The following is a 72,089-nucleotide window of genomic DNA, read 5'->3' as shown; positions in this document are numbered from 1 at the left end:
AAAGATATATAGGATTCAGTTTTCTATCTCTAATGGTTATGAATCTTCTGGAGGGACCTGCATTTCTGTGAGCCTCAGTGTCTGTCTCTGACAAACAAAAAATGGGCTAAATCTAAAACGTTTTCATATATGATGCTTGTATTCTCTTATTGTATCTATTCAAGAGACATGATTCCAACCCAAACCATTGTATTCAACTTGCCACTGTGCTAACGAGCTTTTTAAAAACTCTCACCAATCTTCATCTCTCCTTGTGATCTACTAACGTCAGAAGACACCTGATATAAAAATGTGAAACAAGAGATTTCAAATCGCAGAGATTAATTTCCAACCCATAGCCCAATATTTATTATTTTTTTAAGAAAACATTTCTCTGGATTATGTGCAATTATTTTCTGTTTTTTTTTCCCCTTGGAAAATAAGATTAAGTAACGGGGATAGTCAGGTCTGGCTTTTTCAAGTGAACCAAATGTACTCAAGTGTTTCATTTTTGCCAAACACAAAGCAGATTTTTTCAGAGAAGGGTTCAAGTTCTCTTAAAATTTCATACTCAGAGTACTTTGTCCATATATGTTTACAAGATTGATAGTTTATGCATCATAATACTGTTCCCAATGTAGATCAGTCATTATAGTGTACGTCTTGAACTTGTGCACTTGTACAGTGCTGTATGTCAACTATATCTCAATAAAACTGAAAGAAAAAATGCTTTGGGGGCATCAAAACTTCTGTTTTTATAAAAAGAAACTATCCCATTTTCCAGAATTAACAAACTTGAATACTCTTGGCTTTCTCCTCCTCCTCCTCCTTCTTCTTCTTCCTTTCTCCTTCTTCTTCTCCTTCTCCTTGTTCTTCTTGTTCTTCTTCTTCTCCTTCTCCTCCACCTCCTCCTCCTTCTTCTTCCTCTTCTCCTCCTCCTCCTTCTTCTTTCTTCTTCTTTCTTCTTCTTCTTCTTCTTCTTCTTCTCCTCCTCCTCCTTCTTCTTTTCTTCTTCTTCTTCTTCTCCTCCTCCTCCTCTTCCTTCTTCTTCCTCTTCTCCTTCTCTTCCTCCTCCTCCTCTTCCTCCTCCTCCTTCTTCTTCTTCTTTCTTCTTCTTCTCCTTCTCCTCCTCCTCCTCCTCCTTCTTCTTCTTCTCCTCCTCCTCTTCCTTCTTCTTCCTCTTCTCCTTCTTCTCCTCTTCCTCCTCCTCCTTCTTCTTCTTCCTCTTCTTCTTCTTTCTTCTTTTAGAGAAACAAGACATGGAAGGCATTTCATTAAATTGGTTCTTGTTTTGATGACTTCTTGATTGTCCTTTGTATGCCTCCCCTGTTAACAAAACTCTATGAACTTTCCATTAAAATTAGAATGTCTGTTTGATATTTTGTTTGCTATTTCCAAAATTCTTACATGTGCATGACTGCATGACACTGATCCTTTTTTTGTTTCCAAGTGTAGAACATCATAGGCAGATGCCAGGCGTCAAATGTCGAAGTCACACATGTGTGTCTCCAAAGTCATCGCCTGCCCTCCACTTTCTTGTTCTATAAAACTATTTGGTTCAATCATCATGGATCAATCTTCCTAAATATTGGTTTTATCAATTCTTGTCTCCAAATCCCCTGCAATGTCTCCCCATTGCCTACAGTCTGGAGGGTTGCATGGACCGTCAAGAGTGGAAGGCACCCTGGGGCCATGATTGCCACCATCCACACACACAAGGAGGAAGAAATCAAGGGCAAACTCCCCTCCATTGGCTGATACCGCGATTACATCTTGAGATTTCTTCAAGGTGATGGTAGAGTCATGCATGCTTAGCATGTATATGGGTCCTCTGCTTCCTCCGTGTCTTTCCACATGCCAGCAACATCACCTGGGCATAAGATGCAGACAATGTTCAAAGTGATCTTTCTTAAAAGGAGCTACTGGAGTGTGCCTGGGTGGCTCTGTTGGTGAAGCATCTACCTTCAGCTCAGGTCATAATCCCAGAGTCCTTGGGATCAAGACCTGCATCGGGCTCCCTGCTCAGTGGGGAGTCTGCTTCTCCCTCTGCCCCATCCTCCCAGCTCATGCTCTCTCTCTCTCTCAAATAAATAAATAAAATATTTTTTTTAAAAAGCAAGTACTGGATGCCATAGCATTGATTTCTTTCCTTCTAACCACACTCATTTTTTTCTCACTTTAAATTTTCTTTTCAGGAAACGTAATCATGAGGTTGAGAAGGATTAACCCACGTGTGCAAAAGTGAACAGAACCCTATCGAGTCCCGGAAAAACGTAGCAACAAAAGTCAAGAATAAGTCAAGATGTGTGTTGTGGTCTGCATATTTGTGTCCCCTGCCCCCAAATTCATATGTCGAAATCCTGCCTTGCAAGGCGATGATATCAGACAGTGGGGCTTTCGGGAGGGGATTAGTGCATGATGGACCAAGGGCCATTCCAGTGAAAAGATTGTTGCCCATGAACCATGAAGCACACGCTCATCACACACAGCATCTGTTGGTGCCTTGATCTTGCACTGAGTTAGTGGTAATTAGTGATGCAGGAATGGAATATTAATTAGACCGTGACTTCACCTTATGTTACCAAAAATAGGGCAAACCTCTCTGATTATACATCTGGGATGAACAAAACCATTTCCAGTTCTCAAAAATAAAGTGTTAATTGTCGTGAGCGGTGAGTGGTACGGAGATCCCCGTCGTCCATAAAAGAAAATGGAATTTGCCGAGAAGCATTCTTAAAGGTTATTTTTATTGTGCCAGGCACCAGAGTCAGGAAATGTTTGAAGGGCAACGTTTAAATACATCACAGCAATTTTCAAAAGCATGGTACATGTACTTGGGGACTTCTGCTCTTTTATTAGCTGTGTGTCTTCATGGAACTAATTTTTACTGCAGTTGTTACTGTCGTGTTTGCTGCAACAAGAAGGCATGTGTTAAATAACTTTAAGGTGCATTGCAACTATAAAATCATTTATTAATTTTTGTGACGTGGAAGGCTCACCTGGAATTCCGTTTCTTGAATGGGCTGGCATAGATCTTGAGAGCTGGAGCAGGTAGGGGATGAGCTTGCCTTCCAGTGGAGGACAGTTAATAAAGGTGTGCAATGTTTTTTTTTGGTATGTCAAAATATGGGTCAGCCTTAGGACTTTTTTTTAAAGATTTTATTTATTCATTTGAGAGAGAGAGAAAGAACGAGAATGAGTGGGGTGAGGGGCAGAGGGAGAAGGAGAAGCAGACTTCCCGCCAAGCAGGGAGCCCAATGCGGGACTTGATCCCAGGACCCTGAGATCATGACCCGAGCTGAAGGCAGATGCTCAACTGACTGAGTCACCCAGGCACCCCAGCCTTAGGACATTTTAAAGCCTTCCAGCTTTGCAGGAAAAAGAAAAAGAAAAAGAAAAACCCTCCAGAACCCCAAATATGGAAATAGAATGAAAGGCTTTCAGGTTTGTGTCTTGAGGAGGCTTAACAGATTGTGCTGGGTATTCCTTGAGGCTCCTGGAAAATTGTGCCTTTCTGTGTCACACCTGCTTTGTGGCATTTCTTGGGTCTTTCTTTTAATGACAATGTGCATGTGTGATTTCATTAGAAGCCAACCAACAGGCCTTTGATCACATGTGGAAGTGGGTGGGGTATAAATTAGGTCTCAATGAGCATGCATCTGGCTGCCCTAGGCACTTTTGTGGTTTGTGGTGGAGAACCGCGGTGCACGTGGGCATGCCACAGGGAACACCCAGGCTCTGATGTGCACAGACAGGTGGGTCCAATAACCGGTGTGGATAAATGGGAGGGAAGAGTTAATCATGGTTTTTTTTAAAATAACCTTTTTGAGTTAAAATTCATGCACATTGCCATTCATCTACTCAAGGTGTGCAACTCAATGGTGTTTAGTATATGCACACAGAATTGCAACCCCATTGCTTACAGTAAAGTTCAGAACATTTTCATCATCCTCCCCTTCCCAAAAAACCATATTCTTCAGCTACCTCCACTGCATCCCTCCATCGTCCCCCATGCCAACCCCCTGGCGGACACTCTCTGCATCTCTGGATCTACCTATTCTGGACATTTGTTATTGATGGGATCATACTCTGTGTGATGGCTTTCTTCCACTTAGCACATCTTTGAGTTTTATCCATGTTGTAGCAGGAATCAGTACTTTGCTTCTTTCTGTGGCTGAAGAATCATCCATTGTTTGTATATATGCACCATATTTGAATGATTTTTTTTTAAGACTCCAAGGGTCACTAAAAAAAAAAAAAAAAGACACCAAGGGTCACAGACAAGTCTGCTGACTGTAGGTCAGATTCTGGATGTGATTTCTTTTAGCAGAGTTTCGTCCTTGGACAGGTAACGCAGGTGGCTGTCCTTGGCCTTCATCGATGTCAGGAACAAGGACTCCTGTTTGCTTACCTCTCTGTCTCAAACCCCACATTGTCTGTGTGATAGCATCCAGAATAACCCAGAAGAGAGGCTTTGGCTGGGCCAGTGGAGACATCCACAGGGATCAGATCATGCCCCAAACAGCTATTTTGTTAAGGTCAGAGCTAGCTTGGGAACAAAGGGATTGGGTGCAACCTGTGAGGGGCTTTTTCCTCCATCTCCGTGTAGAACCAAACTCACCCACTCAGTTCCCCACAAGACAGAGCGATGCCTGAAGCCAGGAAAACATGGAGGCAGGTGCACCCTCAGGGGAGGGGGGCGTTCCACACCACTGCCCTCACTTCTGACACCAGTTGTAAATTTGGGGTCCCTGAGAGCACCCTCACTGCTAACATCAGTTTCAAGTTTGGGAGAATGCCCCAAAACACCCCAGCCATGAGGTGAGCTGCTGTAAGCCGCCAGGTCACAGGTCCACATGGCCAGAGCTTTGTGCAGCTTCTGTCTGGCCACATGAAAAACCCTGATACTTCAACACAGCATGGAGTTTGGAGCCCCCCAGAATCTCTGGGGGTGTCTGCTAGACCCCAACCTGTGGCCTTTGAGAAGCCGATGAATGCACAGCCCTCCCTGCTGGGTTGTGAGCCCACTGCAAAGTCAATAGGGGTGTCAGAGAGAAATAAAGACTTCTATCCGTTGCCTCTCCAGCTGGACTGGAAAGGGGGCTTGGCAGGTGGCCCAAGCACGCTCCCCACACCTCCGCCAGTGAGCTTATTCCGCTGGGTGGAGATTAGAACAGCTGTTAAACCTTCTCTTAACAGCCAACTCTGAGCTAGTGATTTCCACCTGGAGGTGGAAGGGGATGGTAGACACACACCTGTTGCAGGTAGACCCAGAGAGGCACAGAGAGAGAGAGAGAGAGAGAGAGAGAGAGAACCAGGAGAGGAAAGTCATAAAAAATCATAAGTCTGCCTATGATTTCCTCCAGAGATCTAGAAAGAGCTCCCCTCCACTCCCACGGAATATATTTGAAAGGGATGGTGGGAGACAAAATAAAATTGCTCTGTGATTACACCCAATGAGTCATCCTTTTTCAACACAGCAGTTACATATGCTTCTTCCCCCAAGAGCCTTCAAGAAATACCAGGCGTATGGTGTCATATGTTGGATCTCAATGGGAGTGGTTGAAGGGTAAGACCTGGGGGTTGCTGGAGAATTCCTCCTGACTCCCTTCTGACCAAGCACTGTAATGAAAGGGCAGTGGTGACATCTGGAAAGAAACAGAAAGAATCAAGCCTGGTGGTCTTCAGAGCCTCATACGTTTCCAGAGTCCTATCCCTCCAACAATGACTATCTTTCTGCTTCTCCTAGCACACAATCCCAGACTCCAACTGGGTGCCAGTGGTCATGCATCCAAACTATATGCACCATGGAACATCTTGACCTTACAAGAAGGAAGGAGGGTGCATGCCTGGTCTTGACCCTAAGTGTTCTATGCATCTGGACAACTGTAAGGGTACACGCTGCTGGGAAGACCATGGTCAACTTCACAGGGAATAGGGGGGCTTCTTCTGAATATTTAGAATAGTGACGTCTGGACAGGCAGAGGAAGATGATGTGAAAATGTCAGAGCCTGAATGACTCAAACTCACTTAGGGCAGAGACTAGGCTTCATGGCCTGGCACTCATGTCCAGTCGTGAGTGAGGACAGGGGCCAGCCAAGCGCTGGTGGTGTTGGCCAGCACGTCCATCACTGGCTGGCTTCAATCCCAACACAAGATATCCACCTCGAAGCCCAAATGTCCCTCCTACCCTGGGCTTGGGGGTTGGCAGGATATCTCTAGGTGGAATGGATTGTTGGTCTCATAGTTGGTTCATGTGTCTCTGAGATTGTCTCCTTGGACCCCTTGGCTTGAGTTTTCCAGTGAGGACACTGGAATGATGACTGACGTTCATTAACATGTGGTTGGCTGACACCATGACACTGGCCTTGCTTTTGCCTTCGGGAGTCTTAGCAAATGGAGGTCAGATTCCTGCACCAATGAGGCCCTCACTTGCGTTCTGTGGTTCATCCTACTGAACTGTCCTGACGGTCCCTGATTTTTCCATGGGACTTGCCCACTGCAAGCCCCTTCCCGGCCATGGGACCTCTGAGTACAGGCAACTGCATGATTCTACATTGCGAGCTTTGCCTTGCAGCTCAAATAAACTTCAAGGAAACCCTTCAGACATTGTGATAAACAAACCCTCTTGACCAGAAGCCAATAAAAATACCCCTGATATTAAATTCTGCTGTGCTGTGGCAAGATAATCATAGGAAGGTCACTTCCATTCACTGAAACTTTAGCAAAAAAGAACAGTATTCTGCCTACAGACAGCCCACCAACACACAACCCCAGGGACGGAGGGACGTTTGGGCTTGCTTCAAAGTGGACACTTCATGTCAGGGTTGAAAACACACACTGCCCCCAAGATGTGGTTGGCCCCTGTCCTCATCTGTGGCCCCTCCACGTCTAGAGTTTGCTGAGCCTGGCTTTTTGGTGGTTCCGAGGCTGGTCTAGAGGAGGTCACTGGCCCACTGGTAGGCAAGCTTTCCTGGGGGCACCTTTGTTTGGGAAGACACACGGTCTAATTCCAAGAAGATGAATGAGATGGTACTGTGCTGAGTTGTGAATGAGTGGTTATGTACTTTTTTCCCCATCCTGTTGGTGGTGGGTGGTGATTAAGGGCTTCTCTTGAGTCAAGGGGATCCAAGTGGTGTTTTCCTGAGATTAGTCTGGCGACAGCATGCACCATGGTTCCTGGCCTCTCCCCAGTGCTGAGCATATATTAGACACTTGAGGGACTTATTAAGGAGGAGAATATACAGGCGAAATGACACTTTAATCATACATCGCTGTCTAAATATAACCCAGAGGGAGCCGATCTTGTGAAATGCGCCGAGAACTGAAAACAGTTGCATGAATTTGGTCTTTTACCTTCTTCCTGAGATCCTGAGAGCGATTTCATTGACGTTTGGCTAAATCAGATACATTTTATGTCGATAGTACTGGAAGCAATGCATCCTCAAAGATGAGTGTGTCATGTCAGGGCCATCTAGAGACATTTCCCCTAATACAAGAGTTTCCATTTTTGACCACCCATGGTATTGTTCAGAGCTGTAGTTTATACTTGGGTGGTTGTCTGAGACACAGCTGAGCTTGTCGACTTTCTGAGATGTCCCATAGATAAAAGCAGATTCAGTCTACTTATTTCCCACTCTTTATGCTAGCAAATGTCACTACTCAATGGCATATAATGCTTTTTTTTTAATCAAATAATCCACATTGAAATCTAATGTTGGGTCTCAAGGCAGAGGATACTATTAGGAGCGATGTACTTACTTTTGCTTTGAGGCTACAAAAGGGTATGTGTCCACGTGGTCCGGTCTACTGGTCTGGTTTTCAGTGGGCTGTCATTGATCCATCTATTGATCGTAGACCACCCTGTGTCCAGCCGAGTGTAAAGAAAGCCACCCACCCCAGCAGAAGGCAGGTAGAAAGAGAGCAAGTGTTTCAATGGGCTGCTTTTCACTAATAGGATGGAGCACATAGGATACAGCCTGAGTGCACCTTATAAGTGATGCTATGCTAAAATCTCTTGTTTTAAATTTTAGTTTTTTGTAGGGATTGCTTTTTGTTCATATAATGATGTATAAATTATATATATATAAGTTATATAATATATAGTATATAATTCTATTGATATAATAATAATAAATATAATATATAATAATATATGTAAAAACAATAAATATATATATATATAATGTGTGTATATTTTTTCTTACACTAAAAACGTACAGCAAAATACTTTGGCCATGTGATTTTTGATGGAATACTATTTTACTTTATGGAATCATGATCTGGTGAGAATATGGACTTTCAAAAATATGATATGCCAGTTTTCTGAGGATCAATAACTTTTATCAGCCTAGCAGAGTAACACAAGGGGAAAGTAGGATTTCTTCCCCAATTTGGAGGTCCCTCGATGGATTTTTCTTCCTTTACGCTGCATTTGTGCAAGAATAAACTGTGTGGGGCTGTCAATTTCTCGTAGCCCCTAGATTTTCAAGGCATCCGTATTGGAGGTCTTTTGTGAACATTGTTTTCACAACTATTAAACCTTGGGTTCAGATCTGTAAAATGGGCATCACACAAGCATTTGAGAAGTATAAACCCAAGTGGGTAAATTGTAGCAGGAATCCATCTCGGGCTCCAAATTATTCAGTTTGGTGATCCGCAGTAGGTGGAATGGTAACTGCCCATCCCCCCGTCCCTACTGGGTGGTCCGTAACTGCACCCGAGCATCCGGTGCAGATCCTGCCACTTGAGTTTAACTGTAGGATCGAGGTGGACTCGGTGGGCCTCTTTGATCCTGGCAGAAATTAGTTCAATGTCAGCACTGAGAGTCACATCTGGACCCGGGTTGGTTAGCTCTCCTGGAAGCCTGTTCTCTGGCGTGGAAAGAGAGGACGTATATAATTAGTTTGAAAAATCTTAGAGAACTTTGATCAGTCAGCACAGCTGTGTGATGCTAGTGGGTTTCTGAAATGTGCAGAGCAAAAAAAAAAAAAAATTTGTTGTCATTTCCTCAGCAACACTCATCGAGAGGCACGCCAGGTTTGGATGTGTCCATTGGACATGAAGTCAGACTAAGGGATGCAGAAAACTTTGAGGAAAGGTGAGAGCTCATCCTGGATGTCTTTTAAATGGCAAAGGCAACAAAAACGTGTGAGGACATTTACGACCCCAAGTCAACGCACAAGGTTGAAACAATTTGGGGTGCCGTTTGGAGACACAGAATAAAAAGGGTGGGACAGATGCTGTGTGTGATGGGCACAAGAGTTCTGGGAGGTTTTAGAAGAGCACCCCCCCCCCAGGAGTGACTCTGCCCCCCAACTAGGGGACACTTGGCTATGTCTGGGGACATTTTTTGTTGTCATACCGGGAAAAGAGGAGGCTACTGGCATCTGGTGGGTGGAGACCAGAGATGCTGCTCAATGCCCCACATTACACTGGACGCCCCACCCCAGACAATGGTCCAGGGCCGAATGTTGCCAGTACGAACGTTGAGAAACTGCATGTGAGCATGGCAGACCATTTGCTGTTGGTTTATTGTGGTTCACCACTGAGGGGCGACTCACCTCCCCCCCGGGGTGGGGGACATTTGGCAATGTCTGGGGACAGTTGCGGGCCATTACTGGTGGTGTAATTGGCTCACGGGTGTTTCATGAGTGGAGAGTAAGGATGCCTCAAGAAAGCCCCCCACCACCACCACCAAGAATTATCCAGCCCAAAATAGAAGTTGTGCTGAGGTCAAGAAAGTCTTTCTGATAAATGATGTGGATATGGAAACATAAAACAGAAACTGTCCCAATAGGGTGGAGAGTAGCTGGAGCTATGCTTTGAATTTGTGTTGCTTTTGCTTTGTTTGGTTCCTGCACAGGAGGAGGGCACGGGACAAAAACAGAGAGCAACCAGAAATAGGATGCCCAGGGGATATCTCTGGTGGTGGCACCAAGAACAACCTACCAACACTAGGGAGGCTGCACGGAACATAAGAGAAGAAACTATTTCATATCTGTTCTTAAACTGTGCACGTCTTGCTGTCTCCCTCATTCCCTACACTTGTGGCAAAGCCTGATGCGCACAGTGAGGTCATGTGTGACTTAGTTCCCTTGCTCATCCGTTCATCCGTTTCTAGAGGAAATGAAAGGGTTGTGCGTGATTGATTTGACAAGGGGCAGAAGAGGGACAGTACGTGTTGGCTGGACATGTGATTAATGGAATGAGCTAGTGGGGTTGAACCACCCCAACCCCTATACCTTTCATTTGCTGGAATCCTAAGAAAGGCATCTGCTTTCCGTCACTCACAAGATGGGGCAGGAAGTGCAGCTTATCTATACCTCAAAGACCAATGTGACCATAAAGGGCAACCCTCATCAGAGCGCCTCTTCCCCAGGTACGAGGTCATGGGGTTGCACATGACAAGGTGACATCATTGGCCATGTGGTGGGCAGGTCACCTTCCTTCATACCTGGAGAGAAGCTCAGCCTAAGCCGTTGGGGATGCCGTGGGATAGCATCTCAAGATTATAGGTTATGGGCTTGCCTTCCAGCTGAAATAACCTTATAGGAAATTGTTTTGATGTTTTAATAAATAAACTCTCACGAATAAGAGCCAATAAAAATACCCCTTATATTAAATCCTGCTGTGCTCTAGTAGGGTAATCACAGAGGTCATTCCATGCATCAGAATGTTAGGAAAGGTACAGTCCGCTAAGATTATAATGAAACCCATTTGGCTCATTCCTTATCTAGAAAAGGAGGCTGAATTCATATAGGCTGGCTGTCTTCCAGACCCTAGGCAAGTGTCCAAATCCAACCTACATTTTCTTTACCTCCAAGTAACTTGACCCCATCTTGATGATTAATAGCACAAATCTTTCCCGACCAGAATTCCAGAGTTTTATTCAGGAAGACAAATTCACATGTAAATTGGAGTTAATGTAAATAGTAACTTACGTATATGCACAGATATATATGTATGTTTTATATACATGTATGAATACATGAAAAAATACAGAAATATAAATATGTAATTATACATTACATATAAATGTACATAAGCAATATATAAATATGTATACTAATATTTATATATATATATATACTAATGCATCATCCATGTAGACAAACTATCAACACCACATCACAGTGTAACCCAGTAGACTGCAGTTTGTCTTTGGTTTTGGGGATACCTTTGTGATATGCAGTGAATTATCTACAGTTTCTTCATATCTATACATGAACTGAAATAGTTGTTATAATCTGGAGAGTGACATGATGTTTAGCTTGTCACAAACCCACACATTTTCATGCCTTAGGTTTTACCCAAGGCTGGAATTTGCATCTGTTTGGTTGTATTTGAAACTAGCTTTGCAATGTGCGTTCTGACCTTCATGTGCTTTCGACAGATGGAAGGATGTAAAAGGAAGCGTGTCTGTGCAGTGCTGTGACCGTGTGATACTCTGTGGCCAGCGTCCGGCTGGGGGCAGAACGGCCACTGGAAACGTGGGCAGCGAGTGTCTCATTAAATGGGAATGACAGCATTTCCCCCCTCTCTGCTTCGTGCTAAATTTAGCTATGGGGTTGCTTCATTTTGCTGTTCGTGGAAGTGAACTGAAGTCATGCTTATTTTTGGTTAATGTCTCAGCAGAATGAGCTTTCCAACTCAGTTGCTAATGTTTCTGATTGAATTGTTGTGTTCCACCCCATGAAGAAGACTGTGCATGCCAGGATATGAGTATGTAAAATTACACAGAAGCAAACCCAACATATCGTGGTGAGAGTAGAGGCCACAAAGAGAAGAAATGGTCCCTACTCTTCGGCATCTCAGAAACTAGTTTGGGGAAGAGACATTTCAAGAACCAACAGGTAATCAAGGCATGCAAGGGCAATGAGAGAGGTCGTAAACACACAGCAAGGGAATGGACAGGGAGGGGAGATCCATGCTGGTTTGGGAAGATTATGAGACTTTTCAAGACAGAGCTTACACTAACTGGGGCTCTGAGTTTGCATAAAAATTCAAACAATAACAGAAGACCAAAGATTCTCCCAACCAAGGGTAGCAGACTCAAAGAGCAGCATGGAGAGATGAGGTCCCACATCCAAGATGCAGAGTGAGGCATGGTGGCCATGGTGGAGTGGGGAATGGCAGGGGAAGATGGAAGTCATGTGCAGAGCCAGAGTGGCTTTGTAGGACATAAAAACTCTGCTCAGAACTGGGATGTCTTTCCATAGGGAAAGTGTTTACTGCATGTGGTGAGATGGGGCTTTAGGTCATCTCTGTGCTGGGAGGGATGCAGCTAACATAGAGAAGGAAAGAAAGAGAGATAGAAAGAGAGAGATGGAGTGGGCAGAAAGAGTGATGGGAAGAAAGAAGGAAGAAAGGAGGAAAGGAAGGAAGGGAGGGAGGGAGAGAGGAAAGAAGGAAGGAGGATGGATACATATATGATAGATAATAGATGGTGGGTGGATGGATGGATGGATAGATGGATAGATAGATACAATGGCTAGATAAATTGATAGATGATAGATGGTGAATGGATGGATAGATAGGTGGGTGGGTGGATGGATGGATGGATAGATACAATGGATAGATAGATGGATAGATGATAGATGATAGATAGATGATAGATGGTGGATGGATAGATGATAGATGATAGATACAATGGATAGATGATGGATGGATAGATGATAGATAGATAGATAGATAGATAGATAGATAGATAGATAGATAGATAGATGTGCAGATGGATGGGTGGATGGATGGGTGGATGGATAGGTACAATGGACAGATAGATGATAGATAGATAGATGATAGATAGATAGGTAGATGATAGATAGATAGATAGATAGATAGATAGATAGATAGGTAGATAGACACAGACCAACACAGAGAGATGTTCAAAAACAATTACAAGAATCAGCATTGGGATGGTAAATGCTGACACCAGGATTACTGTTCTTTTTCCTTTCCTTTTTCTTATTTTTACTACATAACCAGGGTGTTACTAAGGAGACTGACATCATGTAAGTGAAACACCTTATCTGCTCATTCTCATGTGTCTATCTCCTTCTAAAATGCTTTTCCCCACCTTTTAATGCACATAACATAAAATTGACCATTGTAATAACTTTAAAGTGTATAACCCAGTGCCATTAAGTTCATTTCTGAATATTGTGCAACCATCACCACTTCCCAGTTCCACAATATTTTAATCAACTGAAACCTATAGCAGCAGGATTCATAACAGCCAAAAGGTGGAAACAACCCAACTGTCCATCGATGGAAGGAAGAATGGATAAACACAAAGTGGTTCATCCATGGATGGAATATGACTCAGCCATGAAAGAGAACGAAGCTCTGACAGTTCCTACCCCATGGATGGACCTTGAAAACATGATGCTCAGTGAGAGAAGCCAGACACACAAGGCCATATAGTATATGATTCCATTTATATGTCATGTCCCCAGCCTTTTTTTAAAGTCCATATAACAAATTGATAGGAGCCTTTGCAGAGCTAACTGGAAGAAGAGGCAGACAGAGACCAAACAGAACTCTGAGAAGTAAAATCTCCTCCAAAGTGAAATCCACAGTCTTACCTTTAATAGCAAATGGGTCCTCCTGCACCTCATGGTGAAGTCTTCAGAGTTGTTGTTTGGGCTAGATCATGTCCAGATCCTTATGCCAACTGACTTAAGGATTTGTTCTCCAGGAGGGTAGATTATGCAAGTGCATTAAAGAAACACCATCGTGCCCTCTGCAAAGTGCCGTGCTCTACATTTTCTGTGATTTCCTTAGATGCCTATCTCTTCCGCTGATCTGGATAGGTCATGCTGTCAGGGACCCATGTGTGTTCTTTCCCAGTGCCCCGGGCGATGGTGGCCACACGGCGAGCCTTGGGAAAGTCGCTGTTGAGTAAATGAGTGAATAAATAAATGAACCGATTCATTCCTGATAAGACCCAAGCACACTGGATGAATCATCCATAATGCTGGCATATCAGAGCTTTGATTTATCTCCAGTCAACCAAAAGCTGTCAAGGAGAAAAACACCATATTTTAATTCATCTGTACCAATTATTTAGATAGCCTCTCAAAACCGTTTTGTTCAGGATGTAGCCAAATAAACAGATGCCTGTAAACTCAACTGCATAAAAGGTTTTCCTCCAAGCAGACAGAGACATAATTTAACAGAGTTTCAAAGTGCTTTTTGGGGGAATCACTGAATCATAGAGCCACCAAGGGCTATGGCCTCAGCTCTTACTGGTTTGGGGTGACCTAACTCCACCATGACGTCTTGTCCACTAGATGTTCCCTCTGTTGTGTTTGGTCTCTGGGTTCGGATTGCAAATTGCACTCGAACTACCTAAACACATTTCTGTGGATGGTCATGCCTCTTTGGAGTTGTCTCTCCCTCCCATAACCATCTTTCCCTCTGTGGCATTCTACCATTCACTCTGTGACCCCGAGCTGGGGAATTTTATCATTTTGCTCAAGATATCCGAGCGCTGGGCATGACACAACGGTTTCTCCTTCCCCAGAACCTGAGAGGGAACTGGGACTGCTCGTTCTCCACTGGGCACTGGGTCACATCGTAAAATTCTGGCTCCAGACACAAACCCATGTGAATGGTCTTTGCCAGGTCTCCACCCTGTGTCCCACATAAAGATTGGTGATGCCCCCCAAGATCTTTATGGTTCCTGTTCCTTCTTCTCCTGTAAAACGTAGGAGAGCCAAAACTTCCTAAATTAGCACAATATGCCTGCCTCTCTGCTCTGCAGGGTTTCATGAGCCTGATTCCCTGAGGGGGCAGGGTTAAGGAATTCCCTTTCCAGGATAAGAGCAACCAACATGTTTGATGGGGTCCCACCCTCAAGGCCATAGCAAGCATGCTGCAAAAGCTGAAAAAAAAATGCCTTTAGACATATGACTGTACTTATACTTTTTAATATTTTAGGATTTTAGCTTTTTACTTTTTTTTTTTTTTTTTGGCTCCAGGCATTCCTTGGCTTGTGGCCACATTTGAAATCTGCCTCTGTGTTCACATGTCTTTTCTGTGTCTCTCCTCTTCTGTCTGTTATAAGGACATGAGTCATTGGATTGAGGGCCACCCTGACCCAGGATGACCTTATCCTGATCCTTATTTTAATTACCTCTGCAAATGCTGTTACCAATCAGTTCCCATTCACAGGTAGCCGGTGTTAGGATGTGGACATATGTCTCCAGGGCTACCATTCAACCCACTATGACACGGATGCTTCCTAACTGATGTGGGCAGAAATGTGCTTCCCAGTGAACACATGCTGCCTTGGGCTTTGGTGAGTTGCTGACTTTTGGGGATGAGAAGGCATCTTCCTGTTTCAAGCTCCATCCTTTGCAGAGCATTTAGCTCTTACTGAGCTGTCCGCTTTTATGTTCTTCCAAGATGTCTTTAAATGGCATGGAGGCTCGTTATTCATGCTTCTTTCCCTCGTTCTCACACTGGGAAGCCTAAAATACTGTTAATTCACCGAGGAGCATTTCAAACGATGTCAGAGTCAATTATATCACCCCTACCACTGTTTCTTTTTTCCACAAATTCCTTTGTATTAAAACCAAACACAACAATAACAGTAGCAAAAGCAACCATGGTACACCAGCTTTACTTAAATCATCGGAATCTAGAAAACATCCCCCACCCTTTGCCAACATCCTCCTCCTGTGGCCACTGCAAAGTTAGGGTAACAGATAGGCGACCAAATGACTTTGCTAAAGGTTTCCCTGTTGGTAGACACTTGCGCGGAGTATAACATGGTTCAACCTAATGACCATAGGTCAACATTTCAGAGCGGTGAGGAAGCAAACAGTTGCCCAATTCCTAGAAGGAGCTCTCACTCTTCCCAGGGTGGGGGATGAGAGGAGATTTTGTGAATCTGCACACTGTTCAGCAGAGGATTTCCCCCCAGAAAAGGCAGAAGTGTTCTTGCAAGCTCATCCGGCACTGCGGCCGCCCTCCCCGGCCAACTGTGAAGCTGTGCCACATTCTGTGAGCAGTGTGCTGACCAGTGCATGGTCTCGGGGAGGTTGTCCGTGCTCTGTCCTTAGTAACGATCCCACCCTCAAGCATTTCCTGGAGGTCAGAAGAGAAATGTACACGGGTCCTTTGGGTGCAAACACAGCATCAAGACTCAGTTGGTCTGAGCAGGGAGCTTGCTCATCTTATTTATCTATGCTTCTGAGCAATGCCCAGTAGGACTCAAGCATATCCCAGATGCTCCATGAATGAACCCATGGATAAACAAATGCAGTTGGCATCACATAAGCCAAATTCCTCAGGGCATCAGAGACGCTACCTACAGAGCTCCAAATTTGGCATTCACTTTTAATTCATGTGAACCAAACGTGTACACTTGTTCTTTGCCAACAAGGCAAAACTGCTAAGCATACATTCTTTCTAAACATACTTCCCACATCGGAGGACAAGTCCGGATTTCACCTTTTTCCTTCTAGAGCCTCCGAACTTGTCTTCACTTTGCATTAGCTGGGTTCGTCCATTTATAGTCTTTGAAAAAATGATGTGATTTATGGGCCCTGAATCTGAAGCACAGATGATAAGCATGTGTTTTTCATAGACTTTCCACTTAATGCAAATTTTTACATTCCCCCGTTCCTTTTCCCTGTAACCGACTGTCATTAAAGACAGTCCTTTTGTAGGATGAATGCCATCTTAACTCAATTCTGGAAACACGCTAAGATAGGAATTTGGCATGTTACTGCAATCCCATATTCCCAAGTTACCTCCTGGAAAACCTTGGATTTATTTTGTTTCACTTCTCTGGGCATTTGTGTGGCTATTCTCTTTGCTCTGGTGTTGAATCAGAAAAGTCATCTTCAGGAGTGCCTGGCTGACTCAGTCAGCAGAGCATGTGACTCTTGATCTCAGGGTGGTGAGTTTGAGCTCCATGTTGGGTGTAGAGATTACTTAAAAATAAAATCTTTAAAAAAATTAAAAAATAAAGTCATCTGCACAGACAAATATAATGAAATGAATACAAAATATGTCAATTATGTCTTAATTAAAAAAAAAAAGAAGTATCATCTGCTACTTTCTGTGGTTCTCTGCATATGGGGTGTAGTGAGTAGGTTAAATGATGGCCCTGAAAGTTATTTTTATATCTTAATCTTTGCAGTCTGTAAATGTGACTGTCTATGGTCCAATGGTCTCTGTAGATGTAATTAAGTTAAGGGTCTTGAGATAAAGAGGTCATCCTGGATTATCCACATGTCTCTAAATCCAAGGATGGGTAATCTTTTTTTTTTCTTAAGATTTATTTATTTGAGAGAGTGAGAGTGAACAGGTGAGAGGGGCAGAGGGAGAGAGAGTCTTTTAAGCAGATTCCACACTGAGCAGGAGCCTGATGCAGGGCTTGACCTCAAGACCCTGAGATCAGGACCTCCACTGAAACCAAGAGTCAGTCACTTAATCTACTATGCCACCCAGCGCCCCAAGGCTGAGGATCTTTGTATGACATGCATAGAGGAATATATGGACAGAGGAGGAGGATGCAGTGTTGCCATAAAGTCAGATATTTCAAGGGATGTGTTCACAAGGCAAGGAATGCCTACAGGTACCAGAAGCTGGGATAGGCAAAGAATGAATTCTCCCTCTGCATTTGCCAAGGGAGTGCAGGAATCCAACACCTTGATTCTGGATGTGTGGTCTCCAGAAGTGTGAGAGGATACATTTCTGCTGTCATAAGCCACCCAGATTGTGATCATTTGTTAACAGGAACCACGGGAAACTCATGCCCCAAGTGTTTGCACACTTGAGATTGTGTGCTTGTCATTTCTTCTCCTGTTTGAAACAGACATTTGGTCAAAGTCAACATTCAGGAAATGATTGCTTTCCTAAAGCACCATTCTTTATGATGCCAGGCTATAAATGACCATTCTTTTTCCATAAAGGCTATTTTACATGATATTCAGACACGATTCAGTACAGCAGTTTCATGCATTTGATTTCTCTGATATCTCACCTCCTTAACAAATGGGATGCCTTTGCTTTGTGACTGGATGGTATTAAGTAATGGAACCTGGTTGCTCCTTGTAACACTGTGTAGATAATTTTATTGCCCTGATGCTTATCAAATGCCTGTTATGAGTCAAGTATCAGGCTAAGCACCAGTAATGTAGAAATGAGCAAATCCAACAGGTTTCGATTTGATGGAGGTCACCATCCAGGAGAAATAAAAATTAGGATTACAGTCAGTTCTTGTTATCCACAGTTGTAATGTCCTACAAAGTCATCACAAACACTGAATTCATCAATACTGAACCATAAGTACAAGCTTAGGGTCCTGGGAGACTCTGGTGGCACCATCATATGCAACCTGTGTGTTTTTATTTAAAGACACCTTATCAACTAGATATTTGTTGATTCATTTGCATTGGACTCATGGCCAACAACACTAGAACTCATGCCTGAACAAAGCTTACCTGAGACACGTATTTTCTCTATAAGGCACACCCCAACCTTCTTATCCTTGGGAGCACTAGATAGCTCTTTAGTAGTATACATGGGGCCATTTTAAACAGAAAATCATGAACAGGAAGCACAGAAACAAGAAAAACATGGCACCCAATAGACCACATGAAGGACACTTGATTTGCTGTTTGAGAATGGAAATGAGAAGGCAGAGTGTCACCCTGGTCCCTCTTAGCTGAGATTGTATGTAGCAGGAGACAGATTTTTCGCCACTCTGTGCTTGTCTCAAAATGACAGCAAAAGTGCCAAGAGTATTGATTGGGGGATTACCAGTCAGCTTTAGTGGTAGATGTACTGGTTGGTATGGAATCTGTGAATAAGGAGGACCAAGTGTGCTTGTAAACCTGAGCAGGGGCACCTGGGTGGCTCAGTCAGTGAAAAGTCTGCCTTCAGCTCAGGTCATGATCCCAGGGCCCTGGGATCGAGCCCCGCATCAGGCTCCCCGCTCAGTGGGGAGTCTGCTTCTCCCTCTCCTTCTGCTCTTCCCCCACCTCATGCTCTCTCTCTCTCAAATCAATAAATAAAATCTTTTTTTTTTTTTTTTTAAAAAGCTCAGGTTTGCAAACTTTTATAATGGCACACCACTAACTCTTAAGGTCTTTAGTCCATTCTTCTGGCTTTGGATTTCTGTTGTGTTTGGTTATTTTATGAAGAACATGTGTGAAAACCACCATGCAAAGGCATTTGCATGCTTTATTTTTCTCCTTACTCCACACAAACTGGTCTATGCAATAGTCACTACTATTGTTTTTTTTGTTTTGCTTTTTTTTTAAAGATTGCACTTGAAGGAATTTGGATATGTGCCCAAACTTGGAAGTGGTTGCTCTGGGAATCCTTGCTGGGTCAGAAGAACATCAAACGTTATTATTGGGCATAAAAAGGTGAACGGCCTCTGTCTGCGTTTCTGGGTTATTTGACCTCTTCTTCAGCACTTCCTCTTGGTCTATGTGTAGTTCCCATGAGCTCCCCTTCTCCTTGACCACACCCCTGTCACTTCTCTGTCCCCATCACTCTATGCCAGACTCCTAACATTGCAAATCCCAACGCAAAAGTCATTTTGTTCTGGAAACCGACCACGTTCATCTGCCTGCAGTGAAACTTCCTCCTTCTTTCTCTTTATTCCGGCATGATATTTGCACTTGCTGGTCTGCCTTATGTCCGTGATCTCTCTGCAGGTGTCCGCATCTCCCCCAACTGAGTCTCATCTATGCAGGCAACGACTCTGTCAGCTGCACTGGTAAAGGGGTTCTGCATGCACCACGGTGTGTTTTGAGTCTGTGCATGTTCATGGATTGGTGGAAACCTATCACCAACACAGAGATAGGCAAGATGGGTTCAAAGCACTTCACGCCGGCTCACACAGGTGTGAAATGATCTGAGGTGTGCGGGAGAAGGGTTTGATTGTGGATCTGGTGGAAACAGCAAGGAAGGGCTGTTTTCCCACCTATGGGTATGAACACTGGGGTGTGGCAAGAGTTTTGACAGACCCTGGAGACCAGCTACTTGGGTTTCAATTCTGAGTAGCAGCAATCCTTACGTCTACGGTGACAGTAAGAATTAGACAGGGACAGGTAGGCACCCCACCCCCACACTGCTTGGCTGTATCAGGAGCACTGTGTCCACATTGGCCCACGCCACCATTGGCAAAGTATTAAACACAGTTGCTTGCCTGGGGGCACATATTTTAAAGCCACCTCATTGGACGTTTCTTTGATTTCAACCACTAGGCTAAAAGAAATAAATATGACTTTAAAAAACGAATTTCCATTGGAACCTCTTAAATACAACATCGAGGTGGACAGGTAAATGAGATCCAGGTGCCTCCTTCTGCTTGGTCTGACCCGTGATATGAATCTGTTGTGATTAGCATTTCCTCAGCTCTGATGCATACACGTGGTTGTTCTCTGCTTTGCACTGAACCAGGAAAAGGAGGCTTTAAGGCATCTGGTGAGCTATCTGGCAAGTGATTTTAAAGAGCAAAAAGCATGCAAGAACATACGTGTCTACTATTATCTTCAGGTGGGGCAAGAGGGAGGTCTTTTTTTTCTTTCATAATGTGCATGTTTTCTGGTGCTATATTTTTAAAAATTGGGGCAAAAACCACACAATATAAAAGGCATCATGTTAGCCATTTTTAAGTGTATAGTTTGGTAGTGCTAAGTATATTCATATCATTGTGCCAGACATATCCAAAACACGTTTCATCTTGTGAAACTGAAACTTTATACTTATATAGGCCATTTGCTTTTATAAAAATCATTTTATTTTATTTATTTTATTCATCATGATAAGTGCACTCCTTAATTCCTATCCCCTGTTGCCCCATCTGCCCACACCCCTCCCCTCTGGTGACCATCAGTGTGTTCTCTAGAGTTAAGAGTCTGTTTCTTAATTTGTCGATCTCTGTCTCTCCTTTTTTTCCTTTGCTTGTTTGTTTTGTTTCTTCAATTCCACATATGAGTGAAATCATATGGTGTTTGTCTTTCTCTGACTGATGTATCTCACTTAACATAATACTCTTTAGCTCTATCCACTTCATTGTAAATGGCAAGCTTTCATTCCTTTTTATGGCTGAGTAATAGTCCATTGTCTATATATACCACATCTTCTTTATCAGGCCATTTGCTTTCAAGTCAGTGCTTGATACTCAACAAGTGAAAACATTTTTTAAAAGTGTGAGTTTAAAATGAGATTAGTATATAGAATTGTTTACCATCATATGAGATATACAGTAGACAATAAAAAAGAGCTGTTAAAAAATATATAATTATATGAAGTAGGACTGAAGAAACATACCAATCATTAAAGCATGTTTCTAGTGTTCTGGAGAAGTGTTCTCAGATTCCTCCAATATTTGATTATTAGGTCTCAAATATAAAAATACTGTTTAAAAAAACTGTGTAAGATTATAGAAATGGTTAAGCTGTGGGCGCCTGGGTGGCTCAGTTGGTTAGGCGACTGCCTTCGGCTCAGGTCATGATCCTGGAGTCCCGGGATCGAGTCCCGCATCGGGCTCCCTGCTCAGCAGGGGGTCTGCTTCTCCCTCTGACCCTCCCCCTTCTCATGTGCTCTCTCTCAAATAAATAAATAAAATCTTTAAAAAAAAAAAAAAAAAGGAATCCCTTCCAAAAATCATACTGCTTTTGTAACTTGGCAAATTGGCCTTGAATTTCATCTAAAAAAATGAGCAAAGCACAAACTATTTCTCTGGAAAATTACAACACAAGTTGACCTGACCCTCAAACGTGTTATAAAACTGCAGCAAAGGAATGAATTCACTGTATAACAAAGAAAGAGAAACCAGTATGTAAGGTGTATATGTTACTTCACATCAGCTGTGCAATTATAGAAACACACCCAGGATGGGCGCCTGGGTGGCTCAGTTGGTTAAGCGACTGCCTTCGGCTCAGGTCATGATCCTGGAGTCCCGGGATCGAGTCCCGCATCGGGCTCCCTGCTCAGCAGGGAGTCTGCTTCTCCCTCTGACCCTCCCCCTTCTCATGTGCTCTCTCTCATTCTCTCTCTCAAATAAATAAATAAAATCTTTAAAAAAAAAAAAAAGAAAAAAAAAGAAATGGTTAAGCTGTTTTAGAGGCAAGAAAACACACGAATAGACACATGCACACAGGTAGATAACAGTCTCTGCCCTTTGGTGGTTTAGAGGAAGAAAAATAAAATCTTCCTCTACCCTCTTATGTTCAGTCCCTGGGATCCTGTAAATTAAACCAACAAAAGACAAATTAACAGGAGAAAAGGCATGCGCATTTTATTCAATATTAATATTTTTAAGTTAATCTGTTTACCAAGACATTAAAAAACAATCTACTGAGAGAGAAGCAGCATTAATAAAAAACTCAGTGGCCTGTATTCAATCTACAAGACATTTTTGTAGATTGACATAGTATCCTGAAACCTTGTTAACTTATTAGTTCTAGTAGCTTTTTTTTGTAGCTGTCTTAGGATTTTCTACATAGATGATCATATCATCAGTGAAAAAAGACAGTTCTACTTCTTCTCTCCTGATAGAGCTGCTTTTATTTACTTATTTACCAATTTTTAAACCTTATTTCAATAACTTGGATCTCCAGTACAATGTTAAACACAAAGGATGAGAATGTGCCGTAGGTTTTTTTGTTTTTTGTTTTTTGGGCTTTTTTTGTGGATGCCTTTTATAAAGTTGAGGAACTTTTTTCTTATCTCAGTTTACTGAGAGTTTTTAGCATGAATAGATGTTGGATTTTTGTCAAATTATTTCCCTGCATCTGTTGAGAGGATCATGTGGTTTTCCTTTCTTATTCTGTTAACATGGTGAATTCCACGGACGGGTTTGAGACTGCTAACTCATCTTGCTTGGCTATTTTGTGTTTTGAGACCCATGTCAACCACATTAGAACAAGCCTAGTGATAGAAAATGGGGGCCTCTCTGTATTATAGTCTTGGGAAAATTCCAAGTCACATCCATCCTGAAGGGTAAAGCCAAGGAGGTTGACAGTGCACTGCCTGGGGACCAGGAAGGGACAATGGGAGATAATAATTCATGGCCATGTCTCTATGCTATGTCAGGACATTCAATAAATAGGCTTCCCTTCTCGGTTTCAGTGCCTGTCCAATTCAATTGAACCACATGGGTGAACTGAGTAGAATTTTAAATGTCTGTCTTGAATTTTCCAAAGCTGGTATGAAATCCATTGTTTAACAAATGCAAACGGTCTCCAGGATAGAAGCTGAAAAATCACTTTGAGGTCTGATTACACATGAGAACTACAGGAAGATGTAAATTTTGGTAGTTTGGAATGGTGTGTGGCTGTTTGATATAAAACAACCATGAGTAAGGAATCTGATCTGCCATCAGCTACTTAGCTAGTTAGCTCTGATTTTGCTACGTGGTGAAGACATTTTTGGTTATAGCGGCCACATGCAAAAATCCCATCTGTAACGTCATTTTGGAGCTCAAAAATGACAGACCCCAAATGTGCCATGTTTTGTTGCCTTCTTTGCATTTCTAACAGAAATAAATCCCATGACTGAGTTAGCCATGCATTTGCCAGGTAAGGGATATTCATATTGTGTATGACCAAAGGCTCACATAAAATGAACTTGATCCGTTCACAGCTCCCTAACATACTGGTTCTCTTAGGCTCCAGATGTTACACATTAAATCGATGTGATGCATTTTATGATGCAGGACTTCTTCTTGGTTTTGCCTTACCCTGCTATAGCATTTTATATTTTTTGCAACAGCCTTGTCTCCTTTCATTTCAGTGAAGAAGGTGATGTGGTCCCATAATAGGATGTATCTATTTTTGCCATCGGTTGTACCATATTCTGGGTACTTTCCCAACTCTCAGATCCTTGAAAGCAACCTCTGTGACATGTCCTTCATACCTGATCCAGAAGAGAAGATAAAAAATTTGGGTAGAGTCAAGGTTGCCATGAAATACAGAAAGTGCTGTGCTGAGGAATGCCACTAAGTGTTGGAAACATGAAGGTGAATGAAAACAGGAACCCCTTAAGTAGTTCACTTAGATAGAGAGGTAAAGTCCATAAGGGGAAACCCCACAGGGTGGGTGTTATAGGGGGTTAATAGAAGAGGTAACGCTTGTACCAGACCTCAGAGAACAAATTGGAACTTACAAAATGGGGAAATTAGGCAAGAAGTTTCCAGGCAGAGAAATGTGTGAGCTCTGTGGTTGGGAAGACGCATGTGTTGTTGGAACATGGCGAGGATTTCAGGGTGCATTGGAAGTGAGGGAGCAGATAGGCAACTCAGGGTGAATTTTAAGGCATAAACTGGGGGCTGAGACATGGGGGGGTCCCCAGCATTAAGGGGTCAGGAACATATCTTTTGTCAACTAAAGATTTTCATGTCATATTATGTTACTGAATCACAAGAAAGGCAAGCGAGGACATACTTTTTTTTTTTTTAAATTGAAGTAGAGTTGATACAGACTGTTACATTAGTTTCAGGTGTAGAACATAGTGCATGTTATGCTGAGCTCACCACAAGGGTAGCTACCATCTGTCACCATAGAACACTACAGTAATATCATTGACTATGTTCCCTATGTTGTGCCTTTCATCCCCATGACTTATTCATTCCATAACACAATTCAATCCATACATCCTACTCCCCTTCACCCATTTTGCCCACCCCCCAATGGCAACCTCCAGTCTGTTCTCTACATTTATGGGTCTGTTTGGCAACGGCCATTCAACAAGGTCTTTGGGCCAGTCATGCCAGTAGCCTTCATCCTTGACTTCACCAGGCACTTAGAGCAGAAGCCCAGGGCAATCACCCTGTAATCAGACCGTTTGTGTTGAAAAGGAAACTGTTCCTGTCACTTGGAGCTGCCTTCAGTAACATGGTCAAATGCTGAGAGGAAATTACAGATGCAATAACAAGACTACTCTTCATGTCCAAGTCTGGTTGGTGAAGATGGGAGGCCGACAGCATCAGTCCTGCCTACAGACGTCCCTGTCCTTGACAGATTTGTTTCTCCCGGTGGCTCTTTGCAATGTCCGTGGCTGTGTCTTTAGCATACTCTCCCTTTGGCTTTGCTAGGGCAGTGCCGAGTTCTCTCAGTCAGCATGATGTTGCAGCCACGCCCAGCGAATGCTTGACTGACCGTTGGCTGGCTCCGTGGGCCAACACCCCTTCTCACTGCTCCATCAGTCAGCTAATCCCTGAAGGGACTTTCGTTCCAAGGGGGCCTTCTGCTTTACAGCTGCCTCTGTGCAGCTAGCCTGAATCACCGCACCGTGCAAAGCCCATGTATGGGATCAGCTTCTGAACCCGCCGACAGCACCTTGCGTGTCGAAGCCTGCCGTCCCTGCTCTGGGTCTGGAGCAACCTGGTGTTTACGTTTTGAGTAGAAGAGGTTCAACTGGATGCAGCAAATAAATATCACGGAGCAGCTGTGCATGCGGGGACTTGCGCACTCAGGGAGTCACAGGCACTCGCTCTGCTACTTAAAGAAAAGGTGACCTGGAGAAAACGAGCTGAAGTTTGAGAGTTTATAAGAAATGTATGTGTGGCTCTCTGGGACTGCCAGTAAATATTTCAGTTACAGACACATTTTCCACAATTAATGACTGTATGTGTGGGCAGGAAGTGGGGTTGGTATGAGAAGTTGGAATAACATTCTAAGACTGCAAATCTTTAATGAGTGTGGAGAAAGAGGGAGAGAGTGAGGGAGGGAGAGAAGGTGCCACCCTCCCAGAAAAGAGAGTTCTTAATAGTTGAAAAAAAACAGAACAGAATGATTTGTGCCTTTCCCCATGTCCTCCTCTGTCCTAAGCCTCTCCTTCCATAGAGACTCTGTTTCTCCATCACCTAGTCCTTCCCCATTCATGGCAGATAAATGCTGTCACATTGTGACCCTGAGAGCCACGGCCGACTCAGAGCCCAGCAACAAGGGCCATCTAAGAATGGGGTAAAGTTGAAGACTCACCAAGGATCTGAAATTGCCATTCAAAGAAGGAAGAATTTCTATACCCAATAAAGGCAGTTTTGTCTCAAAACGCAGTCTCATTGACAGGGTGGTAGGGTTTTTCTTCTTGGGCCCGTGGCCAAATACTTGCCTTCTCATCTCCATGCACTTAAAAGATGGGGACGATTTTCATCCCTCGGTGATGCCAGGTGTGAAATGCCTGGGTTTCAGATGAACTGCTACTGATTCAGAGTATCAGGGTGTCTGCAGGCCAGGTCACGGAGTCCCCTTCACCGCCTGGAATGCTTTGTGCAAACAAATGATGGAGGAAGTCTGTGCCCATCTGGTGTGCAGAAGACTCCCCTCTTCTCTCTGGTTGTCATTAAAGACCCATCAAGCCTGTGGTGTGCCTCAGAGCAGGTCACAAAGGGCCATCAAGCTGTCTCTTCAAGCTTCCTGTCTGGGGCTCTGGGAACCACTGGGGGCACATGTAAACTCCATACCCACCACGTGGAAATGCCAGCGAGATAGGTGAGCGTCAGAATTTCTCATCCTTCTGAAAGTCAGATGAGGGATAACTATTCCCCCCAGTCCTCCCCCTCAGGGAAGGTCTGAATCAGTCAATGGCATAACTGCCATTTTTAAGGGCACACATTTAGCTCTTGCTTGGGATTGGAACACTTGTTGTTTTTTTTTCCCCTTACGATCTCAGGAAAGAGTCAGCACTTCCGCTGGCTGTTGCTTCCAGCCTGATGGTTGACCACTGGGTTTCCAAGGTGTCGGATTCTATTCTCTACCTTGATGGTTTGCAAAGTGGGGTGCCTTGGGACCTGTGGTACCAATGTCATTTAAACTCACTCAAGAATGACTCTATGTTATCAGTAGCACAAGGCTGTCTCATGGGTCCTAAAACCACACATGTGTGAGATACTGCGGGGTAAGGAACATGGCAGACTATCTGTTCATGTACTCACACTCCCTAATCTAGGGACTGACCTCGAGCACACTGACCAAACTTCCTCCCTCATGGAAGGGAGGAAGAGTATATTCACAAATTGGAAAGAACCTGAACTTTCATCTTGCATGGAAAACATGTCAGAAAAAATGGATTCCAGGGTAGACACAAGATATATACCTAACCACTGGAGAATGGGTGGATGCCCCAAGACCATGTGTTTCAATGCTTGGGGTGCACAGGAATCCCTAAGGATCTTGTGGAAATGCAGACTCTGATGGGGCAGGTCTGGGGTGGAGCCTGAGGGTCTGCATTTCGGACGAGGCGACGCTGAGGCTGCTGGTCCTGGACCACACTTGGAGCACTGGAGCTGATGCGAAGGTCAGAAGAAAGGAAGAGACACAAAGGGAGGAATTTAGTCTAGAAGAAATGACCTGCGTCTCTGAGAGGAACATTTCCATAGATTTCAGGATTGGATGTAGAAGGAAGAGCACCAGCACCTCCATGGAAGACTGAAGTTTGGGGTGACAGAGAGGGTGGTACATTGGAAATGTTCAGTAATTCTCCCGACATGCATGAAGGTCCCTTTAGTTATACATGTGCTTTGCTTCTCCCAGCCAAGACCCTCTGCAGAAAACAGATCTTGGCTTCCTGGGGAGGTGTGGATTTAGCTCAGCCCTCAGCCCAATGTGGTACGATCCCACCCTGATGCACACGTCCCTTCCAGAGTCCCCTGCAGGTTCAGGTGGAGGTTTCCTTGTGCAGAATTTGGCCTGAGATCTCAGTTGGCTTGCTTTATTTTTCCCTAAATGTCGCTCATACAATAGGTTTGTTGGGAGCCCTTCCTCTTGTGGTCTGCTTCTGAGAAAGGCAGATGAGTAAACCAACACTTAAAAATAAAATGAGATGGAACCTGAAGATTTTTTAAAAATAATTCAGTTTAGTTCTTTTTGTAAGCGTTGATGATAGCTTCGTTTTGCTTTTGCTTTTAAGATGAATGTATTAAATAGCTCAGGTTTTTATTTTTCTCTGTGGTGTCTATCCCCAAGAGGATCAATGCTGGCAATTTATGAGCATGAACTGTACTTCTTTGTAATATGAGTCTAGGGTCCACAACAACACAGAGTGTTTCCCCAGGACGTTTCTGAACAAACAGGAGTATTACACTCAACACCACACCTATCTGCTCTACAGAATATTCTTCCTTCCACCATGGCTACAATGAACTGATAGTGGGTATATGGCCATGCGACCCTTAGATGGGAGAAGCCAGGCACCCAGATCTCTGCCCGTTCAAAAGGGCCAGAACAAATGAAAAAAGAACTTCAAAGACCTGGAGAAAGAGCAGGTGAGTCTTATTATGTATACTTTCTGGAAAAGAACCAGTCCTTCCTCGTTATCTCAACAAAGGAGATGAAACTCTACTTTTTTTTTTTTTAAAGAAAGGGAATATTTTAAACTTAAGAAAATTCAGTTTTGTCTTATAGTTTAGCTGTTTTGGCAGATAGCTAGACAGATTAAGATGGATGGATGGATAAGAATGGATGGATGGATGGACGGATGGATGGATGATGGATGGATGGATGGATGGATGGATAGGTACATAGACAGGCAGATAGATATAAAATCCAGGTTTAGAATGTTCCTCATGACTATCCATTGGTTGGCATGCCTCTCCATGATCTCAGTCATGGGTCGCAATGGGTTCCATGTTTTGTAGCCAGGTGAGGTTTGTGCTTTCAGAGTACATCACCTAGAGGGCCACCATGTTGTTGTTGTTGTTTCTGTTATGCCCCACATGCTGGCAATCACAGGAGAAGTTCTTAAGGTAATAATAGTCATCATTAACTACAGAAGAGACATAGCACATCTGTTGCCCACACATTGGGGTTCAAAGTCCAGCTCCGTTTCTTCCTCAGTGTTTCACCTAAAGCTGGTTCCTTCCTCTCCCTCAACTTGGGCTGGGAGTCAAGTGGTTGATGAGGGTCTCCAGGGTGATCTGGAGGATTATAGACTTCTGTGTAAAATGTCTAGCCCAGGGCCTGGCTCAAGATCCCCAGTAAAGAGTAGTTAGTATTATTAGGAATACGAATGAAAATTCCAGAATGTGCCCATTCTATTTGATCTGGCATATACATGACCCGTTCAGAAGCCTGCTCTAGGGATGAATGATGGGGAACCTGGGACAAGTCACTGCTGGATGGCAGTGAGATGCTGACGGTCAGAGCTGCAATCTCCTGCTTCCATTTCAGACTCTCTAGGCACATTACCAGCATGGGCAGGAGCAGAGCTGAGGTGTAGTGGGTCTGACGTTAGAGGCTCAGAATACCACCTGGCCTCTTCGAGTCCCAACCCCTGCCTGGCAAACGGGCAAGTGATGTGCCTTCTACCCGGTATTTCTCACAATCTAGAGAAAGCACTAGCTTGGCGGTCAGCTGGTGTCAACTCTGCAGAACACTGGAGTTACCTTTCCCTTTTCTTAAGTCGATGACCTTGATCTTCTCGCCAATTATTCTAGTTGTTCTTTAATGACCTCTGACCAAAAGCAACACATTTGGTGGCACAACGTTTTATGCAATCTACAAATGAACCAAAACCACCTCTGCATTGTGCAAAAATAGATCTATTGTTCGATTTGTTACAAAAAATATTTCAGACCCGAGCTAGGCGTCAAATATTTCCTTAAAGTCCACAACGTATACGGCAATCTTAATCTCATGAAGACAAATACATGCAAGTGTTGACGAGTATTATTTTGTTGGCCTTAACGATGCTGGTCTACCCTTTCCATCACAGAGCTCCCTTCTGTCTCTGTGAACGTCCCCTCTATCTTGGGTCCATCTGCGCATGCTCTGTGGTAGGACTTGTGTTTGAATGTTTCTGTGACCCTGGTGTATGTGGCTTCCACTATGACACACCATTTGACTCCCATAATAAAATAAGAAAATTATAACGGAGGGTTTTCCAAAACTGATGGCGGTACGTTTTGTTCTGCCTGACCCTTCCTTCGTGCTGCCATGGTGACAGTCCCCGAAAAATAAAATACAAATCCGGCAGACGGCAACAGCACGCAGGCACAATTCATCCCGACCTCTGCTTTGCTGGTGCGTTCCTTGCGATGTCAGCCCCAGTGTGATTCATTCTATAGGCATGCGAGAAGAGCTTTTGTGAGCCTTTGGTACAAGTGCAAGCTTTCAGGGGCTCCACCCTTACACTAAAGCTGCTCCCCAAGCCCAGACGAGCCCAGCTTGCTTTATTTATCCTGGCAAATTGGATGGCAGTCTGTGGTTGGTTTGTGGGCACCAAGACTGCATGAACATCGTTTAACCTTTTAGACTAATGAGAGCTCGGCTCACCTCACTGACCATCAACCCTTTGTGACTATTAAACCCATACCTGCTGGATCTTCCCTGGGATGCCGGCATCCCGGGTTTTGCAGAGCAGACATGTGATTCTTCCCCATGCCACCAGTTTTCTCTTGCTGGTTTCTGCGGTTGCGAGCAGTAGCCCTGGAGACTCTGAATCACTGGCCCCGGGCTGAGAGGCCAGTCTGCGTCCCATTGTTACCTTCAGACCTCTGCGGTTCTTTCTTGCAGACACCTGGGGGGAAGGCTCTGTGTCTAGGTGTCCTCGTGATGCCCCGGGTCCCTCCAGGTGGCCACGTGTGCACCAAATCAGTGTTCCTGCATGCAGCTTTGCAGGCCAGTTGGGCCTCTGCCCCTGGGCCACGATAGTCTGAGTGGACTTTATGGGGCTTTGTTACAACAGGCAGGTTTTCTTGGTTGGTGCTTTATTGCCTCTACTTGGACCAGCTCACGGGGGTTTTAGAGGAGGCTAATAAACGTTCAACAATCTGCAATCAGCACATGCTTGGGATTATGAGGATGGGATCTTGAAATCAAAATCAAAACCGCCCGTTTTCCCTCCTCACGTGCATGGCCCAGACTCCACACTGTTTGCCCCAGCTGCCGTAGGGCACTTGCCCCATACCCATGGCTGTCTTCTTTGTGTATCTTTGGCTCAGAGCATATTCATGAATATCTAACTACCCCAACAAGCTAAACTTCAAAATAAGAGGGTCAGTAGAAAAAATTTTTAACGTAATTGTTTCTGAATCTGCTGACTTTAAATGGACATCTTGTCATTTCTAAATATTTGCTCAATACTTTCAATCCACCATCTAGAAAAAAAACTTCTAATGGGACAGCATTAAAGTGGAGAACTTTCAATCCTCTTACTCTTGTTGAAGGAGATACATCACCCTTAGTCCCTCAGACCCAAATATTTTTTTGATATTGATATTTCTTTTTTTAATTTCAATTCAATTAGCCAACATATAGAACATCATTAGTCTCAGATGAAGTATTCCACAATTTATCAGTTGCGTATAACACCCAGTACTCATCCCATCACGTGCCCTCCTTAATACCCATCACGCAGTTACTCCATCCCCCACCCACCTTCCCTCCTGCAACCCTGTTTGTTTCCTAGAGTTAAGAGTCTTTCATGGTTTTTTTCCCTCTTTGATGACTTCCCATATTTCTTGTTTTCCATGCAATCACCAAATCCTAAAGACTCTTCCTGTCTGATATTTCTCAACTTTCTTTCCTTCTTTCTATTTTTGCTCAGACCACCTTAAACTAAACCTTCATTAATCCTAACCTAAATTATGACAATTGTCTCCTGACTAATTTTACCAGGAGCCCAGTTAATTTTTCCCAATGGGAATCAATCCAACTCGCCATCCCCTGCAATTAATTTTTTAAAAATTCATTAGTGGTCAAATAGTCTATGGTCGGTGGCTTAAAACAAGCAAAGCAAAAAAAACTTACAACTGTTCCATATTGACTATCCAATTCATCCCAATATGGAACAGACTTCACAACACAGCACAAGGGGTGTCTCTGGGGTTCTCTGGTACCCACATTCCAGGAAATCCACATCCAAGCTAAACTGAACCACTGCCTGTTTCCCAAGGCACCAGGCCTCTGCAACCCCGTGTCTTGCTCAAGCTACTACTCTGCCAGAGATACTTCCCTTCCACTTGTGTTTGGCCAAATCTTAACCATCTGTGAGTCATCCTCTTCCTAAGACCCCTTTTTTCTCTAAATTTATTCCCCATTTATAACTCTCCCATGTAATCATGCTAATGAGCATTTAGTAGGAGGTCTACTCTCTCATCAGGGTCACTGGGATGTCTGCCTTATTTTCTCCATGAAATAGTGAATTGTTATCAATAGCAGGTGTTCAGTAAATATGAGGAGATGTGAATGAATGAAACATGTATATGTAACAATAATGAATTATCCTTCTGTCTAGCTGAGGAGCTCCATGCAAGATGGACTAACCTCAGGATAAAGGTTTGATCTCAAAAGGAAACTCACTTCGTAAACACGTCAGGCTGATGTTCATCAGGTATTAAAACAACAAACAGAATAAAAATGGCGCCTTCGTCACATAAACCCTCGATAAAGTAAAACCAGTTGCTATCTTGAGTTGCTTACAAACACAAGACAGAGTCTGGGAAAGAAAAAAAAAGTTTGCAAGAACCTAAACACACACACATGCAGAATTTGAGTAGGAAGTGAAGGAATATGAATTATTCCAATTTACGCTGTTATTTTGTTCTGTTTTCAAACCATGTGGAACTCATTCATTGTCTTTTCTGTAGAGCACTCTGGTACACAGAGAGAACGATTTATCTGGAAACCAAAAAGGCCAGACTGGGTGGTAAGCTGACTTCTGAGAAGGTGAATGTGTGGAGCTTCAACAAGAAGAATCTTTAGAGAGAGATGGTGGGCACTGAGGATCTCCTGTGAATTCCACTATAAATGTTCTACACCATCCATCCCTTTGATCTCAGATCTCATTCAAAGTCATGAACATTGATTCCTCAATTCTGTGGTTTGGACATGCTTAATGAAGCGGATTCTGTTTATTGTGGCAACTGTTTAGAAAAAGGGAGGGGCCTCTCTGTATTTGATGTAGATAACTCCAGTTAGGAAACAGTTGTTGATGTATTTATGGAGTGGATCGAAAGTCCTGTAAAGTGACAAGGTCCGAGCTGATGCATCATTTCCTCAGGGAGCTCCTGGTCTGACTATATATGTGTGTTACAAACTCTGAGAGTGTCCTCTTCTTTACATTACTTATCACAACTGTGTCCATCAACCGATTACTGTTGAATCTTTGCACTCGTTATTAACATTTTTATCATGGTTTTGTCACCTTGCTTGGCACATAGAATATGGTCAAAAGATATCTGTTGAATAAATGCATGAATGAGATATCCTCTATAATAAGTGATGGGCTAAGAAAACCAGCTCTCAAACACACACGCTCTGATTTGTAGTGTTTGCCCATTTCCATGGTGTAAATCCTCCACTGTGGTTGATTTCAAGCTACACCATGGTTGAACAGACGGCTTGCAGAACTCCTGGATGTTTGCTCATTGGCTCCTCAGGCCAAGATGAGCCTCTCTGGTGCACGACTCATTCACAGTGATGTGAATGTGGTCTTTGATTCATTCAACACCCCTTCTCAACAAAAGAACACACTTCATAATTCGGAGTCAGAAAGATTATTCTTAAATGTGGTGAACATTTGCTTCAGGCTGCCTGGTGCGGGTTTTCTTGAGTAGAAAAGCGCTTGATTGTTCTTGCAGCATCTGACAGAACCAGAACCAGATTTAGAACCAGAGGTCTGAGGGTAACCTAGGGAAGGCTGCTCCATAGACCTTTTCCTTCTGCAAGAATCAGAAATGTTGCCAACCATTAATTTGGAACCTATAGCCAGTAGACTGGAACAAGAGAAATAAATAAGAAATACAACTATGGAGAGGAAAATAAACTCCAAGTGTTCACAGGCAATATCATCCTTTAAATAGCTTAGCTTAAAATGATGCAGATAAAAAAAAAGACCTCCATAAGAAAATTTAGCAAAAGTGTTTGAGAATTCTATGCAGGAAAGAGCAGACCATTTCTGATACAGAAAGACGCTTATAAACCAGAGGCACAACTTATGACCTTGCACGGGAAGACACACATATAAAACATATATTAATATATAATACATAATAACATATGTAAATATACCTTAAAAATATCACAAAAATTCATATATTTAAGACATTCTGGTTGTAATCTCAATCAATTTTTGTTATGAAATTTTTTAATGAAATTTATCTCAAGGCAAAAGTGGGTAAGAATACAAATGATAATAAGAAAAAGATTAAGAAACTTGCACTGTCGTATTAAAACATGTTATAAAATACTCTGCAATAGGCCAGGGGAAACAAATACAAGTTCAACTTCTATCCCCAGGGAAATGCTAAATTAATATGTGGCATTAGAATAATTGGTTTAATATTCAGACCAAAGAAGGTTAGATTTTCACCTCATACCACAGAGTCAAGTAGGTTCCACATGTTTAATGTTTTGATATTTAAAAAGGAAAAATATTATAAGAGCAAGTAGGGGAATATCTGATCTCAGAATGAAGAGAAGCTTTCTAAACAGAAGGGGGAAACCAGGAAAACATGAGAGACACAGCTACCAACAATTAAAAAGCTTCTGTACTTCCAAAAAAAAAAATTCAGTTGTACAAACAAATTTGAAAGGAAAACGATGAATGGCAAAATATCACAAAATATCTGCTACATGTAGGACATTAACGCCTGATGGAGCATTTGCTATATTTAGGATGTGTGAACGCCTTGTTATGTAAATTATTCTTATTACTCAAAAACCAAAGTCTAAACAGCTCAACAGAAATGTGGGGACAGGCTAATGAACACTTGCTTTAGGACACTGCCAAGTTATGTAGTTTGCTAATTAATATGCATGAACGATAGAAAGAGCATACTTCTTTTCTAAGTACCAAATTAGAAGCTGTTAATATGATAGCAAGTCTTGGGCATCAAGTGTGGGGAAGTATTTCTGTCCCATATGCCAGTGTGGGGACATAGAAATTGGAAACCCTTTGGCAAGAACCTCAGATACATTCACATCCTCTACTGTAGCAATCCTACATCACAGAATTTCAGAGATTAATGGCAGTTTCTTGGCAGAGATGGACAAAAATTATGAAACGATCCAGATGTCCACCAAGATAGGATGAAACACTTTATGGTGCATGCATGGAATGGGATATTAGTCCCATGAATGACACTGGAGGAAGAAAATCATAGATTGTTATGGAAAATAAGTGGACTTTAAACCACATGGTTTGGCACCTAAACAGAACTGAAATTTCATATATATATATATTATATATTAATAATTTTTGTTGGCACGTACACTTACCCATATGTGAGCACATTCAGTGTATTTTGAGTAATGGGATTGTGAATAATTTTCATTTATTCCTTTTATCTATATTGCTGTATCTTACCTATAACATTTATAATATGAAATAAAGGCTTTACAAAAACTCACTGTAGTACAAACCTTATGTGTGAAAACAGTAGAAATGTGGTCTTTCTCTCCCCAGTGGCCCCCAATCTGCCTTCTGTCTGGCCAATTCCTTCTGGCCCGCTAGGAACCTGGTCACATGGTGGGTGGCCTTTTGTGCACTTTTCTGGTTTCTGCTGGAAGGCTGTCAAGAAAGATTACTTTCCCCCATTTGAGATGTACTAAATCCAGTATTTTCTGTAGGAAAAAATCTTCTTGTTTGTTTTTTTTTTTTTTTATTAGTTTAAATCCTGGCTTGACAAAGGTCTCCTTTCCCAGAATCAACAATAAGAAAATGAAACTGCAGTGGGTACCAATCCTTTCCTCTGAAAATTGTGTTTTTAATCTTCCTTTTACTATTTATTTAAAATAGACCTCAACCTCCTATCATTATCCAGAAAGAAAAATAGAAAAAAAAAGCTTTTACACAGAATCTATTTTTATAATCATTCAGAGCCAAATCCTGAGGAATACCATAACCTCCAGCATCTTATTCAATGTACCATTGAATTATTTTGACATATTGCACAAAAGCTTATAGAACATAAAATAATAAAAGGTACTTTGTGTGATTCTTTACGTTATATGTGAAATCCCTTCAAGATTTTGTTTCTTTGCTTTTTATTATTATTTTAAAATTCACGTTGCCAGACGTTAACAGAAAATAGCCTGTTTTTTTTTTTGTTGTTGTTGTTCCCTTCCAAAAGCAGCATGTCTATGTTTTCTTTTTCATAACAGAAAGGTCAAATTCAGTTTTCACTAACACATCCCTGCTCTCAAGGCACTTTATGGCTTTTTAAAAAATTAAAATATACTTTTTCTGTTTCTTAAACGATCAAGAGATAGGGCCTCAGAGTCTGGATGTTTTGACTAGAGCATTGTAGAAAATTTTAATGTAGGGCGCCTGGGTGCCTCAGTCGGTTAAGGGTTTGCCTTCGGCTCAGGTCGTGATCCCAGAGTCCTGGGATCAAGCCCCATATTGGGGGCTCCCTTCTCATTGGAGATCCTGCTTCTCCCTCTCTCTCTGCTGCTGCTTGTGCATTTCTCTCTCTCTCAATAAGTAAATTTTTTTAAAAAAAATCTTTGAAAATAAAAAGAAAATTTTAATGTATGCCATGTTTAAAAATCCACCTGAAATACTGCCCTGGACTGCAGGTGATCGTTGTCTGGGGCTCACAGATGGGAGAAATGTGGGATCGCCCTTCCACTAGTTCCTTGATCTAGAAGAAATCATGAATACTTGAAGTCCTCTCATACATTTTAAATCGCAGCATGTGAGAGAGATTTAGAGAATTACAACTCATGTTCAAACTTGAGTTATCCTCTCTACCCATCAAGATGATCATAATAACGATAAAGGTAAGAGTAGCTGGTTTTTCCACATTTCCATAGAAAGCTTTTTCCAGATATTACCTCATTTAGACATTGCAGTGTTTTTGTGGCTCATGGTCTTTTGTGGGACTATGCTGTGGGTAAAATAAATGGTTTAATCTCTTATGTGGGACCGTTCTATGGGTAGAATGGGTAGAATAAACTTCAGCCTTGCAGGGGCATAAACCCAATAAGCATGGGTCTCTGCTTTCAAGAGCATCATGTTAGCCCGGATGGGAGACACCTGATTGGTGAGAATTAGTCACATGACCCCATCTGGAGGCAAGGGAGCCTGGGAAAGGTGGTGTATCCTTTCTTCTTCATCAGCTTACCCTGGAAGGGAGACATATCATTGGTGAGAATTAATCATATGACCCCACCTGGGTGCAAGGGAGACTGGGAAATGTGGTGCATCCTTTCTTCATCAGCTTAGACTGAAAGGAGACACGTGATTGGTGAGAATTAGTCACATGACTGGATCTGCAGGCAAGCGAGCCTGGGAAAGGTGGTGTAACCTTTCTTCTTCATCGGCTTAGCCTGGAAGGGAGACATATCATTGGTGAGACTTGGTCACATGCCTGCATCTGGATGCAAGGGAGACTGGGAAATGTGGTGCATCCTCTCTTCATCAGCTTAGACTGAAAGGGGACACCTGATTGGTGAGATTTAGTCACATGACCTCATCTGGAGGCAAGGGAGCCTAGGAAATGTAGTCTGTGCCTGGGAAACTGCACTTCACCAACATTCTGCAATATGGCAGGAGATGCATGAGACTTCAGGGATAGCTAATCACCTTTGAGTCATGGAAATCACATTCTTATCAACATCTTAGCAAGGGAAGGGAACTACGAGCCAGATTTAGATCCAGGCTACCGTCTGTGGCAAGGCTGCTTTTTAAAAATGTCTTCTATGTACTAAAATGGGAGTAGCATACCAAATAAAATATTACCAAGATTTTTTTAATTCCTTTTTTTGGGGTTGAACATGTTTACAGAGTTATGTTTTCCCTCCTATGTGTGACTTTTGAAATTATCCAGATCTACACTTGGAATCCCATCTGTTCATTTCTCCATCTCTAAGAGAAAAAGACTTTTAAAATAAGAAATAATTATTGAGACTATATTAAGATGTGTGAAAGGGGCTGGAGACCACTCAGGATTGTGGCATTCTCCTTTATGGACGGAAGGCTTTTCATACGTCAGAGTTATCTGCTCCAATGAGGTACAGTCGGTGGGGCAATGAGTCCTGAAAGGTGCCAGGTATATTTTTACGGTGTGTCGACAAGGTGTAGCTAGGCCATAGTGCGCACACTGTGAGATTTAGGTAGACATTTTGGATAGTAAAATATTCAGCAGGAAATTTAAAAATTGATTTAGTAGTCTGCTCAAATATGAGTCCTTGAACCTTGAATCCCAATATATTCATACATATATGATTTTATATCGATTTGCATATATTTTATACATTTATATATTATGTACTCTATCTACCTACCCCTCTCTCTCTCCTCTGTTTTCTCACTGCTTTGCTCTCACATCTCAACGTGTTTCTGACAGTCCAGACCGGGACTGGACTTTCTTTTTACACAATCAAAAGGTGTCATAGAGTTTCTAAAACAAAACAAATGCTTTTTTTAATCTTTCAGATGATTGACGCTACCCTCATATGTGGTAGGCACAGCTGCAGGATTTTTTTTTAAATAGGACTTTTGACCATTGTCCCATGATCCATATGTTATCTCAGTGGTTTTCCTAATAATCCTTTAAAGTGAGTGGTGTCGTTGTCATCTGATAGACAAAGAAACGGAAGCTCACATAGATCACACCTAGGTTCCCACAGCTGTTAAGCGACAGAACCTAAATTCATTCCCACATCTCATTGATTCAAAGCCTTGTTTGTCCTGCTCCATTCTAATAAGCCTCATGGTTGAGCATAACCCAACCTAGCACACAGGTTGCTTCTGGTTCTCGTTCTGCTACATGGCTCTGGATGGGCAGGTCACAGCCAAAGTCACACGGTGTAGGAGCAAACCATATCATCACTAAGAACTCTTCCTCAGAATTCAAGTCTTCCAAGAGCGTTTGTGAAGCCTAAATCGAATGCAGTGTGTAACGTGCTCTGGAAACCACAGCTAGTTTAAAATCTCCGGAAATAAAAGCTTAAGCATGGACATAGCAATGCATATGAACTACATGCAGTGGGTAAGTCTCTGTTCTAAGCACGGTATTTTCTATCTTAACAATTACCTATAAAGTGGGTGTGCAGTGAGCTTCCTCTTTCTCCCAAGTCTGGAAACATAAGCACAGGAGGTTAAAAAACACATACCGAGGTTTGGTTGTCTATTTGGGGAGGAGGACCCTGCAACGTGGTGGAAATGAGCATATTAGACACACCCCCCCACCCCCAGAGCTTTAAACCATAAGAAAATGCACAGTGGGCCGTAGCATAGACTTGGCAGACCACCTATTGACTCTCGGCACGAAACCCACCACTTGTTCATCTCAACCTTGACAGATTATAATCACAGAGGCTTCTCCCTCAAAGATTCTGGTTTAATTGGTTAAAGATATGGGTTGGTGTATTGGGTTGAATGATGGCCCCACAGAAGATATGTCCACATCCTAGACCCTGAAACCTTGAATGGACCTTACTTAGGAAAATAATCTTTGAAGACATAATTAGGTAAAACATCTCTAGATGAGCTTGTCCTGGATTATCCAAGTGGACCCTAAATTCCATGACAGGTGTCTTTATAAGAGACAGAAAAGGAGACACAGACACAGAGGAGAAGCCACGTGAAGATGGAGGCAGAGATGGGAGGGATGCGGCCACCAGCCCAGGGATGCCTGGAGCCCCAGAAGCTGGGGGAGGTAGGAAGGACCCTCCTGGAGCCTCTGGAGGTGGGGAGCCTGCACTGCCCGGGTCTCAGTGGCCCTGCCCTGCCTTGATCCTACACATCTGGTCCCCAGAACTGGGAGATCATAAATTTCAATTCTTTTAAGCACCCCCCGAATTGGTGGTAATTTGTTACACCAGTCCCAGGAAGTGATCACACCAGGACGTGAGGAATTTTTAATCTCCCCAGGTGGATCACAACACGAAGCAAAGGAGGAGAACCACTGGCTTCTTAGGATGTAACAAGGTTAACTCTGTTAGGAAGGCTGAATGGCCAGACACTCAGGATGGAGTTAAAATGACCTTTGGGCTTTCCTTTCCAGAAATATCGGGTCCTCCTGGAACCCAGAAACTCACTGTACTGCCCGTAGTTTGGGCCTACTTGATAAAAAGTGCAGAAAAAGCGCCACAGGATGCAGCATCCTGCGGTCTGGATTTAGTGGCAGGATGGAGGCATCCCTCCCCACATCTAAACTCCAGTCCAGCTTCCCTGGAATGAGAGCTGCATGTGCCATTAGAAACCAAATCTTAAAGAGAATCGCCTGGGTTGGGTTTTGTTTTCCAGTGAAGCCCTGGGAGCAATCAAAGACGGACAACTGACTGCTAGCTAAGGATTTTGCTTCAGCATGCAGATTTACAAGCACATATACCAGATGTTAGAAGTTTGTGGAGAGCGGGAGTGGGGGGAGACTATCTCTTAGTTAACATATTATCTACAGATCATAATAGAACCATGTGTGATTCCAATTAATGATCTGAAGTCACACACATTCCCATTCTGGGCAAACTGATTTAAGTGTGTTTGCTCCTGGGGGAGTGGTCCTTGTCTCCCAGCCATCTCATTCTGCCCTGCCATCAATCTTATGATTTCTTAGTCATAAAGATGTTGCTTACCCTTCCATCTGATGTGGCCTTTGAGTCCCCTGGAATCCCGAAAGCTTTCTGAACCACATGTAAGGAATCTGAATGTCTCAGGGTTGTATTAAGCTGACCTGTACATTTGTTTTACATCCTTTGAGAAGACAGTAAGTGCAGACCATCAAATGCCTCTTCCTGCCATCCTAGCTTGCCTACAGTGGGACATGGCAAGTCCTTAAGGGCGTACATAGAGCCCACCTACGGAAGTGTATCTATCTATCTACCCATCCATCATAGCTATCTATCCATCCTTCCATCCTATCTATGTATCTGTCCACCCATCCATCTATCCATCCATTCATCTATCTCTATATCTATCATCTATCTATCTATCTATCTATGTATCCATCATCTATCTATCATCTATCATCTATCTATCTATCATCTATCTATCTATCTATCATCTATCTATCTATCATCTATCTATCATCTATCTATCTATCATCTATCATCTATCTATCTATCTATCTATCATCATCATCATCTGTCAATCATCTGTCATCTTCATCTTCATCACCATCATCCTCCATATATCTAACATCTATGGCAGTGGTTCTCAACTAGAGACAAATTAGCAGTAGCATTTGACAATATCTAGAGCCAACTTTTAGTTGTCACACCTAGAGCGGGGCATGCTACCAGCATCTATGGGGTAGAGACCAGGGATGCTGCTCAAAACCCTACAGGGCAGAGGACGCCCCACCCCACAGAGTCATCAGCCCCAGATGGGTGCAGAGGTTGAGAAGCCCTCTGGCTGAAGCTCTGTGTGTGGAGCATGAACTCTTGAGGCAGGATGTGTTTCCTACACATCTGGGTACTTGCAGGGCCCCTCCCTGTATCTGGCACACAGTAAAGGCTGTGCGGATATATGTGAGCAAATGCATGGGCTAATGAGTGAGACACCGTCTGTGCATCCCACAGCGTCATGAAAAGCCAAGCTTTTTGCCTCAGTGACTGCCGTTCATTAAAGATTGACAATCACTGTCCTTCTGTCAATACTGCCAGTCATGTTCTTCCCAAATCTTTCTCTTGACTTTTGTTTTTCCTCTTCGGGGAAGCACAACAATGACTGATTTGTGTATTTGAGGAAGGCTAGTGCATGTACCCCACATGTGGTTTTCCTAAAGAAAAGTTCATGAGGGATTTGCTAATAAGGCACCACATGCCCATCCCCAGACCGTCTTGCTCCATATTGGAACTGTCACCCCCGGGACCGAGGGATCCCACCCTGAATTCCTATCAAATACATCGTTGGAGCCACTGCCTTTGACTGTTTCCTTGCCTGATATACCCTTGCAGAAAATAGAATAATTCTAATGTGGTGGGGAAAAAGCAGTTTTTGAAAATTGCGCTTTACCTGCAAAATCACTTGAAATGCCCTTGCCCTGGAAAATAGTTTTATCGTTGCCCGGTTATTTGGAAAATATTATTTTATTATCAAATGTACATTATATTGACCTTAAAAATACAGTAAAGCAGTCATGGGGATAACATGTGTCCTATTTTCCATGAGCACACATTGACGGGGGGCGGGGGGTGGGTGGGGGAGACACTTCCTGGCTCTTCCAGGAGGCTCTGGATTCATTGTGCAGGGTCACGGCTTAGCTCTCTCCTGCCCTCTCCCCCGACTTCAGCTCTCAGGATAAATCCACAAACAAGGAAATTCAATACCCCAGCCTCCCATACCATAGGGTTGCTGGGGAATGTAATATAATAGCGGTTACTGAATTTGCTCAAGGAAGTATAGGGGATTTGTTTTTACAGTTGTATTTCCATGCCTGCTCTCATGTATCCAAGTCTTGTAAAGACCAATAATTTATTATTTTTAATGAGACAGAAAGTATTTCTTTCTTTCTAGACTCATCGTCTGATTGGAAAGAAAATATAAAATGTCTTTATGTAAGACATTATATAAAAAGTGAGTTCCAGGGAGAAAGTGAGTTCCATTATATAAAAAAGTGAGTTCCATATAAAATGGTAGCTGTATTGTATGAAACATGTACGTTACAGAAACATCAGTCACTGTGGTTCTAAGCCCTTATAGGGCAAGCTGGAGTTCTAAAGTGACAGGAAGTAAGTGAAAGACGGGTAGTCATTCTAGAACATTCTATCATACTAAGACTGCAGCAGGTTAACTAGGGGATGCGTCTTCAATGGGGCAACAAGGCACTGGTCATCTCTACGGTTTATTTTCAGTGAGTGCTCCTTAGGTGTGCCGCAGACGCCCAGTAAAGCATTGACGTGGCGTCTGCAATGTTCGCCCACCTCCGGTGAAACGCCCCAGAGGCGCAGGTGGCCTGCCATAAACGTCAACCAAAGTCCCCGGAGAGGCTGAACCGTCCTTCCTGCGTCTGCATTGCTTCCTTTCGCCGACAAGGCATAGGTCAAAGTCAACATGAACCTGAAACCCAGCTGGGGGCCACCGTGCACCATGACGGACCAGTTAAGAGTTCTGACCATCCGGCCGCAGCAGCTTTCCTTACCAATGACGCTTTGTTCTGACTTTCCAAGCAATGGTCGTGGAGTCCATGCCCTGGGGGTGGCGTCTCAGTAGACGTGGATATAAGTAGTCTTTGAGTCAGTGCCTAGGATGTTCTTTGCGGTGCACTTGTAGAAGCCTGCGTCTCTGTGTGTGGCCTGCTGGATGGTCAAGGAGCCTTGGGGATGAAGGAATCTGTTCCCATAGAGACGGGCCTGCGCCCCGGCGGTAAGGTGCGATTTGTCTGGCAGGTCCCAGGTGATCTCAGCTTTGGGAATCCCCATGGCCATGCAGTTCATCTTGACGGTGTTCCCGGGCCGCGTGTAGATGACGGGCGTTGGCTCACTGGTGATCCGGGGAGGGTACGCTATCACGATAACTGGGAAGTTCATGACGGAAGGGCCGTACTCAGTGTCCACCTTGCACACGTAGGTCCCCCTGTCGAACACGGAGGCGTCACGTACCGTGAGGGTGCCGTTTTCCCAGAGGGAAAAGCGCCCCCGTGTTTGGGGGCCCTCTAAGAGCAAGGTGTTGGGGAGTGTCCAAGAGAAGCGAGCCGGCCGGCCCCTTGGAGGGATGCAGTGCAGCTGCAGGGTCTCCCCATTGATGATACTCACCAGATGGTGATACTGGTTACTGGTCTCGGGTTTCAGCCCCACCTTCAGAGAGACCAGCCTCTCCGTGTAGCCGGCAGAGTTCCGGGCCACGCAGCGGTAAGCCCCAGCGTCCACGGAGGAGAGGCTGCTGATGTGCAACATGCCATCACTCTTATGGTAGAACCTCTGCAGCTGCTGGCCGCTCTGGAGCTCTGTCCCATTGGGAAGGACCCACAGCAGGGTGGGCGTCGGGGTCCCTGCGGCCGAGCAGTTGAGACTGATGGTGTGGCCGGCCATGGCCGTGATCTTCTCGCTGACAGGGTCATGGAAGATGGGCTTCTCCACGGGCTCCAACACAGTGAGCTGGACAATCAGCCTGGCCTCCCCTCCCTCGTTGCGGCCAATGCATGCCAATTGCACGGAGTCGCTCTTCCTAAGACTCCTGATGTCCAGCGTGCCGTTGCGATGGATGGTGATCCGATTCCCATAGTAGGGGGCCGGCAGAACCACGCCCTCGGGAAAGGCCCACAAGACTCTCGGGGTGGGGATGCCTTCTGCCTGGCAGTCAATGAGTTTGCGGCTCCCGCCGGCAGCGATCTCCCGCACGGTGGTGATGGCGTTGGGGTTCCCGTTGATGGTGGGCGACTGGACGTTGACGTGAATCCAGACGGTTTTCCTGTCCTCCCCCGCGCTGTTCCTGACCACACAGGTATAATTACCGCTGTCTGAGCGCTGGGCTTTCTGAATGAGGAGAGTGCCGTCCTGATATATCTGGTACTTATCAGAGGAGGCGGGGATCAGCCTGTTGGTTGGAGAAAGCCACGTCACCTTGGGCGTGGGCTCGCCTTTGGCTTCACAGGCCACGGTGACCACGTCGCCGTAGGGGACCTGGACCACGGAGTACGTCTTGTTCCGGATGGCAGCGGGCTCAGTCACCACCTTGACCCGCACCCTCATCTCATCCTTACCAACCTGGTTTTCGGCAAAGCAGGTGTAATCCCCTTCCTCCCGCATGCCCACCTCATTGAAGTAGAGGGTCCCATTGTTGAAAACCACGTAGCGCTTGGTACGGCCACCGCCGTCATCAGACTGCATGAAGGAGTTGACCAGGCTGCCATCCGGGAGGCTCCAGGAGATCTCAGGGTTGGGAAGCCCAGTGGCCACACAGTCCACCTTCAGGTCACCCCCGTAGAAGACCTTGTGGTCATTTTCCTCCTTGTGCTCAATCTTGGCCGGTTTCATGACCACGTTCACCTTGAGCACGACAAAGTCGTCTCCAACCTTATTCCGGGCAACGCACAGGTAATCCCCTGCATCTTTGTCCGTGACGGATTTCACCACCAGGGTCCCATTGGCGAACACCTTGATTCTGGTGTCAAAGCTGACCGGAAAAAAAAGAAAGAGGAGGACGTCAGTCTCCCATATGCTCTATCCTGGCTTTAGGTCACCGGAACAAAATGAAAACATGTGGTTCTGGAAACTATCTGGCCACGTGGCTGCTACTGCAAAATGTCACATTGGTTCTGCAGCCTGGAGGGGACTGCGTTGGACTGCATTCACAGGCGGAAATCATTGATTTACCACAAATAAGAAGTCGACTCGGTAAGAGTCTGACCTTTGGCTGGCCTGGCCCTTGACTCAAGGATGTGAAAGGCAGTCAAAGACTTCCAGCCTGTTAGTGTGGGTGTACGTGCATCTCGTATTTGCAGGGCGGTCAGGGCTCAGCTTACAGTAATGATAAAATCAGGCAAAATGCGACAACCATGGAGAGAATGAATCTGAGTGAACTCCATAAAGAAGTGGAGTTCTTCCTGAATAAAATGCTTCAGCTGTTTATCCTTGATAATCTTGTATTATATTATCTCCCATTATGAGGCAAGAGACTGCCAAGTGGCTACTCTATGCACTGTGTAATTGGGGTTATTCCCAGAGTTTTAATGCTAACACTGGGTTTTTTAGAACATGGCAATATTGATGTGACGTTTCTTCCCTAGGACTTGTACCTAAAGCTGGATGACATTCACCAGCCAGCACCCCAAGCCAGCGTTCCATTCCCCCATGTGAAATGATGACATTGGACCTAAGCCCACACACCTCTGGGTTAGTAGTTCAAAAGCTTTTCAGTTTAAAGGAGCCGATAATGGGGAGAACAATAGGAAGGTCTTCACTATGTATGTGACCTTTTTTTTAAATATTGAGGTGTCCTTGTGTGTCAGACTAACATAACATAATAAAATTAAATTAAATTAAAAAAAAAGAACTCATGTTTTGAATAAGAGGTGGAAAGACTTGGGAGGTTCTTCCTTTAGAAGTGTCCAGACTGAAAAATCTCGATTACACATAATTTATAATGGTGGTATTGGAGAAGGAGGGGGTTGAATTTAAATGCATAAATAATTCCTGAACTTTGCATTATTCGAACAGCATGTGTGGAACTGTGTTGTAGAGCTACCAAAAAAAAAAGAAAGAAAGAAAGAAGAAGAAGAAGTCTGCCTATGGTTGAATCAACCTGATTATTGTGAATAAAATACAAACAACTACTAACAATGACCAAATAAACTGTTTTGTTGGCCGCGAGTGCAAATCAAGTCAACATAAATCAGCAGGAGAGGAGCAGACAAAGATATTTCAATGTGTCTTAGAGTTTAGAATCCAAAACTTTGTGCAGTAGCTCATGTCTGCCAGCATTTTGAAACTTCAAAGTGGTGATTCCTAGCCTCGGTCATAATCACAATCCATGGAGCAACCCAGAAACACAGACATGCCTACCCACCGCTGGGCATCGGGCTTCAAGAAAAGTTCCAATATCTGTATTTTTAAATAGTCCCAATGTGAAGGGAAGGCATAGAGCCCGCTCTTTTATAAAACGCACATGGGTTGTTTAATCATACTTTCCAAAGAATGTAATTAGTCCAAATTTAGTAATAATGAAGCCACAGAGACGGCGATTTATGATTTATGGGGAGATACTAGTAAATCGGTTCACATTCGTAGTGGGATCACATTCTTTTGCTGCCGTTCATTCAACACTGCCTGAGCCGTGCCAAAAAAAAGCTGAGAACAGTTCTTCCGCACATCTGCTGAGCTGGGATATAGTCCAGGGAAAACTGCGTACGTGGTATTCGGGATGGAGTGTGCAAGGTTCACTAGGCACCACCCAACTGTCTAAAGTTAACAGGCTGCGAGAAAGCGCGTTTGCCTTCTTCCTGCACTGGAAAGAGAGGGGGGAGGCCAGGCACAGCTGCTCGGAGCCCCTGAGCGCTGGCTTCCCTCCCTGCATCCTGGGTGGGACGGATGTCCACATGCATTCCTGCCTGAGCTGCCGGGCTGTGGATGCTGGAGACACACCATAAGCCAGGGTTTCTCCGCCACGTTCCATTTTGCCAACCATTGTCTCTGTGCTCTGTATCTTGAGACATGTATTGAAGAGACATTGGCACTTTTGGATCTAGCCCATGGTTTCTCAGCCTGGGCACTGCTGATATCTGGGGCTGGATGACTCTCTGGGGTGGGGCTTCCTGGGCACTGTAGGGTGCTGAGTAGCATCCCTGGTCTCCACCTACCAGATGCCGGTGGCAGCTTCCACTCTAGTGTGACAACCAAAAATGTTCCCAGTCATTGATGAGTGTTCCTGGTGGTGCCATCTGTCTAGCTGAAAACCACTGAGAGAGATAGATAGATAGATAGATAGATAGATAGATAGATAGATAAGATGGATGGATAGATGGTTGGATGGACGGATAGATGGATGGATGGTTGGATGGACGGATAGATGGATGGATAGATGGTTGGATAGATGGATGGATGGATGGATGGATGGATGGATGGATGGATGGATAGATGGACAGACAGACAGATAGATGATAGATCAATTGTGTTTCATGCTAGGTCAGAGTGTCTCAGCCTGGGCACTCCTGACGGTTGAGCTTGGATGACTCTCTGGGATGGGGCATCCTGGGCACTGTAGGGCTTTAAGCAGCATCCCTGGTCTCCACACACCACATGCCAGCGGCACCGCCATTCCCTGAATTATGCCAATCAAAAATGTCTCCAAACATTGCGCAATGTTCCCTGGGGCCAAAATCACTCAGGGGGTTGAGAACCAGTGCTCAGGGTGCATACATGTGGGAACAGAGGGCACTGGATGAGAGAAGGTGATCTTCTTCGAAGCCAAAATAAACTGTTAGAATTCCAGTTGTGCCAACCCAGTGCCCTAGTCACCTACCCCTTTAACTTTTTTGTGTTCACACCCTTTCATTCTTAATCTAAGCCTGTTTTATGACAAGATCTGCAACTGCGTCTACAGTGTTCTGTTGAAATCATACACTACACAAAGAAGGCAAGCTAAATGTGGCACCTAATATTATCACTTAACATACAAATAAATATAATCGTTAAAACAAAAGTTATCGGTTCATTTCTTTGCTTGGAGAGGGAGACGGCCGGGAAAAGAGCAGAAAGTCCAAGTGTTTGTCCCAGTTTATAAAGACAAGATCTCACTGGGCTAAAAGGAAATGTGTCCGCCTCCCCCCTCGCGGCACACACGGGGAGTCCGCTCTGTGCATCTGCGCCCCGGACACAGAGTCATTCCCTCCTCTGACCGGCCCCATGGAGAGGGCTCCCAGGATGGCCCCAGGCATGTTTTAGGACGCGGTCCCCAGCTCCCAAAGGGGAAGCAGGAGCATTAGAGCGGTGACCGGCGGCGAGCCAGGAGCGGGCACGTACCTGAAGAGCGAGTCCATCATGCGCTTGGACGGCAGCCGCCAGAGGATGCGCGGCCAGGGGTCCCCCGAGGCGCTGCAGTCCAGGCGGAGGGTTGCGCCATAGCGCACGTCGGTCCTCTGCGGGGAGGTGCCGGTGATGCGCGCGTTGGCCGCCGCGCGCTGCACGGTCAGCTGCACGGTCCTGCGCGCAGAGCCCACCAGGTTGGCGGCCACGCACTCATAGCGGCCGCTGTCCTTGGGCGCCAGGTTACGGATGTAGAGCGTGCCATTGGGGAAGACGAACAAGTTCCCGTTGATGAACTGCGAAGGGCGGATCTGGGTCCCGTCCCACAGCACCCAGCGCACGCTGGGCAGGGGCGCGGCCTTGGCGGTGCAGTGGATGTGGATGCTGAGACCCGGCGGCAGCGAGATGTTCTCCAGCTTCTCCTGGTGGATGACCGGCGGCAGGGCTGCCACGTGCAGGCGGATGGCCAGGCTGTCCGTGCCCGCCGAGTTGCTGGCCACGCACTGGTAGACTCCTCTGTCTGAGAAGGAGGCCTCTTTGATGGACAGCGTCCGGTTTTCGTGCAGCGTGACCCTGCCCTCCACGGGGGACACGGTCTGCCACACCCTCCTGTCTGGGAAAATCCAGGAGATTTGGGGGGCTGGGGTTCCCTTGGCCAGACACTCCATGGCGATCGTGTCTCCCAGGTAGACGGTGACATCCTGGTAGTGGGAGGCGAGGATCTGGGGCTGCTGCACCGTAACGGACAGCAGGACCGCCATCCTGTCCACCCCGTGCAGGTTTTTGGCAGTGCACACATATTGGCCTCGGTCCTGCACCTGGACCTTTCGGATGACAAACGTCCCGTTCTTCAGGACCTCGAACCGTTGCACTCTGGTGTTAGGGGTCATGAGAGCACCTGCAAGTCAAAACACGTGCAGTCAGGTTCTGCGTAGACACACCGTTTCAGGAAAAACCAAGAAGGAGGGCTGTTCGGGGAGTAGCGGAATTCTCCCCTCTGTGTCCCGAACAGCAACAGCGAAGGCCAGCCCCCACCTCCAACACGGAGAAGACAGAACATTCTGTCGCACCATTTTTGACTCTTACACCAACGCCCCCTGCAAGCAAAGGGCAGCCAGCATGGGCTTCGTAGAGTGTTCTGGAAGCTGCCAGGAGGCCCAGGCCCTCCCCAGGGGACCTCCTCGTCACTTCAGCTCCTAGAGACGCCAGCCCACCTCACTGGCACAGCTTGTGAGCTCTTGAGGTCCCCAGGCTTGCAGCCACCGTCCACCTCTACCCGGCCAGGCTTTGGAGTCCAACACGAGCCAGAGTGAGCGGGTCATTTGCTGCCCACTGTGGCTGAGGTGAACGCCAGGTCGTGCAGTGTTCGAATCGGGGGCGTTTGCTTCTCTCTCTCCCCACCCTGTACTTCCTATATTGTATATCTCATCTTCCTGGGGCTCTGCCACAGGGAGGATCGGTATGAACCAAGTGTTCCTAATGCTTTGGCATCTGGGTCCTGCTGACTCTGGTGGGAGGACAGCCCATCCCGGAGCTAGGCAATTCCTATGGTTAAGAAGCAATGCACCATTTAAAAGCAAAACAAGCAGTGCAGAGCCCGCATTCCTACCCCTTTGTCTATGGGGCTCTCACACGCCCAGGCCACCATGCACCTGCCTTCATCTTCCCAGGGCACGTACCAGACAAATAGGGGAGCCCCTGTGCCCCAGAGCCCACTGAAATCAGTCAAGCCAGCCAGCGCCAAGCCTGCTTACCCTGCCTCACCTGTTTCTTCTTGCAGAAACCGCAATAAAGGCTCTTGTGCACGTTTCCCCCTCTCCCCCCGCCTGCCGACAGACCCTGGTCCTGCCCTGTGGGGTCCCCTCCTCGTGGAGAGTGAATAATAAACGGTCTTCCGTGGCAGGCATTTCCTGATGTGCTGGCTTACCCTTTCTGAAGAATAACAAATCCCAGATTTAAAAACTGGAAAGCCCTGACCTATAGCATTCTCTTCATCTCCCACACAGCTGGGTTCCCGGGTCCTGCCTCCATCACCGGCCATTCCTTGAGCTCTGACAAGCTCCCTCTGCTGCGGCCGGCAGGAGAAGCTGATTCGTGGCATGTGCACGTCTAGTGAGGGGACATGGCCCAGAGATGCTCTGATATCACACAAGATATGGACAACCCTACAGACTGATACAAATGGGATGTCCCAATAGAGAAACAGAGGCACCATCCTTTGAGCATGAAAACCCATGGTGTTCCCCATTCGCTCCTTCGAGCAACATTCCTTATTAAATCATTACATAAACATATGACATCAATGACGAGCTGATCAAAGAAGTCCGTAATCCCCGTGCCCAGAGCCTCTGCTGAACTTTGGAACACGTCCAGCTCTGGTGACATAAACCTAAGCAAAGAATGCACTTGAACTCCCTCAAGTGCTATGAGCATAAATCATTCCTATATCATCAAAGCGGAGAGGAGAAAAGAAACGATCCCTCTGATCAGAATCCAGGCCTGAAGGATATGTCCGTGTTGGGGGGCGGGGGGACAAAGGGAAAGGGGACAAGGTAGGTCTTTCACGGAGGCTGTGGCCTCTCAGATGGTACTTTTCTGCGTCACCTGACAATTGTTTCCCCATTCAAAGGAAAGGGTCATTTTTACGAAGCTGAGAGCTCTTTGGGCATCCCAGAATTCCAAGTATAGGCCATTGTTATGAGCTGAATTGTGTCCCGCCAAAAATTCGTACGTTGAAGCCCCATCCCCTAAGATATCAGAATATCACTGGTTGGAGATGGGGTCATTCAAGAGATAATGAAGTCAAAATGAGGTCATTGAGGTGCACTGTAATCCAAGAGAACTTGTGTCCATACAGGAATAAGGGATGAGGACAAAGACGCGCACAGAGGGACGGCCACGTGAGGACACAGGGAGCAGACAAGGTCTACACGCCAAGGAGAGAGGCCTTGGGAGGAACCAGCCTTGCTCGCCTGGATCTCAGACTCCCAGCCTCAGCCACGCCTCGATTTCAGACTTCCAGGCTCCAGGACCGGGAGAGAATAAAGGTCTGTCTATGAGGCAGCTAGTCCGCGGTGCTTTGTTATGGCAACCCAAGCAAATGAACGCGACCATATCTCTAGGTTCAAGTCAAAGCAATGTCTGATGAGCCCAGAACAAGCTGCATTGACATCTGGCAGCCAGTGGAAGGGCAAGGGCAATCTGCTCACTCTTCCTTACCTTCATGGCACCCCACATGGGTGGTGGAAGGGTTTTGTGCTAGGTTTCTCTGGGAAAAGGCAAGTGGTTCCTTTATGAAATATTCCCGAGCCTAGGTCATTCCCTACCCAAAGAACCTATGACATGTCTCCATAGTCCCATTAAAATCTCACATACCTTAGAGCTCAAGAAAGAGCTCTGGGTCCTTACTTCCTGTCCCCCTAAAGGAATATCCTTGTATCTAGGTTCTCAGATGTCCCCTTCCATCCCATCCATCTGTCCTTTACCCAGACTCTGTAGTTTTGCTCGGGGTCACAGACTCAAGTGACCTCCTTCTACACCAACCCCGGTTAAAATGCAAACACGTAAACGCCTTACCTGTAGAAACCTTTGTCCAGGTAATGAAAGGCGTGGGTTTCCCCGTGGCCTCACATGGGAGCACAGCATCTGTCTCTGCAGTGACAGACACGGTCTGAGGGGATCTGGTGATAATTTGGGGCTTTTCCCCAACCGTCCAGAATTTGGATGCAGGGGGTCCTCCAGCAGAGAAAAGCTTTGAGGTGCTGTGATGGAAGCTTCTGGAAGGCTGGCCAGAAGATGCCACAAAGGGGATGGAGCTCCGGGTAGAGTAGACCACAGGGACGTTCTGTACGTTTGTGGAGGGTGGCCCAGTAGCCCGGGGAGGATGCAATAATGGAGGTGCCGGGGGCCCAAAGTCTGCGTGGATGACGCTCTGAGAATGTATCCTATTGTAGGGACCTGGGTTGACTTTTTTGTCTCTTATCACAGGGGCAGAAGAGGTAGGCACCTGGGGTTTCAGAGTAACTCCCAACTGTGGGAAAGAGAGAGTCCTGTTGAAAAAGAAAGGGAACCTTCCATTGGGATAATGGGGGACTCTTGAACTTGGAAGCTTGCCAACAGGGTCTCTGAGATCCGGGATGTTGTTATTCCCAAACACTTTGGAGTTGCCGTTGAATCGGTCCATCCCTTGGTCAGTAAACTTAGTGGAAATGCCAGGTTTGGGCTTTAGCGCTGGAACAACGGGAGCTGTCGTACTTGATAATCTTGGAGTCATCAAGTGCTTATTCTCTGGCAAAACCCTTGAAGGATACGCCGTTATTCCTGGTTTGTTGGTGAAGTGACGAGGCGGCTGGAAAGTTACAAAGTATCTAAAGGAGCCTTCTGTGGCCGTATGTGTTGGCCTCACCGTCCCCCTCGGTGGGATCGGTTTGGCAGGAACTCTGGCTGGCTGGGGGAAGACTTGGACTCTCCCGCCCTGGTGCTTTCCATCGGGGCCCCATGGGAGACTGTTTTCGGTCTTTCCATCAAAGGCTTCTTTTTCCAACTGCTGCTTTCGAGCTGAGTTAAATTTATCCTGGTTGGAAGAAGGGGTGGATAATTCATTTGGCGTCAATACATGCTGAGTTCCCTCATTATTCACTGGGGGTGCTTTGGCTTCTGGGACCCCCACGTAATTCAAGAAAACATTTTCCTTGGAATCTGTTGATGTTGGAGGTGTCTTTGAAGTAAGAGGTGTGGGCTTCGTGAAGGTCTGTACCAAGGACACAAGAGTGGTGGCTGGGAATGGGGATGCTGGCTTCCCCATCGGAGTAGGAGTCGGGGTGTGATGCCGAGGTCTAATTTCAGCTGGAGTGGTTTCGTGATGATCTTGAGCATGGAGGGTGGTTTCTGCCTCACTTGAAGACAGGACAGTGGTTGAAGCAACCACTTCTTCCAGTTGAAACAGTGTAGAGGCTGCAACTGATGGTGGAAATTCCGAAGGAACACCCAGATCCTCCAACTGTTTAAGAAAGGGTGAGTCTGTAAGGCTTTCCACAGAGCTGGTAACAGGTGCATCTGTCTGCAGCCTCCCAGGCTGGGCTCCCCTTGGGGGATTCCAGCGTGAGGTTCCTGGAAAGCCAGAGGGAGCCGATTCCTCCTGAAATCCTCCCACAGTGGAGACCTCAGAGCCAGGAGGTGATGCAGTATTAGTGAAGGAGTCGTCAGGGACTGAGCTGTCGGTTTTATAGTCACTGATGTTTGTGACACCGTAATTCTTCATTTCTTCTCCGTCCCATGCAGGCTTATAGGTGACTGGAATTGCCTCTTGGAATTTACTGGGTGGTAAGTGCCTTTTTGTGGCAGCTGTCACAGAATCTTCCACTGTAGCTTTCCCATGCGGGTCCCCAGGTGTCAGGGAAATGGTTGTCAATAAGAGTACAGTTTCTGAACTGGGGGCAATGACATTTTTAGGTTTGTTTTCCGGCGAAGGGCTGGGCGTGGATGCAGAGTCTGGAGGGCTCACCGTGGAAGTGAAATGCCGATGTTTATTTGGCCTCTTCCTGTGTTTCCTTCGTGGGGTCCCCTTGGATACGGGTTCTGTCTGCTTCTTCGTCTCCGACTGCTTGGGGGTACCAACAGTGCTGTCAACCCAAGATGCTGGCCCCGGTGTGCTCCCCACATGGTCTGGAGCCTTCGCTTCAGGTACTTGAGTAGGTCGAGTAGAAAAAGCCTCCACTGGGGCAAAAGTCGTGGGCACGGTTTGTTTATGGCGGTGTCGGAATCTGTGGGGGCGGAATCTCCTCCTCCCGTTGGGTCTCTTTCGGGAAGGGTGAGTGGTCAGCCCCCACGGCAAAGTGGCCTTTCCGGTTGGCGTCACTGCTGCAACCGTGGTGGTGTGTTTGTCGAAGAGAGCATCAAGCGTGGTTTCCCTGGGATGTTGAAAGGGAGTGATGCCATTCACTCTCAGGGCAGGGTTCAGCAGAGTGGTAGATTCGACACCCTTTCCCATACTCTCAGGACTTGGGGAGTTTGTGGGGTCTCTCTCTGGCATACCTGCTTCCCGTAGTGCCTTGGAATTCTCCTCTGTACCCTCTTCAATCAGCGGGTTGCCTTGGGTGCTTAAAGCACCTTTCGCAAGCCGAGTGTCATCTGTTTCTCCCTGTGGATGTCCTTCTGATGGGGCATCTGGCTCCCCTAATGTGAGCCCTTCTAATGGTTCAGATGTCCTGGAGTCATCAACCCACATGATGGTGGTTGGTGTAAAGGGAGTGGAGGTCAGCTCTTCCATGTTCTCTTCATCTGGTTGTGGGTTAGTCTCCAAATCTGGGGGAATGTATGGTACAGTCTCGGACTCAGCCAAGGAGATGGCGCCCAACGGAGACTCGTACTCATTTGACGTAGGCTCTGGCATGGATCCAGCATCTACTGCAGGCCAGCGCTCTGTGGCCGTGTTTTCACTGGCGGGCTCCTCGTAGACCAGGTCCAAGGTCTGCAGAGTAGGAGAACATTCATGAGCTATGGATATCAGGGTGCTGGCTATTGCCCACTTTGGGTCAGCTTCATTGGGAGTGGTATCCTCAGTCTTAGAAAAGTCATGGTCAATGAATTCTTCCAGATGTGTGCTTGTCACTTTGGGCTCAGCAAGACTTACTTCATCGTGCCCACTTTCCAGTCCCAACCTGGTTGAGGACACAGTACTGGAAACCTGATCCTCCTCACCAAATAGAGACGCATCTGCTGAGGTTTCTTCGGCACTGGTTGTGGTCTCTGCTGGTGATACCGAGGGGGGAGGAACTGCAGGCCGAAGGGGTGTCACTTCTGGACCCACAGATGGAGGCGTGGTGGTTTTAATGACTTGGGGTATTTCAGTTCCCTTCGGGAGATTTTTCCCACGTACTCTGGCTAAAATATCTGCCCAGCGCTCTGGATTAATCTGTTTGTTGGCCATATTTATCCTTCGCCTGGACTCAAACACTCTGCGACCTTCTGCGATGTTCGTCTCGGGTTCTTTTTCAGAATTCTTCCAGTGTTTGAGTTTTCTTCGCCCTTTCTTGGGTTTCTTACCTCCGGTGATGGCATCGTCTTTTGTTTTGATGAGTACCTCTTGGTCCTTTGCGTGTAGACCTCTCCTTGAAGTGTTCTCTTTGTCTCCTATGCCTGAACCCCCTTCGTCCTCCACATCATCTCCCGGCACTCTGGAAAGACTCGTCCCACCTGGGTGTCTGCCCTTTTCGGATGACCTGCCGGATCCTTTCTTATTCACTGTGACCCCCACAGTAAAGTGATCCGCCCCTTGCTGGTTGACAGCCACGCATCTGTAGTAACCGCCGTCACTGACTTGGACCTTTGGGATGGAAAGAGTTCCATTTGCCAACACGTATGCATGTGAGGTGTTAGCCGAATTATTAATTATCTGTTTGTTTGGAAGAATCCAGCTGAGCTGGGCTTCGGGGATAGCCAGAGCACTGCAAGGCAACATCACTGGCTCCCCTGGGTTCTTCTGAATTGTCACCGTATGACTATCGGGTGGCTGAGTGGCAGGCGGTTGCACAAGGACCCTGTATACCATCCGGTCCATTTCATCCCTCACCTGAGCAATGCACTGGTACAAACCCGAGTCCGACTGCTCTGTCGATCTGATCCTCAGCCAGCCGCTGGTGAGGATGGAGAACTTGCCATTTTCGTCCTCCATGGGTGCTTTGAGGACAGAGCCATCCGGGAGCACCCAGAAGATGGACGGACTCTCAGAAGCCTTCACGTTGCAGCTCAGTTGGCATGGGCTCCCTTCCAACACAGTCTGAGCTCTTTGCACTGCTCCGCTGGGCTCGATCATCACCCAGCTTCTGCTGCGAGACTGCCTCACGTCTTTGGTGGGCATGGTTAATGCATAGTGGGAATAATAGGAGAGCAGCACCTTTTTGGCCGTACTCTGACGTCGGTTGAGTTGGAGATCTATGGTCGGCTGCATGACCCATTCCGGTTCTGCAAGAATGTGGGCTCTGACGCCCGTGTAGTAGAGGGCATCGTCATCCACGTCTTGCCTGTAGTGGTAGGCGACCTTGGGGTCTTCGCGGAGCGTGAGTTCTTGGTTCAGCCTCACAGGGACCTCACTGTAATAGGCGATCAGTTTCCACAGCTTCTCATAGTTTTCCCGAGTCATTGGACACTCAAAGTCCAAGGCAACAGTCGCGTTTATATCAATCTCTTGAGGGTCCGTCTGGTTCAGGTGAATTTTGTACACATCCATTGGCTTCTTGATGTCACAGACCAAGTTCACTGTGTTCCCGTGCTCATCAGTCATATTCAAAGAGATGTTCCATGGGGGGAATTGGAACCCCTCCAGAGAGAGCTGGCTGTCACCGTCCTCTTCTAGTTCCTGCTCCTCCTCGCTGTTCCTGCTCCTGTTCTGTCGCAGAGGGGACACTATGGAAGGCTTCAGACAAGTAATGTCCTTCAGCTTGTGAATCTCCTGTTGGTGCAGTTTGGGGGGACTGGAGCACAAGGTGCATAACTGACCACCTTCATAGGCTTTGTCCTTCTTACACTTCAGAGTCCCTAAAACAAATAATCAAACAAACATGCCATAAGTTAATGAACCCAAGAACGGCATGCCTCGCACACGGCCAGACGGTAAAGTCTTTGTGTGCCTCTTTATCACCTCAGTGCATGTCCCTCATGACTTAATACCTTACTCATGTCTGTGACTGCATGAATGACCTTCAATCAATTTAGCACAGAGTGGGGGCGCCTGGGTGGCTCAGTCGGTTGAGCGACTGCCTTCGGCTCAGGTCATGATCCTGGAGTCCCGGGATCGAGTCCCGCATCGGGCTCCCTGCTCAGCAGGGAGTCTGCTTCTCCCTCTGACCCTCCTCCCTCTCATGCTCTCTGTCTCTCATTCTCTCTCTCTCAAATAAATAAATAAAATCTTTAAAAAAAAAATTTAGCACAGAGTGTGGTAAGGAACTACCATTTTAGAACTACTTGACAATGAATAATGAATACTTCTTTCAAAAGTATTTTTAAGTTTTTTTTTTTAAAGCAACTCTATTCACACACATTATACAACTTACCTTCTCTAAGGGTCCAGGAGGATCTACATAAACAAATGCAACCCGTGAAAATAGTTTCAGGTTAAAGGACCCACTTTTGCCATGAATCACATCGTATGTACCTTTTATAATTTTTTTTCTGTTGCTGTAATTTTTCATTTCAGTGTCTACATTTTGGATTCACATTCTACTCTTGGCTTCCAGGACATCAAGTCTTCCAGAATGTTCTCCTAATCTGGTCTGCCTCTTTCACTCTTTTGTTCTTCTTGGGCCCCTGACTCATTACTGATGGAGTGTTCCTTGACTTGGTCTGGGCCCCCTTCCATCTCACTCTGCCCCGTCATCCATGGCCTCACCCACATGTAGGTTTCCATCATCATCCATTATCCAATGATGGCTCCCATATGTGCTTCTCCCGTCAACACACGTCTTATGAACTCCACACCCAATTTTCTACTTGATGTGTCTGTTGCAAAGTTACAAAGTCTCCTCCAACTGACATTTGCAAGGCCGAATTATGTTTTCTCCCTGCTCCAGACCTAGATGCCTTTTTATAGCAGTAAATGGAGTCACACTATCTCGCATTGGGGAAAGGAGAACAGTACAGTCCTCTGAATATCTGCCCTCTTCTTTCCATTCTCACTGGGAACAAATCAGTCAAAGGACCATCATCTATAACTTGGAAGCACATGAAAGTGGGACATAAGGTGTATGTGCAGAATGGTCCTAGATAGGCACAGGCCAAGATGCTAAGTAGAAATTGAGGATAGCAAGACCTCTTAAGGGAGGTGATTTAAAAACAAATTTTTAAGGATTTTATTTATTTATCTGAGAGAGAGAGAGAAAGCACGAGCCAGGGAAGGGACAGAGGGGCAAGCAGACTCCCCACCGAGTGCGGAGCCTGTCGTGGGGCTCCATCCCAGGACCCCAAGATCATGACCTGAGCTGAAGTCAGATGCTTAACCTACTGAGCCACCCAGGCGCCCCAAGGGAGGTGATGTTTTAACAAAGCTCTGAGCGCTGAAATTAAATCAGACCCTGGAACATCCAGCAGATGCATGGTCTTCGCGGGTCCAATGACACTGATTGGGAAATAAGTTTGGAAGGTATAAGGAAGCAAACAGACAGCAGTGTGGCTATAGTGAGTGACTAAGTGGGGGACCTGCATGTTGCAGGAGGGTGGGCACGGTTGTGTAGGAACTCCTAGTAAGGAGTATAACGTTCCATTCCAAGAGCAATGGGAAACCAGTGGACATTTAGACAGCAGTGTGGCAGGACCACACGCTTCCGCTGACAATTTGTTCGACAACTGCTCTGGGTAGAGTTGATTGAAGGAGAGGTGATCAAGGCTGCAAAGACCTGCCCAGAAGGCCCGACTCTCCTCCTAGAGAGAGAAGAAAGGAGCTGGACCCAAGCTGCAGGTCATGGGGATAGACGTGAGCCAACAGACCTGGGATATGGTAAACCCAATGGGATTGAGGATGGGTTTCAAAGTGCGGCTTGAGGAAGGGAGTAAAAGAAAGACAAAGAAATAAACACTTCCTTATTTTGAATCAAAATTTACTGTCTGGCAATATCTACACAACACTCCTGGTTTTCTGTTCTCTTGATCAATGCAGAACATCCCTCTCCCCCATTCTTAAGAGAATAACGTCATAGCCACTGCTGGCCCTCTCTTTTCCAAACTTCCTTGAGCACCTCCTCATGGGACAGGGATGCACGGAAAACCCCCCATTTAGCTGTAACCCAAAGCTGCACGTAACACTCCAGATATCCAACTGAAGACAATCGTAGTCAACTATATATAACTGATTAAATGATCATCGCTTTATATTTCACAGAAGGATACATCCATTATGGAACAGGGGGGTCTTAACATCGAGGTTGTACGACTTCCATGAATGTTTCCCGCCATACCGATTTCGTGATGTGCTCTTCACAAGATAAAGCAACGTCAGAACACCAGAGAATGGAACCTTTCCAGAAGGGTCAGGAATGTGCCGCGGGGAGCCACGTTCGCTCTGCCCTCCTCTCTTACCTTTCGATTTGGCATCCCACTCCAGAAACCACTTCATCTCGCAGTCACATGACCACGGATTGCCATGCAGGTAAAGATTCTCCAGAAGTGGCATGTTCTGCAGCATCCCCATGGGCAGAGTCCTGATCATGTTGTCAGCGAGGTAGAGGTGTCTTATGGTGGAGAGTCTGAAATAATCCAGAAACGTCAACGTGGAGAACGTGCCGGGATGGAGCTGGTGCAGCATGTTTCCCTCTAAGTGGAGAAGCCTCAGGGATGTTAAGCCATTGAAAGCTTGTGGGTGGATAAATTCGATCTTGTTGTGGTCAATGTGCAGTCTCATTAAGCTCCAGAGCCCCTGCAGGGTCTGGGCTGTGATCACGCGCAGCTTGTTATAGCTGAACTTGAAAACCTACAGAGACAGGGGCGTAGCAGAAAATCCTGTTTATAATTTACAAAGCCACAAGCAGGGACAGAAACCAGAACAGAGGGCAGGGAAGTAATGACATGAAGCTGGTTTTTAACCTAAAAAAAAATGGCAATTTTATTAATCGTTTGGGAGCATTAGATTGTTCCCACTATTCATTAATGGTCCTACAGGCTGTAATTACTGATGCTTGTAAAAGCATGAGTTTACCTGGAGGGAGCTGAGGTCTCTTAAAGCCCCGTCGGGGATGCTGGGGATGTCATTGCCATGAATCATAAGGAGCTCCAACTTGGTCAGTCCCGCAAATGAGGTTTCTGACAAAGCCTGAATACTATTAAATCTAAAAAAAAAAAAAAAATGATAATAGTAATTGGAATAAGAAACAGTGAATGCTTAAATCCCATATGGGAAAGATTCTGCAGCCTGCCCAGGAGCAAGTTAGCAAAATGTTGACTCTGAGGTCTATTGGTGCCATTCCCAAAACACATTTGTTGCTCTGTGTCCGTGTCCATTACCAGGGTCAAAAGGAAAGTGACGTATTTTTATTCGCCTTCATTCAGTTCAGGAATATTCGCTGGGAATTTTGACTAGGAACATGTTAATGGAGTTAGAGGCGATTTTAGGGAAACAAGTAGGATTTAAGTTCTAAAGGAAGTTGTTCCAAATGGCTCTTCTTGGAAACTTGCACTGAAAGTGTCAGTAATGATGAATGACACACGGGTCATTGAATGCAGAGACTTAGCATGAATGCAAAGAAATAGGCAGCTTGGGACATAGCTTGCATCACAAAACAAGAGAAGGAGGTGCTCCAGGCTCTAAAGGGCCAAATGAAAGAACTAACTACCCAACACACCAACACCATATGTCACAAGCACAAGCGGCCATTTCTGATGGATTCTCTAAATTATTTGTAAACGTTCTGGTGTGTTTTGGGTTTTGTGTTTGCATCCACATTGGTAAAGATGTTTCCTTGACCAATCTGAAAATTCCTCATTGCTACATTATTGGGGGCACAAGGGACTCCCGAGAGTCAATCCCTGGGGAAGGGATTCTGAAATGAATGAAGAATCCTGTAGTGGAGGGCATTTACTTTATGCCACTGCTTCTGCTGAAATAGAACACATCTAGCCTGACATTCTGTATGACTTCTCTCTATCCCCTAGATAAAAGGAAACAGATCTGGACACGAGGCAGGTGAAGTGCTCATAGCCTAAAACACCAGATGACGCCAGGTCTAATTTTCTTATACATATGTGCCTGAATCCAGACCCGGAATTCAAAGTCAAGATGTGGGTAATCACTCCTCTAAGAGCCAGGTCTAGGAAGCATTACCTTTCAGCTATAAATTCCAGGAAATACAATCTCTGAGAGCAAACCACTCACCTTCATTACTTGGAAGTCTTCATAGAATTACTTTAAACATTGCCTTGTTTTATAAAACCAACTTATGCAAAGGAAAGGTCTGATGGAAGGAAATGTATCCTGTCTCATTAGGAAAAAGCAATAGGGATTCAAAATAATGCACAGGGACAACAGAGTAAAAATGTAATCATGGTTCCTGTTTGTCATTTAACTCATGGAGTCAATAGACAGTTAAATACAGAGGTTCCCCTTTCTGGATTGTATGGGCAGTATCTGGAGACATGCTTGGGCATCACAACTGGGTGGGGGTGTGTTGGTGGCATCTGGTAAGTAGAGACCAAGGGTGCTGCTAAACACCCTACAATGCACAGGAGGGCCACCCACAAAGAATGACTCAGCCCCTAATATCAAGAATTTGAAGATTTGAAAACTTCCCAAGCAGAAGAGATTCTGTCTGTTGGTCTGTCTTTCTGTCTACCTATCCATCTATAGATCTATCTGTCCATCTATGCATCCATCCATCCATTCATCCATCCATCATCTATCTACCTATCCATCAATCCATCCATCTATCATCTATCTATCCTTCCATTCATTGATTCATCCATTCATCCATCATATCTATCTATCTATCCACTGGTCCATCCATCTATCTACCCATCCATTCATCCATCCATCCATCCATCATATATCTACCTATTCATCCATTCATCCATCCATCTACCATCTATCTATCCATCCATCCATCATCTACCTATTCATCAACCCATCCATCCATCATCATCTATCTATTCATCCATCTATCATCTATCTATCTATCTATCTATCTATCTATCTATCTATCTATCTATGGTAGTGGTCTGAACTGAGTGGTCTTGCCCCCAGGGGACATTTGCAATATCTCGAGTCATTTTTGGAGTTCACAACTGGGAGAAGGAGAAGGTGCTACTGGCATCTAGTGGGAAGAGGTCAAGAATGCCACTCAACACCATGCAAAACAGGACAGCCCCTACAACAAAGAACTATCCTACACAAAAATGGAAATAGTGCCCCAAGTAGACTGAGGTTGAAGAACCAGAGTCTAACCCAAGATGGGATAGTCTACGAACTATGCACTGCCTCATTCACTTACTAATTAGGATTCTACAGTGAAATCTGTCTGGGATGGTGAACCTAACAGGGAATGGATGGCAGAATCTAAACTCCTTTCCATTTCTGGATGCCTGAGGTTTGCCTGGAGACAGTAAGTTAGGGGGAGAATCGTATCAGGTGCGGTAAGTGGGGTTGGCAGGCAATCTAGGAGCTGGGGGTCCACAGGAAGGAGTGTGCTTCATTTGCTCCAACTTCAATGGGAAATGACTGGAAGGTTTTAAGAAAAGGAGTGACACGGGGCGCCTGGGTGGCTCAGTCGTTAAGCGTCTGCCTTCGGCTCGGGTCATGATCCCAGGGTCCTGGGATCGAGCCCCACATCGGGCTCCCTGCTCTGCAGGGAGCCTGCTTCTCCCTCTGCCACTCCCCCTGCTTGTGTTCCCTCTCTTGCTGTGACTCTGTCAAATAAATAAATAAAATCTTAAAAAAAAAAAAAAAAGAAAGAAAAGGAGTGACACAGACTAAGGTATGTGTGAAAACAATGCTCTACCACATGGAGAGGGAGTAAGTAAAATCACCCGAGAAGACCCTGAAGGTAAGAAAAATAGAAAGACCAGAAGGAGGAGGCAGGTCTTGGGACAGAGGAGGTGACAGTCAAAGGCTCAACCTCTAAGCGGGTATTTTCTTCCCTCTGAGGACCCAACGCATGTGGACGAAGCCTCTGTGCGCCCATCTAAAATCCAGCAGGGAGACGGGGAAATCAGCGTGGTGCTCAGGGAAGAGACTGGAATGAGTCTGCATGGAGAGTCTGCAACATTATCAGCCACTCGCCCTCCTGTGCACAATGCCTCCCTCACTTGCTGATTGAGGGTAACTGACCACGGAACCACGTCAAGCGAAATGTTTTCTCGTATCTCAGAAATATAGGTGAGACTGCTTCACCAATACCGGTTAGAATCACAAAACAAATTCTAAAATTAAAAAAGGGCAGTGTGGGCATTTGGAAAATTCAGAAAGAGGTCATCAAAACGAGTCTTTTCATCAAGGGGAAAATAAAAGTCCTTAAAGGTCTAGAAATATGACACTAAGTGGATGATTTTTTTGGTTGTTGTTTGTTTACTCAAAAATTCTTGGAAAGTAATTGTTGAAAAAGCTCGGGCTGTCCAAAGAGGAAACAGCAGATCTCTTTTTCCATGGTAACTGAGGACCCTGAAAACATCTCTGGGGGAATGAAAGATTTCATTAGTGCTTTGCCAATAATCTCTCATTCCTTGAGAGTTTTCTCCTCCTTCCAGATGGCTAGAAGACAAATCAGACCCTGAGTCCTATCTGTATTAGACGTTGCTCTTCTTCCCCACCCCCCAGCAACAAAATGCACGATGACAGTCTCATGAATCAGAGAAAGTGCTGAGAGAGAAGAGTGATCTTATTGATTGAAATGAAAACATGGCATATGGATTCATGTTACCAATTAAGCCAGATGGAAGTAACGTACGTCGGTGCAGGGAAGCTATTCCTTAACTGGTTTTCTTTTTCCTTTACTATCACACCACAGCATCTCAAAATACTATTGCCGTCAAAAGGAAAAGAAAGCATCTTGATGTCTATGTTCTATTCCAGCGGACAAGCATTTGGGGAGACCGTAATTCAGAGTCTTTACCATTTAGAGTTCGTTAAAATGCAACCCGCAGAATCTATGTTCTAACTGAGAAATTAAGTTTCACCTGTACGAAATATTTCCATGTAAAGACGAGTAGAGGGAAAATGTCACAGAAATTATGAGGTATATACAACTCGACAAGCCATGGTCTAGTGGTGTTGCTAGGATCAAGCCATCACACTGTTAACCTTGTGGTCAACATGGGGCATCTTCCCTGCCCCGGTTTTCAACCGGAAGGCCAGTAGGGAAAACGCTGATGCTCCAGACCCTCAACACACAACAGGGGGCACATTCATGTCTTCTGGGCGGGACACACAGCGCAAAACCATTTCCTCCACCACCCCCATTCTCCCACTTTCTCGGGGAATCCACGAAGTACCTTCAACTCTGTGCTCTGCCAAGGGGTCAGGCTTGAGCGACAAGGTGGTGAATCACAGCAATATGGGACAATATGCTGAGAGTGGTTCACGAGGGCAACGATCTCTGTTAATTCCCATTCTCTTCTTCTACTGCTGCTGGCCTTTATAAATGCAAGAAGTTCTTTTTTTTTTAGACTCTGTGCTATAAGATGTCCAAGCATATGTACAATTATCTGTTCATTGACTCAGGTTTGGCCATTTCATTTTACTAAAACGTCCCATCAGTGGCCAGTCATCAAATCCTAAATTATTTTTGTTGTTTTGTGGGTGCTTGAAAATAGCTTATGTATTTTGTTGAGAAAGTCCAAGTAATTGTTTATAAACTTACACATGAATACCTGTAATTCATAGCAACTAATATTTATGTACAGGAAGCATTTCTGCATATGAAACAAAATTTTAAAATAAAGGAGCTCTATCTGAAATGCTGCATAAAAACATCTCTTAAAATATATCCCTATTTTAAAGAGGCAAAATCTGCAACAATTCTTTTATTTCCCCAAAGTCACTATCGCATCACCCGGATAACTTACAGAATGTCAGAAATGTCCAATTTATTTTAAAATTATGTTTAATAGCTTCTGAGGTCTATTTAAGTAAGTCTATTTTTATATTTAGGTCTGTGTCTGATACATCCGTTCGGACCCATTATCTGGAAAATAATCGTTATCACGGGAAATCTCTGGACACACTGCAGTTGTTCAGGATGCTGGTTATTAAGCCTTGTGATAGTGATTGCAGTTCATGGATAAATTCAGATAACCGCCCCCAAAGGATTGCATGTAGTATAGTTAACATCCATCACCCTCGATTCTGCCCATATCGAGGTACACAAAGCTAGATAGAGTGACACAGAAAGGAATAAGCATTTGCAGTTACGTCAATGAGCATACATGTATGAAAAAAACAAGCAAAGAGGCTGAAACTGTTCAGTAAGAATGTGGTACAAACCCCAAATTGATTCTTTCCACATGTTTAGAAATCCCAGCGGGCACAGAAGCCAAGGAGCGAAATGTGCAGTGGACCTCGCTAGGAACGTAGCAGGTGCAAGGGTGAGGACAGGCGAGCGTGGGTCGAGGATGTCCCCAGAGCAGGATCAGCACCACGGAGAGTGCTGGCCAGTGCCCCTGCCTTGGCATCTTGTCGGGGTGCGTTATCCCTGGACACCTGTGGGGGAACCACAAAATGATATCCGTTTATGGCCAGGTCGATCTTATGCTCAGCAGATGCTGTTTCAAGTGTTCATTGTGATTTGGAGCTTCCCAAGACATCATATGGTATCCTTCAGTGACACAAGGTATCTGAGCCAAGAAACACGAAACTTACTTTCCTAATCTTTCCCCGTTAACTTTAATCATTACGTAGGATGCAAGGTAATTGCTGATTTTGACACTACGATTTGGAAATAGTGTGTGATGAGCGAGGGTAGGGAATACACACACCGACACACTAAAATATATATACATATGTGTCCAAATATACATATTCGTGTATATATATTTGTATATATGTAGAGAGGAGAGATACATTTGTGTTTCTATAATAATAAAGTAATTAAAATAACTATGTGTCTGCCTCCAATGTCAATTCCGAGCCATTACATATTGTACGTATTTGAAGTAAAAAAAAAAAAAAAAACTTATCAAGAGTGTCGTTATTAAGAGTGTTTCCCTTTTTTAGTGACGTTACTTAAAGTTTTCAATATATCTTCTGAAAGTGTTTAAAGGGTTCACATTCACTAAGGAAAAATGTATTCCATTATATGTGGGTTTGTGTACTATCCTTAATTTTATTTTTTTTCTTGGAAGAGGCACAGGGTTACCACGATGCACCATCGTTGTTCATCGGGGACACAATTTATAAAATGTGACATTAAATGACGAGGAAAGCAGGTACCTGATGACATATATTCAGGCAAAGGAAAAAGATCAGTGAAGTCATACACACAAAAATGGAAATGCTCGGATATTTCAAATGATAGGCTGCCTCAGCTGTCTGGTTTAGAATACCCGCGGTTATTTATTTTTTCATGCATTGGCCATCCCTTAATCATTTTATATGTTCGTCATCTCTTGAATGAAGTTTCCTTAAAAATAGTAATGCACGTGGAAAGTAAAGTGCACAACACAGAAACGCGCCTGCTCTGGGCAAACGCTAACTGCTGATATCAAGCTCATGCGCTCGCACAAGCTAGGGGCATCCCAAATCCGGAGCTTTTCCGTCCTTTAAATCACTTCCAAATAGATATTCTTTTAAGCCCGTGTGCGTCCTCTCTTTGAGCTGCGCGTCAAGCGCTGACGGTGCAGACAGCCCCGCGGGAAGGAAATTCAGGCTTCACCTCTGCGCTCGGTGGCGAGAAGGTTCCTACAGCCCCACGGAGTGCAGCCTCCCCGGCTGCCTGCGCGCTTCCCCTCGGCGCTGGGCTCCGCCGCCCGCAACGCGCGCTGTGCCCATGGGCGGCCCCGGCCCCCGAGTGGCGACGTCTCCTCCGCACCCTGCGCTCTCGCCAGGTCCTCCCGAGAGACCGAGAGCGCACGCCCCCCGGGAAGCCCAGGCCTGGCGCCGCGGGGGGAGGCGCCCTGAGCCAGCAGGGCCGCCGGGGCCCGCGGGGAACCCGGAGAGGCTGGGCCGGGGCGGGCTAGCTGGCGCGGCAGCCCTGCGCCCTGGCCGGCTTCCAGCGCCGCTCCAAGGAAAAGTTGGGCTTTCCCGGAACGCAGCTCGGGTGGCCCGGCGGGTAGCCCCTGCTGGGACCCGCACACCAGGAGCCGTCTCTCCCGGCTGACGACTTCTCCAGCTTCCGTGCGGCTCAGCCCCCAGCGGCCGGAGGCTCTCCCCCTTTAGGAGGAGGAACAGGAGAAACTTCAGCGCAGGGCGCCGAGGAACTCTGGGGAGGCCCCGCAGCTGTGCTGTCCCCTCCAACGCAGGGCGGACTCGCTTTCACTTGGAGGTCCCCTGGGCACCTCCCTGGAAACCAGGGATGGGTCGGAGCGAGATTGCCAGGTCAGGGAGGGAAGGGGTAAAGGAGAAAAGGATCCTCCCGCCAGATTCGGCTTCTCTCCTGCCTCCGCACTGGCCCCTCTGCCCCAGTGCCAGGGACACTGCCATGCGTCTCTTCGCCTTCGCCCAGCCTTTCCCTTGGCCGAACCCCAACTCCACCCCTGCAGCAGGGTCCGCGCCCCCCGGGCGCCCAGGCTGCCCTTGGTCCTCACCTGTCCTTCGGAAGCTGCGACACACGGGAGCGGGGCGCCCTGAGCATCCGCGGGGCCGGGGCGCGCGAGTCACCGCCGGGGGTCCGCCGGGGCCATGCCCTTCCCGGGCCGGGGGCGAGGCAGCGAGGCTTCCCAGCTCGGCGCGGAGAGCCGGATCCCTTTTATTCGCGTCGCCGAGAGGCTTCCCCGAGTCCACGCCTCGGCCCACCCCCACCCTGCCCTGCCCCACCCCGGGGAGACGGGGCGCGGGCCCGAGCCAAGGGACCCTGGCCGCGCGCGCTCTGCGCTCAGCCCTCCTCGCGCCTTTTCATCGCGCCTCGGCCCGGGAGGGCACGCCTCGCCCACTCCGGCTGGAAGAGCGGCCGCGGCCCAGCGCGCGCGGCTTTGGGGCGGAGTGTTCCTGGTCCCGGACGCAGTCCGGGGACCAGGGGCAGCGGGAGAGGCAGGGAGCGCGCGGCGAGCCGCGGCACACGGTCCGCGCCCCGGACCGCTCTCCCTAGCAGGGCTGGAAGGACGCTTGCTTTCTTTCCGGGGAAGGGAGAAGGAGCAGGGTTTGCACTCCTCCGGGCGGGACGCAGTTTTCTCTGGCAGCTTCTCTGCACCCGTGTGCAGGCGGGAGCCGGCTGAGCTCCGCCGGCAGCTCCCAGCTGCAGGCCGCGCTGCAACGTGAGACCCGCGGCCACGCCCTCCCGCGTCTGCTGTTGCTCCTGGACGCCCGCCTCTCTGCAGCTGCCAGAGTCCTGCCAAAAACGTGGAACTGCGCTCCTCCCGCCCCGAGGAGCCTGCGGGGGCAGCGCCAGGGCGGGGACCTCTGGGGAGCCTCGGGGTGTTGGCTGGGGGGACGTGGGAACGAGCTGGGGAGAGGGCAAGGGACAAAAGCTGCAGAGAGCGGTGCGTCTATAACTCAGAAGGGGAGGGAAGAGAAGGCCGTCTGCCTTCCAGAGGGAATCAGACAGGAGGAAGGTAGGAAGGGCTCAGGTGAGTACAATCATCAGCGGAGGACCCCCCCCCCCACTCCGCCCCCCGGGACAAAAGGATAGAGCCACTGTGAAGACCAAAAAAAAAAAAAAAAAAAAAATGTGTCCAAGGGTCAACAGCGAGGAAGGGAACATTCCAGAGGTCCTGGTAGAGCCTGATGCATGCCCAACACTCTACCACGGGCTTTTAGGAGGTGGCCCCAAAGGAGCCCGGGGCTGAGTTGCTTCTGATGCATGGAGTCTGGGCTGCCTCAGTTTCTCCTAAGAAGCACAGTGTCCAGAATTCCTCTCTGCCCTTTGCCCAGGGTGGTGTCCACAGCTAGGAAGGTCAGCGGTAGGCACTGATTCCTAAATGGGTTGACTCCCTGGTTCTGTAGCGTTGGTTTTCAACAATGTGTGTTGACATATTTTTCAGGGACTAGTTTTAGGGATTCTCTCTCTGGGAGTGCCCCAAACCCACCAATGGGATTTATAAAAGTGTTGTCCCCAGAACATCTTCTGATATTTACTGATTGGATTGCCATCACTCTACTCAGCTGAACTGGAAACTCACATCATCCTCCCCATATATCTCTTCCGTGGGACCTCATGGTCAACTAGTCGCCAAGTCAAGTGGATCCTGACTTGGAAGAATGGGTGGGCCCCCACGCCCAGCTCTCTCGCTGCCTTGGTAGGGGTACTCATGTCTAGCCTTCTGGTACTTCTGTCGGCCTCTTCCTCCACCAATTCCTTCTTTACTAAATCTCCAGTGGGTTGCACAAACGGGGACGGTTGCCATCATCCTCAAAACAAGTCCTGAAGTTGCCCGTGGGTGACATGCCAAGGTCTTCCCAGACGGTCCCAATGACCTTGCATCTGCTGGCCCATCTGGTTGTGAGGAATTGGTGGAGATTCCACAATAGTCTTCTCTTCCCAGTGTCCATGCATGTTCTCTTCTTGAGGTACTTGCTCGAGTCCGTTCTTTGCTGCCCCTACCTTGATAATCTCCTCCCCAACTTCCTGTCACAGCATCTCCCAACTTTCCTGCCCACCCATGTGGCCCTTTGCTTAGTTATGGCGAATTACTTACCCGCTTCTAAATAAATGGTAACATTCTGAAACCTGGAGACTGGCGTGGAGATAAGCATACGCCAGGGGCTCAATGGAATGCATGGACAGAATGAAGGACCGGATGACGTTCAATTCTGCTAAGAAATGTGTAGATTAAGTCAGTCCATGAGTTATACAACAAATGCATGAATATAGTGTTACGGATTCTCAGTGATTCCGTAATTTTAAAAAATCAATACTTTGGTGCATTTAATCCTTTTGTTTTGACTTTGGTCTTGGCAGCATTGCCTGCTTCCTTGGTGGTTAACTCCATGGGCAGGAACCATGTTTTACTTGAGTCTCCACAAGTGCCAACAAGGTTCCTTGAATGCAGAAGGCTTAGAGATGCATGTCGGTTGAGTTAAATTCACCTGTTTCTCCCTTTTGCACTATGGTGCAGGTTAGGGAGGGAAGAAGATGAAGGGCAGGTCAACCAGCTAGGAGAGCTTGTAGCTACCTCTAATGCACTTGGAGCAGAGGAGTGGTATTGACCTCACTATTGGCCAGAGTCCACTGGAGTCCAATGCCATGTGCCTTGATGGATGCATGGTGCATGTAGCCATCTGTCAGATACTGCTTTCCCGTGTTCTTACATGAAGTGGCAATTCTCACCTTGAACTAGAATTTTGACAAAAGATACACTACGGATTGGATTGTGTCCCCTCCAAAGTCATAGGTACAAGCCCTACCCCTCCATGGGTTGGTATTAGGAAGTGGGGCCTTTGGGACGTGATTGGGTTTAGATGAATTCACGAGGATGGAGCCACCATGGTGGGATTCGTGCCCTTGTAAGTGGAGGAAGAGATCGGAGGTTCCTATCTCTGTCCACCATGTGAAATCACAGAGAGAAGACAGCCATCCATAAGCCAGGAAGAGGGTCCACTCTAGGAACCAGATCTGCCGGCTTCTTGACCTCGGACTTCCAGCCTCCTGAACCATGAGAAATAAATATCTTGTTGTCTAAGACCCCCAACCTATGGTATTTTGTTACAGACGCCCAAGCTAAGACAATGTACTTGGTCATGAGCTCTTGCCTACTGTGATCTTTGGTCTACAAGAGACATCTATTAGCCCAAGGTTTTTACAGGCCCCGTGGTACCATTTATGGGGGCAGCGACTCCTGTGTGCCCAGATGCCCCGGTCGGCAGGCTGGTAGCAGGCAGCTTTCGGAAGGCGGATACATGGGAAAGGCATCACTGAGATGTGTCTGCTCTTGAAATTCAATGCTCTGCACGCGGGCATTCAGACAGAAATCCTAATGGCTTTGCCGGACCAGTCCCCAGCCTCCAACTCCTGTCCTTGACCGGGCTTTTCTTTTTAGGAACACGGGGATACGAAAAGCTCATGGCTCAGAAATCCCTACAGTCCTTTGCTGTGGGGAACCCCCCATCCGTGAGCCTGATCTGCATTGTTATAAGGCCCTTAGCCTTATAACTGTTGCTCTTGTTAGAAGGGTATAGACTTCCCCTGGCATGGCAGAGCAATTGGTAACTGAGTCAGACGGCTGGGCTCAAGCTTCCCCCCTCCTCCTGCTTGCTCTTTCTTAGCTGGGTAGCCCAGACCATGCCATTCGCCCTCCCTAAAATCAGCTTTTCCAAACATAAAAGAAGGATGGAGTGACGCCCACCTGTCAGGGGTAGGGTATCGACACACCGAGATAGGGCGTACAGAGAACCCAGCAGCTGCCCCGTGTCTGTGTCAGTATCTACCATCGGGTGAACCTAGCCTCACTTATTTTTAGTGCATTCTCGTGGCTTTCATCCTCCTTGCCCCCAGTCTTTCCCCCAACACAGGATCTCGGGGATAGACTGGCAGTTTCTTGGATGAGGTGACACTCATAAGGGCTGTGGTTTTTGAATGGGAGAGTTTAATATTCTAAGAGAGGCCGTGCATGGCCAGGGAATGACGTGGCTCTTTGCTTAACAGGGACTTTTAACGTCGCTTCTGGGTCACGTGACTGGCCTCCATTTCCCCCACCCCCCGCCCCCCACTGCTGTCTGGCTGACCGTCAATCCTGTGGGATGACCCGGAGACAGAGAAAAACGTCTACTCAGGAAATGTCTACTTGCATAGCTGGGAAATCCCTTGGGGTGCACGGATCGCTGGTGGGGACGTATCTTTATTGGAGCAGAAACAGACTCTGCGGAATGTTCCGTGGGAAACTTGGCCCCCCGTGTGTCTAGGGTAAACCTTCAGGGAGGATGCAGGCTACTGGCAATCTTGCCGAACGCGAGGGGGTATTTTTGCTCCGTTTGTTCATAGATACAGGAGTCGGAAATTGCCTGCTCAGTTGCCTACACTAAAATGCTTCCAGATTTTCTCAGCAGCGTGATTTAAAGCGGCGTAGCCTGCCGAAGGAAGGAGAGGTGTTTGTCGGAGACACTCTGCAAATCTCCCAAGCACAGCGGGGTCATCTTTGCAAAATGCGCTGGAGAAAATTCTGCTCAGCTGGGAGGGCAGCAACGTACAGAAAAAGCATGGTGTGTAGATGCGAAGTCTG

The 72,089-nt window shown here is 46.0% G+C and overlaps 1 protein-coding gene across 1 annotated transcript; it reads right to left on the bottom strand.

Annotated features, from left to right (window-relative positions):
• Window positions 1-41,920: 41,920 nt before the first annotated feature.
• On the bottom strand, window positions 41,921-68,153 carry MXRA5 (matrix remodeling associated 5). The gene is made up of 7 exons (XM_081809226.1): window positions 67,524-68,153; window positions 65,266-65,481; window positions 59,995-60,124; window positions 59,379-59,769; window positions 51,888-56,846; window positions 48,309-49,209; window positions 41,921-44,964 (listed from the first exon to the last, which is right to left on the bottom strand). The coding sequence occupies exons 1-7, from the start codon at window positions 67,568-67,570 to the stop codon at window positions 43,056-43,058; spliced, it is 8,553 nt and encodes a 2,850-aa protein (XP_081665352.1). The 5' UTR covers window positions 67,571-68,153; the 3' UTR covers window positions 41,921-43,055.
• Window positions 68,154-72,089: the final 3,936 nt, after the last annotated feature.

Source organism: Leptonychotes weddellii, chromosome X (assembly GCF_054177405.1).
Source record: "Leptonychotes weddellii isolate Sample4059 chromosome X, ASM5417740v2, whole genome shotgun sequence".
Taxonomy (NCBI): Eukaryota; Metazoa; Chordata; class Mammalia; order Carnivora; family Phocidae; genus Leptonychotes; species Leptonychotes weddellii.
This window is presented reverse-complemented; position numbering and strand designations above follow the sequence as displayed.

Coding starts and splice junctions, on each gene's coding strand:
- MXRA5 (XM_081809226.1), bottom strand. CDS start 67,570: ATGCTCAGGGCGCCCCGCTCCCGTGTGTCGCAGCTTCCGAAGGACAG. Junction 60,125..65,265: donor GTGGAAAGAATCAATTTGGG/GTTTGTACCACA, acceptor TTTTTTTTTTAG/ATTTAATAGTATTCAGGCTT. Junction 56,847..59,378: donor GTGGGATGCCAAATCGAAAG/GTAAGAGAGGAG, acceptor TATTTGTTTTAG/GGACTCTGAAGTGTAAGAAG.